Here is a 72,089-nt window from a genome sequence, read left to right as displayed (position 1 = left end):
CTGGTGGACCACAACAGCAAGCTGAAAATATGCAACAACCCGCTGTTGAGACACCACAACATCAAACTGAAGAACCACAACAACCAGAAGACCAGTGGATGAAAATCCACAACAAGTAGCTGTTGAGATGGTTGTTGATGCAGAGAAGGAGATGGTGGTTGAGAATCCTTTAACTCCTGGTGCCACACAAGATGCTGAAAAAGAAAAAGGTTATAATGAAGATGCTGAGATGGAGACCATTTCAAAAAACCTGGTACCTAAAATATAAACAGATTTTGTATTTTAAAACTTTTAGAAAAGCAACATAACATCTTTTATTATGGTAGTTTTATTAATGTCAAATCAACTATGTACTACTTATTATTTTTAATCAACTATAAACTGCTTACTATATTTTTGTTTTGGTATTTAATCAACTATTTACTTAATTTCATAATAAAATGTTTATATCTAACACATTTTGGTTACATGAATCTCTAGGAAGAAGACGTAGGAAGGGAGTTTGTACCAAGAACAAAATTTTTGAAGAGGTCAACATTGAAGAAAAAGTCAGTATTGAAGCGAAAAGCAAACAAGGCAGAAGAGGATGGGAAGCAACCAGGAAGCAAGGTAAGAAGAATCAAGGAAAGGACAACATGGAATCAAAGGACAACCAGTGTACTACTCAAAGATTGTGAGCTAGGGAAGCAGAAGAAGCAAAAAGACAAGCCTGATGAGAATAAAGTTGAAGAAGAAAATCCCTGTACGTCTGCTGGCTTGCCGTTCAGAAAATTACCTCCGTTGGAAACAATGGAATGCTTTCAAGATTACAAGGATACAATAGAACCATCCATTATGGAAGTACTAGAGACATACTTGAGAATGCCAACAGCCTGTAAGTACATCAAAATTACCTTTATGCTTGTTTGCATAATATGTCATGCAGCTCCCAATGTTTAATGCATGGTTAGTTATGATTGTTTAAAATATCTACATCACATGTTATGCATCTCCAATGTTTAATGCATGTTCAGTTATGCAAAAAATGTTATTATATTTATTATGCTTGTTTAAGAAATCAATGCATTACAGGTTATGCTTCTTATGAAATAAATGCATAACAAGTTATGCTTAAAAAAAAAACATGCATAACACAACCCTCTAGTTTATGGTTCTGCCGCATGTCACTTGAATAAAACATCTCACCAATTATGTCTTATGTCATCTGCAGAAATTCGGCTTGGAGTATCAGGGAAGGAGAAGACCCGTACTTGTGGGATATTCGGATTCACGGAGATATAATAAGGCATCTAATGAACAACGAATACTTAGAAGACCAAGTGGTACGCTACTACAGTTATAGGTTGTTCAGGAAGCGGGAAAATGAAAAGATGGCTGATAGTGTTGAACATAGGTATGCGGAGTCTGCATTCATGACACTAGATGCTTGGGTAAGTCAAGAAAATAAAATAATTTTTCTACATAACAAGTCATTCCTGCATATTATCTTATGCCCATATAATTACTTCTGCATAAAATGTTATGCAACTAGATTGAACTGCATAACAAGTTATTCAGCATTGTTTTTACACCTGTTGTGCAACCTTTCAATTGCATCCACTAACTTTTTTTCCTAAAAAATATTTCTTTTGCAGTTCTTTGTTAAAACAAAGGAGAAAGATGGGATTGCCAAATTTGTTGGAGAATCATCTTGAATCTCCCTATTGAAGTTGAGAGAATATTCATTCCAATGAACTATATGACAAAGGAAAACCCTGCTGGTACACATTGGACATTGTTAGAGTATGACTTTTCATAGGGTGAGTGGAACTACTATAACAGTCTTGAAGACTATAAATCTAACTGCAAGAAACAAGCTCTCATAATGGCAAAGGCTTGTATGCCATATTTGATCCAAAGATATGATGAACTGAATCTATCACCACAAATCGTGGATATAAAGCGGGAACCGCTTGTATACAGGGATATTTTTACCAAGATTTTTCCTGAACAAGGTCATCACCCCGACTGCCTCATATTTGTATGCTATTATATGAAGATGAGCATGAAGTCTCAAGTCAGGGACAAATGGCTGAAGTTGGGAAAGGAAGATGCAGTAGAAAAAGCCAACAAGAAAATAGTAAGTCTGGTATTGAAAATGCTGACGGATCTTGGAAACAGTTGGGCGATAGATGCCAATGAAGACATCTGGGATGATGTTGCGCGTCAATGTGATGAAGATGCGCGTCAAATGTGAAGCTGTGCATAATAGAAAGGCTCAAACATAACTTTGTTTTAACAACCTGTGTGTTGTTGGAAGGTTGAGAAATTTAACTTGGGAGTGAAAACTAATGGGAAAGTAGTTAGTGTGAAGCTTAACTTCAGTCAGTAGTTATGTGTAATGTGTTGGTATGAAAACTTAACTTTATTCAGTAGTTATTGTCAGAACAACTTATGTTATCTTGTCGATGTTTATATATATATTTATTATATATCAATGCTGGTTTCAGTGCTTCTATTTGCTGCAATCTTATTTCATTTAAATGTACTATGATATAAATCTTACAAGAAAAATGAAGGAACAACAGGTTACATATAAACATCTAAATAACAAGTTATGCAACAAAATAAACCTGAATAACATGTTATTCCTAACAAAATAAATGTGCATGACTTTTTATGCAAATGCATGAAGGAACCACATTTGCATGAGTCGTTATGCAGCCATCTTTAAAAGAATAAATGCATAACAGATCGTGCATCGTCGAAAAACAATGCATAAGAGATTATGCATCTTCAAAACAATAACGCATAATACGTTATGCATCATAAAAACTAAGCATAACAAGTTATGCATCATCAAAAACTAAAGCATAATCCATTATGCATTTAAGAATAAAAATGAAAACATTATCTGATAGAAGCAGAAAAACACACAGTGAAAAAATAAGTATTTTTCATAAAACCAATACAAAAAAGAAACTAAGTAAAGAAAAAGTACTTGTTCATAAAAACTAATACAGAAACTAATGAAAGAAAAATGAATAAGTTTCAAACATAAAAGTAATAGTCTGAAGAAACAAACAAGATAATTGCTCTTCTTTAACTTCCCTTAGGCTGCTTCGACGGCTTCGGAGGCTTCTTGTAACAGGTAGGATTCGTACATGTTTGCTTGTTATGATGACCAAGCTCAAAACAATTACCACAATGCATAGATCTCCTGGGCGGCTTCTCATATCTGCTCAAATTCCTATTAGCTTGTGGTCTCCCTGGCGGCCTCCTAACATCAGGTACATCGATAATATCATTACCTTCATAAACTTCAGGCATGTTATAGTTCGGAATAGGATGAATTGCATGACTGTAGGCATTATTGAAGTATGAAGTAGTGAAATAAGGTTCAACAAAATCATATGGATTAGAACCAGACATTGTTATCGATGCAAAAGCATGCACACATGGAAACCCATAGACGCGCCACCTTTGACAGGTACATGTCCTTGCCTCAAGGTTAACACTATGAGAACTGTCCCCTCCTTCCACTTCATAAACATGAGTATCGGACTGTATAACCAGCCAGGTTAAACCCCCATCAATAAGAGCCTTCATCTTATTTTCATTCTTCGGTGTGAGAATTGTTATGAAACTATTACAAGTATTCTGCCTTTCTGACATCATACTCATCACATCCTTCCTTATATGATCCAGAAGAGCATTTGCAGGGAGCTTCTTGTGTACCTTCATCCAACTATTGAAGGATTCAACAAGAGTAGAAGATGTCCTACCATACCTACAACCCTGGAAAAAGGCATTTGACCACTTCTCTGGAGGTATATCTTCAATATAGTCGGAAACCCAACCACAACCAAGACCCTTAATAGTAGCGATGGCAGTTTGGAAACCTTCGGGACTAAGAGCATAAGCAGCAGCTTGAAATGAATCAATAACTGCACCATACCTTTCGTCAGATGCATTAATAGGTAAGTTCATCTTAAGATGATAATAGCAGAAACTATGGAAGGCTCCAGGAAAGTAAAATGGAATCGCTCTCTATAATCCTTCTGCACGATCAGATAAAAATGTGATTGTCCTTTGATCATGATCAAGAACATTACTCAAATTCCTCATGAACCATTCCCAGTTATCATTATCTTCACCAGGTACCAGGGCCATGGATAGTGGGAAGAAGCCTGCACAGAAAAAAAAAAAATCAAGCCAGCGTCTACATGAAGTATGTGCAGCTAAAAAAATGCATAATGGCTCATGCATCTAAAATAAATAATGCATAAAACATTATGCAGCTAAAACAAAAAATGTATAGTGTCTTATGCATCTAAACAGAAATGATGCATGACCAGAAAAGTGAAAACAAATAATGCATAATGTCTTATGCATCTAAACTAAATGATGCATAATACATCATGCATGTGCATAAAAAGGATGGATAAAATCAATAAGTGAAAACCATAATGCATAAGACATTATGCAGCTAAAACAAAAAATGTATAATGTCTTATGCATCTAAAACAGAAATGATGCATAACCAGAAAAGTGAAAACAAATAATGCATAATGTCTTATGCATCTAAACTAAATGATGCATAAGACATTATGCATGTGCATAAAAAGGATGCATAAAATCAATAAGTGAAAACCATAATGCATAAGACATTATGTAGCTAAAACAAAAAATGTATAATGTCTTATGCATCTAAAACAGAAATGATGCATAAACAGAAAAGTGAAAACAATAATGCATAATACATTATGAAGCAAAAATAAATAATGCATGAGACATTATGCACATATATAAAAAGGATGCATTATCAGAAAAGTTACTATTTTCAGCATTGATAGCGGTTGCAGCCATGAGGCATCCTCTATATGTCCCTGTAAGAAAGGTAGCATCGACACAAACCATGGGGCGAAGGTAACGGTAACCATGGATGCATGCTTCGAAAGCAATAAAAAGACGCACAAACTTATTTGAAGGTGCCTCATCTTCTAATTCAGCTGAACTATCCTCGTTCGCTTCAGGTTCATCCGTTTGAACTTGAAAATCAATCCAACTCCCAGGATTTGTGCTGCGAATGGAATCTACATACCATGACAGATGCGAATACGACATGGCTTCATCACCAAATATATCCTCATACACTTTCTCTCTTCCGTTGTAAGCTTGGTAGTATTTCACATTGATCCCGTAGCTAGTTTTGAAAAACTTTTCCAAATCAGATGCTTTGAAAATCGGATCACTTCGGATTTCATCCTTGATCAGACTAGAAACAAATTTACTGCTGATCCTGTGGAAAAGCCTTTCAGTTCCAACACCACAGGTATGACTGCTCTCATATTTCTTAACCTTAAGCATCCTGTTTTCAACATCAACAGCACAAACCTTATACTCCCAAGGGCAATTTTCTTTTGAGCATTTTGCATAGAACCTTCTAGGTTCATTCTTCTTATATACAAGAACACGCCCAGCTTTTAACTCGTATTTCTTCACTACGATACGTACCTCTGTTACACCTCCAAAAAACACTTTACCAACTTCACCAAGTAATTTATCCCAACCTTCAGTCCTAAGAACCTTGTTAATAGGCACAGAACCATCTTCAAGGAAATTCACCATAGCTTGTTTGGGTTCAGGTTCTATTACACGACTACTTGAAGATCTACTACGACTTCTGGAAGAATTACAGCCAACTTCGACAAGTAAATCAAAGCTCTTCTGACCTTTACAGTGGCAACGAGATACAAAATATTGAAGCAGAATATCAGAATCAACTCGCACAAACTTGCTTCCATCATTAAAGGAAAATCTGACATGATGTGGTAATAAACGAGTCCACTTCTGGCAAACGGCTGTCTTCAAAGACTCCAAAGTTGTGTTGACATCAACAGGATGTGCTAAGAATTTACTGAAGTAGTGAATTACAGCTAGTGCACTACCAACAGGCATTTTCACCCTGCAAAACACAAAAGAGAAAAAACCAAACATATATATCCTGCATATGGCTTCACAAAAATTCTTACTCAAAAATAAAAGATCAAATCAACAACAGCAAACAATCTACATTAACCATAATCAGATGAGAAATCAACAGGATATCAAAATCAATAACAGATAACAGATCAAAAATAAGAATGGAAAAACAAATCAAATAAAAAATCCAACAGAACATAAGCAAAACCTAGTAAATTGGTATGTCAACATCGGAACATGAAATCGAAACAAAAAAAATTAATCGAAAAGATCTACATTGATGTTAACAAATTCAAAACCTAGAAAATAAACAAAAATTCAAAAACAAGCTTAAAAGATCTAAAAAACGATTCGAAAAACTAAATTAAGCTTCGGAAACCTAAAATAATAGATCCTAATCTTACAGAAACTAAAACATAGAATCGAATCAAGATTAAACAAAAATCAGAATCAAGATTGGAATAAAAACGAACGAACCTGAAATCGAATATCTCAATCAGCTCCTTCTCAGCTATCGATAGTTCAATCTCTCAGCTCTCGCTCTCGATCGTATTCTATCTCCTTCTCAATCTCTCAGAAACTGAATCTTTGAATCTTAATCTCTGCGCCTAAAACTGAAACTGAAAGTGAGGCTAAACTGGGAAATAAAAAAGAAAATAAACGAATTTTGAAAACCCTGAGCCTGCGAATAATTTGTTGGTCGTTTTTGGGTGCGCCCCTGAGATTTTGTGGGGGTGGGTTTCACAATAGGAAAATGTATAAGAATGGGTCTCCTTGTAGTTTTCGCATATAATAATGCAACCAATATGACAAAATAAAATGTGTGGATTGTTTATGCTGCCTCATCTCTCGCTTTTTCTTTTCATCTTGGGTTACATGATTAAACTTCATTATATGAATTTCAGAAGCATACGCAGATGCGTGGGCGGGTGGCAGGGCATCTCACCTTGCATCCGAGCCAACATAGAGCAGGCATATACCATACTATGGTTTTATAATGATGATTATTTATTACTGTGTCAAGGGCCATTGTAAAACATCACCTAATGACCACATAAATGGCATTTCATCTATGTACACTGAAAAGAAGGTTAGATGTCATACCTTGAGGAAGGAACCGTTCAATGTTAAGACTTTCACATTATGAAACCCTCTCAAAAATCTCAACGTAAGTTGGGTATAATATTCTTTCTTCTCTGCACGAATCTCTGGAAAAACTCCATCCCCGATATCTTCTCTTTTAATCCATATGCGCATATCAGCTCTGACTAGAGATGAAAGATTCTCTAGAGTGATACTTGTTGGCATGTAACCTTTTAGAACAAAGGATGCAAGACTGGGAGCGTACAGCTTGTACTCACCAGTATTTTCAATTTCACCATTCGGTTTAAAATCATTCAATGCAAAATATTTAAGTTTAGGAAAAGATATATTGAGATTCAAATCATCAAATCCACAGTCTCTAGTTACCAGCGACTCTAAATTGGGCAAACTCAAAATCTTAAGATTCACCTTGTTTAATCTGCGACTATCCCTGTCCAACGACCGCTGGGTAGGAAAACCTGAAAAAAACTTATTTGCTAACTTTTCCTCACCAATCAATTGATGAAAAAACCGCAGACCCAATGATTTGATCCGAGGTAAATTCATTGTACAAGGTAGAATAACCTTGCACTCGTCAGCCCAAAGAGTACCCAAAACCATCTCCAGCTTTGTCAACGATTTACAAGTACACAAACAAGCAGGAATCTCAAAAAAGTCTTCGTCAATGCATATCTTAATAGTTAACTCCTGAACATTATGGCTGACAGCAGTGGTGATCCATTTACATATATCAGCAACTATAGTCGCCCCATTGTTGTCACCGTTGACATAAAGTGGTGAGACAGTTAATGTGTCCTGTAATACACAGTCACTAGTGTTGAGCCCGTGCGTTGCACGGGTTTAAGTCTGTCATACCGAATTTGTTACTGTGATATAAATGCATAAGTTAAGTAATTCAATGTTTTTATATTCGGGGATTTTGCTTAAATTTTGTAATTTTTTCCCAGTTCTGAAATTGTACTAATCATCTTCAGTTACCAATTGACAAATATTTTCTCTTCTATCAGTTTCATCAAGATATGATTAGATTTTCGTAATAAAAAAAAAGAAAATTATTACCTTTTTTTACAGATTCAACTTGGTTTGGAGAGATTATCAGTTTGGAATCTAATTAATGTTTCTATCGAGTTCTAATCCAAGGAAAAAATGCAACAGTAACAAATTAAATGTTGCTATCATAAAAATTATAAAATAGTTAAATCGTCATCACTCTCATCACCTTCATTTTTACCATTGCTATGGTCGATAAATATCGGAATTTCGCCATTACTATCTTCAACCAGCGGTGGCGTTTTGTCATCAGTCTCCTCTCCCTCGTCTTCGTTTTAACTTATGTCGAAAAATGTTAGCATTTCTTCGTTGCTCTTTTGATCCTCTCCCATGTGACTGCCAGCAGGTGTCTTTCCCTGCATCACATATATTTTTTGTTCTGCAATGGGTAAATTGAGAGTGTAACCGTTATACAGATCAACTAAAAAAAACTAATCACATCGAGCACTATATTTATGTAAAGCTTCCCAGATTCATTAGCCTGAATGGTCAACAGCTCCAAGTAAATTACAATTAAGGATCAATGGGAAGAATACATTACGTACAACATTATTAAGTGTCGGTACCATATATCTCACCTACACAATTTGCCAACAACAAAGTATGAATTCCAATGCCATTTAACATTTAGGTATCTGTTTATGGTTTATGGTTTATGGAGTAATCATCACCTTATGCAGTTAGGTATCTGTTAATGGCACTCACAATCCGTGGGAGTAATCATCACCTTATATGTAGCGTGAAAGGAAAATCGCCGAATACAATGGTAAATATATGTGCGCCCGTCCGTTGCACGGGTTCAAATTGGTTGTCCCAAAGGTAATTAATCCATGTAAGCGTATAGGTTTTTATGTAAAAAATAGGTTATGTATATTGAAAGTGATTCGGCGCTCATTTACCTACTCATTCTATTTTGCTACGTCAATCCCTCGATTCTTATTGGTCGGGGGCCAAGAGCATGATTCGACGCTCATTTACCCACCCGTTCTATTGTGCTACGTCAATCCTTGATTCTTATTGGTCGGGGTCCAAGAGAATGATTCGGCGCTCATTTACCTATCCATTCTATTTTGCTACGTAAATCCTTGATTCTTATTGGTCGTGGCCCATGAAGAGCATGATTCGACGCTCATTTACCCACCCATTCTACTGTGCTACGTCAATCCTTGATTCTTATTGGTCGGAGGCCAAGAGCATGATTCGGCGCTCATTTACCTATCCATTCTATTTTGCTACGTCAATCCTTGATTCTTATTGGTCGTGGCCCAGGAAGAGCATGATTCGGCGCTCATTTACCTATCCATTATAATTTGCTACGTCAATCCTTGATTCTTATTGGTCGTGGCCCAGGAGCTCTAGAATTCGAGATTTTGGTCTAACTTTCAATGTGAGGCCAGCAATTTCCACTCAAATTATATATAAAATATGTCTTATTCTGTATGATTTATATTGTGCCATGTGTCATATTCTGTATGGTCCATTGTCTTCTTAGCTGTATCCTATCTGTCTAGTCCTAGCTGTACTGACAGTTACAGATATTGTCTGCTATATTAACTCTATGTCTGTAACCTTTTTCCTTTGATCAATCTATTCCATTTCCTACATGGTCTCAGATACCAATCGATCCTTATCAACCTAAAACAAATCCTAATATCCAACAACAATCTCAGAAAACTGCCATTAATGGTGAAAAAAACCATGAATTCTGTGAATTCCTTATCAAACAACAACAACAATCTGGATAACACCAATCTCAATATCAATACCACAAATCAGGCTTCTTCTTCAAATCCGCCATTACAACAATCAATTCCACCTATTCTTCCGCAACCACAAACACAACTACCACCACAATATCAACATCAGTCGTTTTACAATGTTCTTCAATCCAATTTTTATGTTACTCGTTTACCTTTTCCAAACATTTCAAATTTTGTGTCTCAAAAGTTAGATGGATCAAATTTTCTGGTTTGGAAAGATCAGTTATCTTCGATCTTGATTAGTACCAACTTATTTGGCTTTGTTGATGGATCTTTTCCAACTGAGTCTCCATTCTTGCTTCACAACAACGTTCCTGTGGAAAATACGGAGTTTTCAGATTGGAGATCTCTTGATCATTTCGTCGGTTCTTGCATCAGTGCAACTGTAGTTCCTTCTTTAGCTACAGAATTACTTGGTAAACCTACAGCGAGAGATAAATGGAATCATCTTGCAAAGATTTTTAGTGAACAGTTCTTTGCCAAAAAGAACATGTTAAGATCTCAACTGCATTCAATTCGTCGAGGTAACTCTACTATATTTGATTTTCTGCAACAAATTAAATCCATCTCTGATTCTTTGGCTGAAATTGATGAACCGGTACCAGATTCAGATCTTGTAATGTATGCTTTGTCTGATTTAGGCCGAGAATATTCTCATTTTGTAGTAACAATGCAAAATAGAGAAACACTTCTTTCTTTTTCTGAGTTACGTTCTCGATTAGTTACTCATGAACAGTGGAAGCTAGATCAAGAAAATGAATCATCTTCTTACTTAGCCAAAGATCCAACGAATTCTGCATTTTTTGTTAAGAAGTATAAATCATATGATTCTAGTTCCAGAAACCTATTGATCGAATTTTAGATAGTGGTAAATAAGGTTGTCGTTCACTCGGACTTTGTTGAATTCATTTTAGGCATAAATATAAAAATACTAAAAATAAGAAATTATATACAAAATATGTCACGGGATGAAGAATTCACTGGGACTCGGGATTTCATTGTTTTTCATATTCAAGTGGTCCAGAAATTAATCCTAGGCAATTATAGCTCCAAACACAAAAAATATTAACTCTATTCTTTGCCAAAATAGATTTCGTAAAACATTAATCGTAAATTACAAGCATAGTGTATCAAAAGCACCTAAGACTAAGCATACACTATCAAATAAGATAACAATTGATTAATAGAAATCATAAATCATTTATAATCGGTGCAAAAAGTAAATAAGGAATTCATTGAATTTACCACATGATGAAATTCAGCTTCGTCCGTCGTCCCAGTGATGGGTCTAGCTCATCATGTTGAAAACCCTCTCAAAGAATTTATGCTCAAAAATGGTTTACAAATGATGAAAAGGGGAGAAATGATGAAATACCGGGTTTGTAACAATTATGCCTGTTACAAACTAATTTTTAAAAGAACGATACAACTAATGTGTCACTGTCATTGTAGCATGAACGACTGTCTACGGACGTCTTATGTTCTTCGTGTTCATCAATAGCAGCAGCAGCAGGTTTCTCAAACTTGATTTCTCTCCATTCTGTTCTTCCCCCTAACGCTCCATCCCCTTATCTGACACGAAACTCAGCTATAAATACACCACAGGACCATCAATCTCTCGAGTAAATACCAGAAAATATCGTATTAAAGTTTACGAGATTTTATTCTCCTTTCCTCTATTATACACGTCTGAGTTGTCCGAAACTTTTCAAACTCTCTCTGGATTGGATAGAAACAAATTTTCAGAAAATATATCCTCTTAAATCCCACGTAATATGCTCTTATAACTCAAGTTTAATCCGAAAATATTTGTTACCCTGTTTAACGCAACAACCATTCATGGGCAGATTTTATTCCTTGTTTTCCATCCAAAAACACGTCATGCGACCTATTGATTAAGTGACAACATAATCGCAGCATAATATCCATGAAAATCTCTCAGATATCTTTCCCAAAATCTCGTGCAGTGGTGATGAAATATTTCCTGCCGAAAATGATTTTCAAATGAAGAAGAATGGGGTGCCCCCTATCCAGAGTAGGAGCGCCTTTAACAGCAGGGGTGCCCTGGGGTGGCCCTTATCCAAAATGAGGGTGCCTTTAGTACTTTTTCGGGGGTGTCCCGAGCAACTTTTCGAGCCGAATTTTCCAAAAATGTTTATTTCCCAAAAATACCTACAAACACATAAAATACCATAATAAGTACGAAATCGAGTACCTACAATACAGAACATTGAGGACAAATTAGACACAAAAATGTGTCTATCAAATACCCCCAAACTTATTATTTGCTAGTACTCGAGCAAAACTAATCTAGAAAAATAAAATACTAACTAGCTAGGTGGCCCTAGCGACCGAGTTAATCTCGGGAGGGTTTACCAGAGGTGTACCCACAAAACCTTTACCCCAGACCCTATCTATCTACGCAAAACCTTGGAAGGCACTAAAGAATCTCCTTGGTTGGCATACTCTCATTGACTATATGCAAAATTCCAACTGATGTACACGAGTTTGCACTCAGCATACTAAAATTCATATATAAGTGACAGAGCTCTACTCAGATAGTTTTTGGACATCATAACCGGAGTCAACCAGTCACATGGAAAGATTAAGAAGATGGATAAAGAGAAAAGTAGATGGTTTAAAGTGAACGGTGTTTCCCATATTTGTCTGAAGGCCTCTGCCAAGTTGAACCTATCCTAATGGACTGAGATACCGGTCTGACTAATATCAAAACAACTGGCATATACAAGGGCACCAGTGGTCGATAAACCTAACTCTAGGTCAACACAACTGGCATATACAAGGGCACCAGTGATCGACTTTATTGAATTTATTCATGTTGGTCTGATGGTCTGTTTCATTTATTTTTTTTGGTATCTCAATCACCCTAATTCACCCTAGCAAAAGTAACAACTTGAATCGTGTGCCCCACCAAGTCACTTAAAAAAAATAAAAACAGAGGGATCGGGATTCAACGAGATACGGCGAAAGTACTATGTTTTTTTTTTTAATTCTAACACCTGAGCTCTGTGCTTTTAAGAATAGACTCTTTAGATGTTTCCATGTAATCAGATTGGTTCCTCAACTCCTACAACCAAGATGTTCTCATCCACTTAGATTGGTTAGTGCCAACCTTAATAAGCATAAATTTCTAGGCTTTGGAGTTTATTTATTGCAACTAAAAAGTTTCTCCCATACCCCCAAACTTAAATCTAACATTGTCCTCAATGTTTTAAAGATAAAATTAAAAACATGAACAAGGATAAACTGTTACCACTTGAAGCAAAAGAGTTAAGGAAAGATATTACCGTGTTGCATGAGATTGGGTTACCTCCCAAAAAATTCTAAGTTTAGAGTCTTCAGCCAGACATTGGAAGAATTAGTCACCTCATAGGATCATATAGCAGTAGCCGGAATAACTGTGGGTCATCTGGATCAAAAAGTGCTAACCACAAGAAGAGGAAACTACAACAAACCAAGAATACATCGAACATACCCTTGTTTAAGACAACTACATCTAGTTGTGGTTCAGGTTCATGCTCTATAAAAGGGTCTAAATAAAAAGATTTCATCGGTTGGATTTCCTCAAAGGCATTCTGAAGATCAGGTTGAAGAGTCTGGAAATACTCAACTAAGAACTTAGAAGCGCATAAAAAAATCCTGAATAATTGGGGATCCTCTAAGTCAATCAGATTTGACTCACACAGCTGACCACAATGAAAGAGATGGTCTTCCTTAAGAAAATGTGTCGACCATATTCTCCTAAAGTAATTAGGTTTAGTCTCGAAACTTAATAACCGACACATTTGAAAATCATATATTTCCACAATTGGAAGAAAAATTTTTGGTGGGAAAACAAAGTCAATCTTGGTATCATAGTCTGGGTTAACCACATCAACCAGAGGATGGGTTTCTAACAACTGAGCTCTCTTATGGACACAACTAGTTTCGGGAAAAAGTGTATGAAGATAATCTTGTAAGATGGTTGAGGCACAAATGTCAAGTCCTACACGAGGGAACTTTCTAAGAGTTAAAAGTAAGGCACCAGGAAAGTGATAATCACCCCCAAACTTAGAGTTTTCAGTGTCTCTAGGTAGACTAGTCACAATTTCCCTAATTTCTAAATCATTAGATTCCTGAAAATGGTCAATTGATTCTTCTAAGTTGTGATCTGGTTCATCCTCACTCATTTTTACGAGTTCACTTTCTTTGTCTAAGAATGTTGTTTCTAAATCGCTAGACTCAAAATAAACTCGTTCCTCTAAACCATCATCACAATCATATAAAGGATTATCAGAGAAAGTTTCTAGTAAAGGCTCATTAATTAAGGTGTTAATCAAAGTTACTTCCTCCAATTCACTGATAGGCACATCTAATAATGGATTATCCAACACACTGCAGGCTAAAGGATCATGAACTACATCGTCTAAAACGGTGGTATCCCTATTCAAATCCTCATCCTTTTGAATAGGTGAATAATTATTAAAACTATTTGGATTTGTACTAGATACAAAACTATCATTATAAAGCTCAATCGGAGTAACAAATTCCTGATCACTATGCCTACATATTTCATTTTCTTCATCAATATTATCCTCATCATAATCATCATTATAATAACATGAAAATGATCGAACCTCATCTAAACAAGTAGTGTTACCAATTCTAATCTCTTCATCTTGATTATTATAAAAATTATCCTCATTTTCACGGGTGATATAGGAAAGAATGTATTGGCAATCACGAGTAATTCGAGCTTCTCTTTCTTCCGTCTCTAATTCAAGCCTACGTGTTGACTCAGCAAACTCACGTGTTCACTCAGTTAACTTATATGTTGACTCGGCTAACTTCCTGAGGGTATCTTCTAAAGAAGTTTCACTCATTTTTACCATTCTTTCGTCCATAACTAAGTCATTTGTGTCCGCTAACTTATGTGTCGACTCAAACAACTTACGCGTTGACTCAAGTATCTTACGTGCTTCATCTAGAGGAGAGTAATTATAAGAATCTTGCTCGAATGACCGGTGGGCATGTGGATAGCAAGTGGGCTCACCATGGTATGACCCATATCCTTCAAAAGTTTAGCGTTCCCAACCACTATTCACACTATGGTCATAAAAAGAATAATGCTCATGTTGCTCAGTCGAATAATCATTGTATTGGCTATACCAATTCGACATCCTAACTGCAAGGGAATTCTAAACAAGCACAAAGAAGGATGACTCGACCACAACAATCCTATTTTATCTAGCAAACAAAAAGCATGATGGCTCCACTTAGATTATTTCTAGACCAGCTTCTATTCTTTCGAAAGGAACTCGTTACAATATGATCAAACCTCTCTGGAATCAATCCGAGTTAAAGTAAGTTGAATAGAGACGAGGGAAGCTCAGTGGAGCTTTGATACCCAAGGCCTCACCGGCGTTACAAGGAGGCGTATTCAACTCACAGAAACCATCATGAACTTCAAAGTATGATCAAAAGAGTAACCAATATTTTCCGAACGACTTTCCTAATAAGCTCGTTACCCTATCGGTCTCGTTCTAGTCCAAATTTTAAGGCTTAGATTCGCGTAGGTTACTTATTCCTAAGGAGGGAAAGAAGGAAACGGTGATGAAATTCGAGTCGTTATCTTGATTTGACCAGGCCTTTCCCTTTACTAGAATATTAAATCCGATTTCAGGTCCTCAACATATATGCATAAGAAATCATCCAGTAAAACCGCTGACAGGGGATTCGCGGGTGTTTAGAATTCTTACCTCCCGTTCCAGATGGGGGATGAACCGTTGAAGTCGACTCGGGCCACGACTCCTATGTCATGTATGAACCCGAAGGGCCGAGGCGATATCGTAATCGTCGTCCTTCTCTGCAAACAGTTTATTTAAAACTACCCTTCCATAGGGTTTAAAAAAAATAAAAGATTACAAAAATAAAAACTCTAATTACGGTTTCTAAAAATAAAAAGAAATAACTATATACAAGGAAAAAAACTTTTCTTCACTCCTTTGGATTTCTCTTTTCTTTTCTTCTTCGGCCTTGCTTTTTCTTTTTAGCACTTTTTCTTTTTCTCTAGCTTAGCTCTGAATCTGAAAGCAAACAAAAATACCAAAAGGCGTAAAAAAAGAACAAAAAAAATAAAAAAAAATAAAACCTAAAAACAAATCTATACACAAATCCGCGTCGGCGGCGCCAAAAATTGATCGAATTTTAGATAGTGGTAAATAAGATTGTCGTTCACTTGGACTTTGTTGAATTGATTCTAGGCTTAAATATAAAAATACTAAAAAATAAGAAATTATATACAAAATATGTCACGGGATGAAGAATTCACTGGGACTCGGGATTTCATTGTTTTTCATATTCAAGTTGTTCAGAAATTAATCCTAGGCAATTATAGCTCCAAACACAAGAAATATTAACTCTATTCTTTGCCAAAATAGATTTCGTAAAACATCAATTGTAAATTATAACCATAGTACATCAAAAGCACCTAAGACTAAGCATACACTATCAAACAAGATAACAGTTGATTAATAAAAATCATAAATCATTTATAATCGGTGCAAAAAGTAAACAAGGAATTAATTAAATTTACCACATGATGAAATTCAGCTTCGTCTGTCGTCCCAGTGATGGGATCTAGCTCATCATGTTGAAAACCCTCTCAAAGAATTTATTTATGCTCAAAAATGGTTTACAAATGATGAAAAGGGGAGAAATGATGAAAAACCGGGTTTGTAACAATTATGCATGTTACAAAGAACGATACAACTATTGTGTCACTGTCATTGTAGCATCAACGACTGTCTACAGACGTCTTATGTTCTTCGTGTTCATCAATGAAAGCAGTAGCAGCATGTTTCTCAAACTTGATTTCTCTCCATTCTGTTCTTCCCCCTAACGCTCCATCCCCTTATCTGACACTAAAATCAGCTATAAATACACCACAGGACCATCAATCTCTGCAGTAAATACCAGAAATTATCGTATTAAAGTTTACGAGATTTTATTCTCCTTTCCTCTAATATACACGTCTGAGTTGTCCGAAACTTTTCAAACTCTCTTTGGATTGAATAGAAACAAATTTTCAGAGAATATATCCTCTTAAATCCCACGTAATATGCTCTTATAACTCAAGCGTAATCCGAGAATATTTGTTACCCTGTTTAACGCAACAACCATTCGTGCTCAGATTTTATTCCTTGTTTTCCTTCCAAAAACACGTCATGCGACCTACTGATTAAGTGACAACATAATCGTAGCATAATATCCATGAAATCTCCCAGAAATCTTTCCCAAAATCTCGTGCAGTGGTGATGAAATATCTCCCGCCGAAAATGATTTTCAAATGAAGAAGAAGGGGGTGCCCCCTATCCAGAGTAAGGGCGCCTTTAACAGCAGGGGTACCCTGAGGTGGCCCTTATCCAAAATGAGGGTGCCTTTAGTACTTTTCCTGGGGGTGCCCCGAGCAACTTTTCGAGCCGAATTTTCCAAAAATGTTTATTTCCCAAAAATACCTACAAACACATAAAATACCATAATAAGTACGAAATCGAGTACCAACAATACAGAATATTAAAGACAAATTAGACACAAAAATGTGTCTATCACCTATGTCCAATGCTTATCTTCCAAAGTTTGGTACTACAAATTCTGGTTCTTGTTTTACTTTCAAGAAAGGGGAATTCAATCCAGCACTTAAGCAACCATTGGACTACAACTCCATTCCTTGTCAGATTTGTAATCAATTTGGACATTTTGGAAGGAGATGTAGATACAGATATGCTCCTTAAGAAAGACCTCCAAGATCTCCACAAAGGAAGACTATAGGATCTAGTCATAAGGCTTTTGCAGGTGTTGAGACTTCTACTTCAACAAATCCATGGCATCTCACTGAACAAAACAATATGGTTACTCAGAATGCTTTCTCTGTCACTGGTGGTCAATGGAATGTTGGTCCTACTGGTCCAATTTGGATCCCAGATTCTGGAGCTACTGGTCATATGACAAATGATTCAACTATTCTGGATGAAACTGAAGAATATGAAGGTGCATAACAAGTCATGTTGGGGGATGGTAAGCTTTTACCCATTACAATGACTAGTTCTACTACTTTAGCTACTCCTACTTCTGGTGCTAAGGTTACTTCTTTTGATTTACATAATGTGCTCTATGTTCGTTCTATAAAATACAATTTATTATCCATAGCAAAATTTACTGCTGATAATAATTGTTCTTTTGAATTTCTTCCTTGGAGATACAATATCAAATCTCTACAGACTAATCAGATTCTTGCTCAAGGACTTATGGAGAATAATTTGTATCCTCTCAAGTCTTTTCCTATGTTACTAGTTCATCACACTGCTGCTGATGTTTCAGTCTTAGCTTCTCCAGTCATTTGGCATCACAGGCTTGGACATCCTGCTTCCAAGATTATCAGAAAATTAACCTCTACTTCAGCTATTAAGCTCTCTAACAACACTTTTGAATCTGTCTGTACTTCTTTCCATTTAGGAAAAAGTGTTTGTCTGCCTTTTCCAAGTTCTGTATCCACTTCCACTTGTGCTTTAGCATTAATCCATTGTGATATCTAGGGTGCTGCACCTGTCTCTTCTACATTAGGGTATAGATATTACATCTTATTCATGGATGATTATAGTAAGTTTCATTGGATTTATCCAATGAAGTTGAAGTCAGACAGCTTTTCTTGTTTCATTCTATTTCAAAAATTAATGGAAAATCTTTTGAGTTCTAAGATTAAAGAATTTCAGTGTGATGGAGCTTTGGAGTTAACTAAAGGAGTGTTTAAAGAGTTTCTTGATACAAATGGTATTTCTCTTTGAATATCTTGTCCTCATTTGCACCAACAGAATGAAGCTGCTGAAAGGAAACATAGACAGATTACAGAAATAGGTAATACACTTCTTATTAATGCTTTTATACCAAAAAAAAATTGGTTTGATGCTTTCTTAAGTGCAACATACTTAATAAACAGAACTCCCACAAAGTTACTAAGTTATAAATGTCCTTATGAAGTGTTATTTGCAAAGTTACCAGATTACTCTTTTCTGAAAATTTTTGGATGCTTATGTTTTCCAGATTTTGTTCCTTATAGAAAAGATAAGTTGAGCCCTAAATCTGCTATTTGTGTGTTCATTGGATATAGTCCCTTTCATAAAGGCTATAGGTGTTTTGATTACAAAACCCATAGAGTTTATACTACTACAAATGTTAGATTCAATGAACAAGTTTTTGCTTTTGCTGGAAAAAATACTACTTCTGTAGTTATTGAAGATTGTTCTGATGCTCCTATACAAGATACTTCTGCTGCTGCTACTTCTTCTCCATCATCTTCTATTGAGGTATTTTCTTCTTCAGATACTTCTTCTTCTTCACATGCTAAGACTTTATCTCCTTCATCCTTGCAAGATAATGTTACATTTATTGCTTCTCCAATGCATACTAGGTCTAAATCTGGTATTAGTAAAAAGAAAGGCTTAGATGATAAATGGGTAGCTTGGATACATAGAGATGACTTGAAACATCCTATACCCACAGATTTGACAGCTCTTGTGGATTCTTTGGTTGAGCCTAAATCTTTTACTCAAGCACTTAAGGATACTAGATGGGTTAGATCAATGAAATATGATCATGAAGCACTTATTTATAATGATACTTATGAAGAAGTACCTTTTTTTCCTGGAATGAATGTGTTAGGATGAAAATGGGTATATAAAACTAAGCTGAAATCATATGGTATTCTATGCAAATTCAAGTATAGGTTAGTTGCCCAAGGATATAGAAAAATCGATGGTGTGGACTATGAGGAGACTTTTAGTCCTGTGGTGGAGTTTTCTACTGTCAGATGTGTTCTTAGTTTAGCTGTGAGTCATGGTTGGTTTATGAGACAGTTGGATGTGTCAAACGCTTTTCTACATGGTTTTTTAAATGAAGATGTATATATGAGACAACCACCTGGTTTTGTAAATCCAGAACATTCAGATTATGTGTGCAAGCTGAAAAGATCTCTCTATGGGCTGAAACAAGCTCCAAGAGCTTGGTTTGAGATATTTAGAAAATTTATGCTTCAACAAGGTTTTCTTCAGTCATTTAATGACAATTCTATGTTTTATTTTCTTCAAGATGGGCTAAAGATGATCCTTTTAGTGTATGTTGATGATATAATCTTGGTGGGTGCTTCTGATGTTCAACTCAAGGGTTTCATTGAAGTTTTAAAATCATAATTTGTTATGAAAGATTTGGGGTCATTGAATTATTTTTTGGGCATTGAAGCTAATTGGGAATTAGATTCTAAAACCCTGTTACTGACTCGGAATAAATATTCTCTGGAGTTATTAAAGAAGCATGACATGCTTGAATGCAAACCCTGTAAAACTCTTGCGGCATCTGGGAAAAGAGCTTCTTTATATGATGGTACTTTGTTAATTGATGTTGCTGGTTACAGATCTCTTATAGGAGGACTTTAATATCTCACTATGTCCAGGCCTGATTTGAGCTTTGAAGTCAACTATATTTCTCAATTCATGCATCAGCCAACTGATGTTCATTTGCAGCTATCCCAAAGGATTTTGAGGTATGTGAAGGGATATTTAGGCTCTGGAATTATGTTTAAACCTGGAGACTGTACCACCATTTCTGCTTACAGTGATAGTGATTGGGCTGGATGCCCTGACACTAGAAAGTATACTGATGGATATTGTGTATTTATGGGTCCGAATTTGGTTGCTTGGTTTTCTAAGAAGCAACCAACTATATCCAGATCTAGGACTGAGGCAGAATATAAGGCTCTAACAGTCACTGCAACCGAAGTTCAATGGATTTCTTATTTGCTAAATGAATTGGGTTTCTCAGTTACAACTCCTTGCTCTTTATATTGTGATAATCTTGGAGCCAGAAGTCTTGCAGCCAATCCCAGATTTCATGCCAAAACAAAACACATTGAAATAGATTTTCATACTATTAGACCTGGTAGTTGTTGGTTTTGTGCAAGTCCATTATGTTCCAACTTTACATCAAATAACTGATGTTTTTACAAAAGGTCTTCCTAAGGAGTTGTTCTTCAGACTACAACAACAAATGATACACTATGTCGGTGAGCAGTTCCAGTGATGGTCCATCATTTGAGGGGGGGTGTTGAGACAGTTAATGTGTCCTGTAATACACAGTCATGTGTCTTATTCTGTATGGTATATATTGTGCCATGTGTCATACTCTGTATGGTCCATTGTCTTCTTAGTTGTCTGCTTAGCTGTATCCTATCTGTCTAGTCCTAGCTGTATTGACAGTTACAGATACTGTCTGCTATATTAACTCTATGTTTGTAACCTTTTTCCTTTAATTAATCTATTCCATTTCCTACATAAAGTGTATGTATATCAGAGTTGTCACGAAGACTGAGTACCTTCTTCATAAAGTTGACAAAGCGCATATGAGTCAAATCCATATCATCCTCTTCTTCATACTCGTGCAGATAGTCTTCGAAGCGTAACACGGGGACAGTAGTCCGGATATATCTCCATCTTTTAGACAAAACACAAGTCTGAACAACATATTTCATATCTATGAAATCTATGATTTCATGAATTAGGGTATCTGTTAAGCTGCTAATTCTGTCTTCATTTCCAGAACAAATTGAGTTTCCTCTACTCTGCTTCATTTTGAACTAGGGCAGTAAAGAATTCAACCTTGTTTAAGAAATTTCTGAAAGATGTTTAAATCAAGAGACACAAAAACTCTTATAAGAATCATAGACAATGAATAAGCATTTATCAAGATTCATCCAACATACAATTTAATGCCCTGATGAAGAAATTAGAATGTGAAATGATGATATACTGATAAACCCCTAGTTAGGGTTTTCAATTTTTATGTGAAAATCAAAATTAAACAATTTGAAGAGACTGATTGAGAAAGAAGACCAAACCTGAGCGAAGTCTGATTTGATTTGTGTTTAAGGGAAGGAAAAACCTCACTCCACTCGCTCCATTTTCTATCAGTTTTTACGCAGAAGTTCGGTTGAGTCCTGTGGGAAGGTGGTGAGCAGTAGTTTAGTGGGTCATTCTGCACAACCGTCAACCTTGTGAAAACTAACTTAAAAGTTAAGGCCGATTCTTATGGCTAAACCCTCCATTTGCCATGCCAGCTGGCCTGGCAAACTGGCGGCGCTACTATGGGAGAAAACACAAGCGACCGAGTCTATATCGATCGATGGAGAAAAAAACGACCGGTCTTAGTTGAACCGCCAGCGTCCGAGTCTCGACCGCTGGCGGTCTTTTTGAAACCGCTCGGTCTTGTAATCGCCGCTTATTTGAGTGAAGTAACGGCTATTTACCCCAACATTTATCTATAAATTCTCCCCATTCAATTAAATTTAATCACACCTAATTTTCTCATTAACTCTATCTTTACTCACTCTTTTGTACCTTAATCATCTGTTTAATTTTTTTTTCCAACTCAGTGGATATGGATTCTTCTGACGAAGAAGTGCGTATTCATATGGATCGATTTGAAGAACAACAAAGAATATTCGTTCAGGCCTTGAAACATATTGATGATGAGTCAGATGAAGATAAAGAACTAACCAACACCTTGATGCAGCTAGATTCATGGGGGAAAAATACCTAGAGATCCAGAGCCAAAAGAAGTGTTCACAAGAAGATGTATGTACCGTGGTCGGGATGAATGGCACGGGAAGCTGATGCACGATTATTTTCTTCCTGACTGTGTGTTCTCTGATGAAAATTTCCAAGGCCGATTCCGCATGCCCAGACATTTGATGCTAAAGATTATTGATGAGATTTGTCAAGTAGAACCTCAATTTAATTACCAGTATGATGCACTGAATATTAAGGGTCATAGCCCTGAACAAAAGTTTACTCGGAATTGAGGATTTTAGGATATGACAGACCTCCATATTCTAATGATGAGTACCTTCGCATTGGAAAAACAACTGCATGCAAGTATCTTGCGTTGTTTTGCGAAACAATGATTAATCATTTTGGTCCTACCTATTCACGAAAACCAACTGATGCAGATGTTATAGAAATATTAAAGCAAAATCAGGAAAGGGGATTTCCCGGAATGCTGGGTAGTCTTGACTGCATGCATTGGGTATGGACCGGATGCGCTACCTATTGGGCCGGTCAGTATAAAGGTCACTACCCAAAACCAACGGTGATCCTTGAGGCTGCTGCTTCTTATGATTGTTGGATATGGCACACTTTTTTTGGTCTCCCGGGATCTCAGAACGATATAAATGTTTTACAAAAATCTCCTTTGTTTGAAGATTTAAAGTATGGAATTTCTCCTCAGGTAAATTTCGCCATCAACGGGAATCACTACACTCATAATTATTATCTTGCAGATGGAATTTATTCAAAATGGTCAACTTTAGTTCAATGTTACCGTCAGCCACCTGTCGGTGAAATGGGTCGTTCATACTCGTATTTCAATAGTAAACAAATGAATCTGAGAAAAGATGTGGAACGGGCTTTTGAAATTCTGAAGCGGGAGTTTGCAATCATTTGTGGGCCTTATCGTGGTCTAAGTGCTCGTGAAATGCATAAGACTATGCTGACTTGCATCATTATGCATAACATGGTTATCCAGGAGACTCGTCGTAATAAGAATTGGACTAACCATAAAGATAAAGAATTAAGGCCTGGGATTATACCAGCAAGAGGATTACCTGCAAAGAACTATGTGCAAATGACCAGTCATATTGAGAACAGAAACCTGTATAACAGGTTAAGGGAAGATCTCAGAGCGAATATGTGGGCTGAGTTTGGAAGAGATGGGGACGAATTGAGTAGTTTCATTTGTTATTTGTTTTTATTTTCTTAAATTGTTTAAGTTTCATTTGTTGTTCCATAAATTATCTCATTTGTTGTTGCATAATTTTGTTTTGTAGTTGTTCTAAAAGTAGCGGTCTAGACTTAATCGCTAGCGGTCTAGACTCAACCGCTAACATTCCTTTATAAAACCTTCACTTCATCAGTTTCAAACTCACACATCACTTCTCTACAAAAACTTCTCAAAAACTTCTCACATTTCTGTTTAAATTATGGATCATCCTAGATTCACTGAAGATGAATATCTATCTCTTTGTAGAAACTATGTAATATATTACCCGAATAGAGGTGAAGAACGACGGATGAGAGGTTTACCTAGTATGAGTTATTTGGGTAAAATTCATGATGCCTTATGTACAGAGACAGGTAATCCTCACAATCGGGATCGTGCTGATTTGTTTTGCCGATTCATGGATATCAAAAAAGAGCTTGTGGATTTTATAGATATGAAAAGGATTGTCACTCGATACCGTATTAGAGGTGAGACCAATGCTGAATTGGGAATACCAACTCGAGACGAGTGGCGAAGATGGAAACGAAAAGATTTCGAGTACGAAGCAGATTACCAAATTATTAAAGAGTTTTTAATAACTCGTATGGGATGTTAGGCTTATAATGTTTTCATTGATGTTGTCAAGTTAAGGTTTTAATGTAATGAAAAAAAAATGGTTTAAGTTTAAATGTAATGACAAAAATAGAACAATTTGTAATGAAAAACCAGAAAAATTTCATTCACCATAACCAAACTACTACATATTCATTAAAATTAAAGCTGATACATTAATTAATTAAGTGGCACTACTTCATCGTCGTCTTCTTCATCCTCATCTTCAGCTTGAACCCCAAATTGTTTTTCCATGTTTCTCTTGTTTTTTTTTTCTTCCAATTCCTCTGTTAACCTGTCAATCTCCATCTCCCATACCTTGAATTGTCTGGGATTCATTTTTTCGGTGTTTGCATTTAGAATCTTATTCTTGTCATAGTATGAAACAAATTTTTCTTGAGTTAGTCGATGTTTTTTCATCTCCTTAGTCAAGAACTTGCAGTCTACAACTCTTTGTTTTTCGACGGTCTTCTGATGTTGTATCAAAGTTTCCATAGTACTACTACCTCCTTCACTTGCTTCTCCTTCTTGGGCAGATTTTCTCGCTGCTCTTGCATGATTTTTTCCTAATAATTTTCTCTTAATTGCAGTATTGACATTCAAGTTGGAATTGTTGTTTCCGGTGGATTCTGGTGAAGAAAAAGGATTATCTGAAGGGGGATGAGATGATTGAGATGGTTGTGAAACTGGCGTTGAAGGTGAAGAAGTGTAGGGTGAAATTGCAGGTATATTATGCATGTTTGCTAACACTTCTGGATTATATTTAGGCAACACTTTCAAAATATGGTAACAACTTTCATAAGCAAAATTTGTCCCATGTTTATGGTGCCAATCATTTCGGCACTTTCTTTCGACATCAACATCGACAAGACCGCTCTCTCGACCACGAGCATCTTGCATTATAGCAGCAACATACAAGGCAACTTGGGCGTTGATTGTAACAAAGTGACCGGACAATCCATTTGCATCACGCTCGTTCATGTTCATAATTTCTTGACGAAAGTTAGCAAATATGTTATCCCACAACTTTTTAGATTGTTGACTGGCACCATCGATACTATCCTGTGTAAAGAACACATAGTTTCTGCAAGTGCTTTCATCTCCGGTTACGGTAAATTTTGGACCCCTAATCTTCTTCTTTTGTTGTTTAGATTGAGTATTAGATTGAGACATATTAAAGAAATTATACAATACGAGTGAATGAAAGAGTTAGATGATGAAATTTATTTTAAATTAACAAATGCGAAGAGTAGAGAAGAGGAGGTGTGAGTTAAAATGGTAGAGGAATGTGGTATTTATAGGGGGGAGATTTATGACCGTTGGATCAGATTCTACGCAGCAGTGTAAACTAGGCAGGCCGGTCTAATAGGAGCCGCTAGCGGTTTAGTAAACACCTAACGGTGTAAACTACACCGAGCAGCCGAGTCTCGACCGCTTGGTAGAAACTTGACCTGGCCTGCGTAAGTGGCAAATTTGCCACTTATCCAAGCCATTTTTCCTGTTTGCCACCTCCATAGTGGGTGCATAAATGGCAAACTCTTTGGTTTGCCACACCCATAGGAAGTGGCCTAAAAGACAGTATAAACTTTACTTTTGGTTGGAGAACCACTAAGTGGCCTATGGTTCTCATGCTCCCTAGTCCCTCCTTTGGATGAGGTAGGGGTTGGATCCCTGGATCTTCTTGTAATTGCTATTTTTTATTTTTTTTATTTTATTTTTTGTGGAGATGTGGATCTCATCTGAACATCTTAGGATCCAATATATATATATATATATAGGGTTATGTGAGTGACTGTTTTAGAGTAATTTATTTATACAACCGAGTTCTTTTTTAGTAGATTATACCAATGAGAAGACAATTACCATTTAAACCTTAATTTTGGGGTTTGATCCTAGATATACACCAAAGCCATACCAGAAACCAATAGATGTCGCTATAAAAGCTTTAAAAATAACATTAACTAAATGAATACAATTTTGGAAGATAAAACAAAATGAACGGTATTAGGAAGACAATCATAGATATAAAAGAAAGATTATATACTTCACTAGGTTGTAAGAACTCGCAAAGTTGAGATAAACTCATCTTTTTATGTATCGTGAGACCCCTAAATTTTCTACATGGCATCACTACAGTCGTTATAATTTTTGGTTACCCGATTGATAAGCAGTCGTGTGACTCATGTCAACCAAATCATAGGTGTATGTAAATGAAAAGTCGCCTTTATTCTCGCATAAAAGACACACCCATTGTACACGCAACTTTTCTCTCTTGAGGATGGATCGGAGTGAACCTGAAATAGGCCAAGGACTTGGATCTACCAAATGAAATCGGTTATTTTTCTCGTCATTTAGGACGATTTTCTCTCTACTCTAAGAATGATTTTTCTTTTTTCATCTCTGCATGATTATATCTCTCGTCAATTGTTTTAACTTGTTTTGTGCAGGTCATCCCGATTCTGTCATTATTTTCTCGATCTCTCCTTGTCTAGTGATTACTTTTACCAAAAAGGCAGCAGTGTTTTCTTCCTTTAAATCATGGCCAAATTTTCACACACAGGCAATGCAGAGTGTGATGATTTAACGACTAGAATGGAAACTATATTAAAAGATAATGATCTACCATTTGAAGTTCCTGGAGATGTGGTTGAACCTGATGAAGAACATAAGTTTTCTTTGATTACCACCACTATCACAAGACGAGAATATGTCCTTAACGTTCTCTATAATATGTGACAACACTTGGGGTACCAAAATGCACCACCAACTTTTTCCTAAGTAATCTGTATGGACAAACTCAACACAACTCGAAGAGTTAAAAACTCAATCAAGGAAAGTATCTAGAGTTATATATCTCTCTCTTATTGTTAGAACGTTTACAGTACTGAATCCTTGAACCTAACTACAAAGAGAGTTTTTGGACGGTAGCAAAGACCAATAACCAAGGATCAATCAAGTCTTATCCAACAAACTAGGTCGGACGTATCTACTCAGTCTCCCACTGATTCAGGTACAGTCGCGCTCATTACGCCTCTTGAATCCTAGCAAGACTCCGCGCAATTGATTCTCTTAGACGGTCTCACATAAACTAAGAGTTGATTCAACTCAATTGAAGACTTTAAACCAAATATGCCTCCCACAGATTAAGCCTATGATTGATTTCCTGATTTACGATCTAAACAGATGATCAGATCAAACGAAAGATCCAGGTGATGGAAATTGATAGCAACTTGAAAAAAAGTCCGGATATCCTCAAAATCCAGACTCTCCTAGATTATTATTCACCTCACAAGTATAAAACTTGCAGAATCAACAAAGTCTAAGACGAAGAGAACTTTGATGATTACTATATTTCTTGATTGATGAAGCAAGGCTCTACAAACAATCAGGATACTCGAGTTATAAAGATAAAAGATAACTAGACCTAGCTTCACGAATCCCAATGAAATCTTTATAGTCGCTAAACCCTAAAAGGGTTTCTGGAGAGGACGACTCTATATACAATTAGGACATACCAAAAAGTAGCGTCAGGATTCAAAGATCCCAACTTTCAAGAGTTCCCCTTATATAGACTTCAAATCCTAGGTTTCTTTAGGTTTAAGCTAAAATAGCTTTGGAACCAATCAAACAATATTCATCGTTAGATGAAATATTTGAATCTTAATCACATAAACAAGATATACACTCTGGTTAGGTAAACTGTAACCGAACCGTCTATAAAGACTACGTCCAACATGGTTAGCCGAAATTAGCCGATTTGAACTTTAAAAAGTTTAACATCCATTTTCATGTTCACTAAGATATTAATATTGATCAGTCACAATCATGTGATCAAATGAGTGTAGTGTTAATTAGAGAATTAATCAAATTAAAATCACTTAATATAATAATTTAATTACACTTGAATCATAATCGACATAGTTGGTAAATGTATAAGGTACAATTACTTGAATCGTTCGTGAGTCGGCTGAGTCACAGTACGCGAACCGGTTTGCAAACTTTTAAGCAATGACCGAGTTCCGGAGTTGACAGAACTTTCACAGTTCACGTACCGGTTTTCAAACTTAGGTGCAACTCAAAGTTCCGGAGTTGACATAACTTTTTCAGTTCATGTACCGGTTTGAAAACTTAAGACCTTTTACCGGTTCCGGAGTTAACAGAACTTTTTCATTTCACGTACCGGTTTGGGTACTAAATTGGTTCTAGAACATGGAATTGTATTGGCTCGCATACCGGTTTGATTACTTTAACCCGGTTCCCTAACCACAGTTCCAAAATGGTTTGCATACCTATCCAGATCACGAATAAATAGATTTTCCCATGATGCACATACGAATATGCATATCACACAAATCTGAAAGTCGATATATAGCTACCATACTACGTGTACGAGTACATGTAATGCGGCTTCAGACGTATAACAGTTTTCTCAGTTTGTAAGACTGATAATATTGTCTTGTATTACGAATATAGTAGTTCTATATTTCTCTAAATCAATTCGAAACATTCCTGAATAACATCAATGCCACATATCACTATTCCAGGCTATTTTCGAATGATAAACTTGAATCATGATTTGGTTCCGAATAAGAAATTTTTCTCCACTGAAATTTGATCAAGTATGAACAAATGTTCATTAAGCTTAATCATTATATGTCGAGAAATTCGTAAACTAAATAATTACTTCTCGGCTCAAACTTCTTGTCAATGCAAGCTAGTCTAATTAGTTATGCGACAATCGTCTCAATGATAGAAAGGTGAATATAACTTGAGAAATAGGTGGTTCAGCCTTGCTTATCTTTTGTTGATGAAGTTCTCCAAAATCTTAGATTGATCTTCGCTTTCAAACGGTAGAACGCAAATGATGACTGGTTCGTTTCTCAACTACCTCTATCCTAGACCGAGACTTAACTAATTGTAGACTAGAAATCACGATATAGTTTTGACAACTAAAGTTGACAACAATCTTGATATAGAAACACCTGTGAGTTCGACCGAGCAATACTATACTAATATGCTCCAAAGATCTTGGAGGCCATCTAGTAACATTGAGATTACAAGCTTTAGTCAAGCCATATAAATAGTAAAGTTTGAGCTAGGATGCAACCACAACAATGTCATTATGAGATCTCCATGGGCTCTGAATGAAAATATGCTACTTCTAGAGGTGTGTGATCCGGAAAAACTACCACATGAATATGAGTTTCAATATGCATATTTCACAGTACAAGTGCATGGATTGCCAATGATCGAGCTATCAGAATATCAAAATGGTTAACTTTGTGGTGGCAAAAATTGGAACTCCATACCCAATACAAGGACAAGAACAATCAAAATGGGACAGCTTTGCTAGAGTCCAGCTATAGATTGATGTTACACAACCTCTCTGGCAAGTTCTAAATTTCCTTATCCCCTCAAAGAATGAATGCACAATCAAGTTAAGGTATGAGCGACTTCCAAAAGTTTGTTTTTTCTGTGGAAGATTTTGGAACATTATGAAGCAATGTCAAGAACTGTCCAAGCAATGTGAAAAACTGGGATTCTTTTTGCCGGAAACATTCATGGAGAAGATGCAAGACACCAAGTTTGCTCAATTTACCGAAAAGATCAATTCAAACTTCAAACCTAAAATACAACACCTGAATCACAACCATAGAAACAAACCAGAAATTAAGTTCCCATGGTAGATAAAATCTGAGCAATATCCTTTCCCCAGAATTTCCGGCAGATCATCGGTATACAACTTATGCCAGCCAACCATCAACCAACAATTCCTACAATCACTCCAATTCTTCAACTCAATAGATAGAAAATGTAAACCCAAATATTGTAGTTACTGCAATATCTAGTGCAAATCATGAAACTTACCATAAACAGCTACATACTCAGCCAAGGGAGACTTATTCTCTGGTGCATGGAAACATTATAAAATCTATAGCTGAGGAAAATGGAAGGAATGTAGATGTTGTAACAATTTTTAATCCCCAAAAATAACCTACCTACCAAAAACAACCCATCACCTGCATCCACCAAAAAAAATCGCAAAAATATCTCTCATACCCATCTCAAGCAACACATCCACATCCGCCAAAAAATAAACATCACCAATTTGCCAGAGAAACTCAACAATATCAACCCAAACCTTTCTCTTCAATCAAAATCCACCCCTCTAGAGAAAATTCATCATGTTAACCAACACCTACATCAAACCACAACCATCACCACCTCATTTTCAGAACAGGTTACACCAAATATGGAAGATCAACCCAACAAGTTTGGCTCATCCAATGAACAAACTAAGACGATGAGACAATGAAAGCGTATTGTGAGAAAAAACCAAAACTATGACACTAGCACCACTTTTGAGAAAATTGGAAGCAAGAGAACTGTTGAACCAATGGATTGTGATCCACCAACGAAACAACACTGCTATACCACCAAAGAGGTTGTGACAACTTGCCTAGAAAAGTCACAAGAAATATGTTAGTACAATTATGGAATTGTCGTGGATTAGGAAATGATACGACAATTTTAACATTAAAATCATTCATGCGCAGATGCAAACCTTCAATTCTATTTTTATCTGAAACAAGATTGAATGAGCGTAACAGCATAAGTATTGGAAATTCTTTGAATTTCAGGCACTACATTTATGTTGCTGCCATTCGTAGAAGTGGAGGTCTTGCACGGCTATGGTAAGATAATATGGATTTACAGATAAATTCACAATCACAAAATCGCTTCATTGTACAATTACCCCCCACCTCAGCACTTCAAGTTGGGACCTTCTCTACATTTATGGGACCCCAACACCTACTCGGAAGAATGGATTTTGGAGAAACATAACCGCCACCATAGCCTATTATCAACAATCCTTGGTGCATCATTGGTGATCTCAATGTTCTGATGCACTCCGATGAAAAACATGGAGGTTCCACTGAGACTGATATCAGTTGTAGTGAGTTCAGAATAATGATCAGAGAAAGGGACATATTGGACCTGGGATATGCCGGACTTTCTTTTACTTGGTCCAACAATGCAGTGAAATATCCTCATATATTTGAAAGATTGTATAGAGCAATTTGTAACACATATTTTAGGTTGCTCTTCCATGATGTTGCAGTCCTTCATCTTCCAAGAATAGATAGTGATCACTCCCCCATCATTTTGAATACCATGAGGAAACCACCCAAAAGGAAACCAAATTATAAGTTTGATTTTTTCTGGACAGATCATCCAGACTTCAAGGAAGTATTGAATACAAGTTGGGAAAATTACACGGGTGATACACACTCAAGACTACAAGAAGTTTGACAGAGCTTAAAGAAGTGGAGTACAAAGACTTTTGGTGATACAAGGAGGGAATTGAAAATGAGTAAAAGAAACTGGTTGACTTGCAGAACTCAATTCACTTGACAGACACAAGAGAGGAGGAGAAAGCCATTTGCAATAACATTGCTAATTTAGAAAAAAGAGACAGAATGTTCTGACAACAAAGGAATAAATCCAAATGTGTACCTTCTGTTGACAAGAATACACATGTATTTCATGTTTCTGTTATTCATAGAAGGAGAAAAAATAAAATATTTGCTTTAAAAAATCAAGAAGGAGACATGATTTCTGATCATGAACAAATAAAAGAAACTCCCATATCTCACTTTCAAACCATGTTTACCAAGGATAATAATGTGCACTCTGACTCTTTCATGTTGGAATATGCTAATAAACTATCTCAAGATGATTGCAGGCATTTATGCTCAATACCAAGTGCTGATGAAGCCTTAATGTAGTCAAGAAGATGGGATCTTTAAAGTCCTCATGACCTGATGGATACCCTGATCTATTCTACAAAAAATGTTAGAAAATAGCTGGACCTGAAATAGTGCAGCTTATACAAGATTGTTTCAGATATTCAGTTTTGCCACCAGGTATGAATCATATGACCCGATAATTTCTCGACCTCATTGTCTTCTTCCAACTTACGAAAGATAAAAAATTGATTCCCATTTTCCTTTTTTGATCTTCATACTTTTTATCCATATTTTGAAATCCTAGTTAAATTTTGTGAACTTTGAAAAGACGAGAATATAGAGTATTCTACCACATTTTTTGCTTTTAACCTATTAAGAAACACCTTGAAAAAGCGGGGTCTAACAACCACACTCAATATTTCATTTAGGAAATCTGTATGGACTAACTCTAATATAATTCCAAGAGAATCAACTAGATAATCAGACTCAATCAAGGAAAATATATCCAAGAGTTATATCTCAGTTTCTCAATGTAATCAGCAAATCAAACAGATAGAAATCCGCGAGCCTGATTATTATGAGAAACAACTTGAACGGTACCAAATACCAAAGGTTGGATTTACCAATTTATTGAACTATGCACAACCTATGATATTTCAATTATAAAAACAAATATAATGCGGAAAAGAAATAACACAGACACCAGAAGTTTTGTTAACGAGGAAACCGCAAATACAGAAAACCTCCGGGACCTAGTCCAGATTGAACACCACATTGTATTAAGCCGCTACAGACTCTTTTATACTACCAATTAACTTCGGACTGGACTGTAGTTGAACCCTAATCAATATCACACTGATTCAAGGTACAGTTGCGCTCCTTACGTCTCTGATCCCAGCAGGATACTACGCACTTGATTCCCTTAGATGATCTCACACATAACTAAGAGTTGCTACGACCCAAAGTCGAATACTTGATAGACAAATCTGTCTCACACAGAAAAGTTTATAGGATTGAATAAATTTGTCTCCGACAGAAATACCCAAGAGTTTTTGTTCCTTCTTTTGATAAATCAAGGTGAACAGGAACCACTTGATAAACCAGACTTATATTCCCGAAGAACATCCTAGTATTATCAATCACCTCACAATAATCTTAATCGACTAGCGAAACAAGATATTGTGGAATCACAAACGATGAGACGAATATGTTTGTGACTACTTTTATATCTTGCCTATCGGAGATATAAATATCAAGCTAATTTTATAATTGCACTCAATCACGATAGAAACATCAAGATCAGATCACGCAACTACAAAGATAATAGTTGGGTCTGGCTTCACAATCCCAATGAAGTCTTCAAGTCGTTAACCTACAGGGTCTCGAGAAGAAACCTAAGGTTAAAGGAGAATCGACTCTAGTTATGCAACTAGTAACACACATGAGAGTGTGGGGATTAGGTTTCCCAGTTTCCAGATTTCTCCTTTATATAGTTTTCAAATCAGGGTTTGCAATCCAAGTTACCTTGGTGACAAAGCATTCAATATTCACCGTTAGATGAAAAACCTTATTCAACCAAGCTAATATCTTTCAACCGTTAAATCGAACTTAGCTTATTACACGCAAATAAAATGTACCCTCATTTAGGTTTATGTAACCGTACCCAAACGTGTACACCATGTTGGTTCACAAATAGTTAACCGAGGTTAGCCATATGATTACTCTCATATCAACCTTATTCATCTTAACCATAACTAGTTCAAATGACTCAAATAAAACTAGTTAAAGAGTTGTTAAATTGCTATATTCTCATAGAATTATATAAGAACACAATTGAAGCAAAATCGGTTTGATTCACTCGAATCAATACATGGATATTATAGCCACGGTTTGCAAAAGATTGCATTCCTTATTAATAAATGTTTAAGTTCATGTACACAGGCGATTTTAGAAAGTAACCCACTTAAGTATGCGTACGGGTATGCGTACTTAAGTAACCTGATTTGAGTTTGGTTTGGTTTTCAAACTCAGCAGAAATTCACGGACGTGAACTTTCCGCCAGTGTACGTATAGGTAAGCTGATGAGTTTGGTTTGGTTTTCAAACTCAGCAGAAATTCATGGACGTGAACTTCCGCCAGTACGTGTACGCGTACGCATACTTACCTAGTCTCCTACAACCATTTTGTATACACACAAGTATGCATACTTTTGGTTCCCGGTTTTGGACTTATACACAAATGTGCGAATACACTATGCTTATATCCAAAGATGGTTACAAGATTCTAAACTCTTTATTTCAATCATTGAAACATTATTAGAGGATGACAATAGCGTTTTCACACACTATTAGCATCAAAGCAATTTTCAAGATATTGAAATAATCATTATCGAAACATTCCAAGCCTACATCAAATGATTGTATCACACAAACCATGTAAGATGTTACTCGGAAATTTTCTCATGATAAGATGAACTTGGTCGAAGCGAAAGCTTACCAACACATATTTCGAGAAATATGTGAGCGAGATATACTCAGCTCCAAATCTCAAATGTGTATAGAGAAAACTATATCGTAAAACGACTTATGTCTCACAATAGGAGATAGAGTAGAAATAGACTTTCCAAGTGATAGATGAATTCAAGTCGCCACTTACCTTTTGTCAAAGAAGTTCCACAAGCTCCCCTTAGTAGTTATTCGTCTTCAAATGATGAACGCGGTGAAAACTAAGCTCAACTACACAATCTATGTCCTAGTCCGAGACATCTATAAATAGGCTAGAAATCAAGACTTATGGTTTTGATCAGTTGAAACTGTTTGCGAATGGGTACGCAAACTTGGTTCCCGGACTTCAACAATTAAATCAGTTTGCGAACGGGTATGAAAACTTAAGTACCCTGACTTAAACAGTTTAATAAGTTTGCGAACAGGTATGAGAACTTCCGATCCTGAATTCCGTTAAAACAGTTCGTACACTAAGTACACAAACCGTAATGTAACCATACATTGGGTTTTAGATCTTACCTATTTCAATCATTGAAACATTCTTAGAAGACGACAGTAGCTGTCTCACACAAACTATTAGCTTATAAGTAATTTTCAAGTGATCGAATGATCAATACGAAACATTCCGAGTCTACTGTCTCACACAAATCATGTAAGATGTTACCAGGTGATTTTCACATGATCATCTTTTGACTTTCGTCAAGAATAATGATGAACGTAGTTAAAGGAAAAAGTTTTCCAACACATATTTCTAGAAAGATATAAGTGAGTTAAACTCAGCTCGAAATATCAAATGTGTATAATGTAAAAGTCTATATAGTTATACGACTTTGTCTCAATATGAGATAAAATAGAATAGACTTCTGAGTGATAGATGAGTTCAAGTCTCCACACACCTTTTGTTGATGAAGTTCAACAAGCTCTCCTTGGTAGTTCCTCGTCTTCAATCGATGAACGCCGTGAAGTTTAAAGCTCAACTACACATTCTATCCTAATCCGATACATAGCTATAGGTAGACTAGAAATCAAGACTTATAATTTTGACAACTAAACTTGACAAACAAGCTTGGGATAGCAACGCTTGTGAGTTCGACCGACCAGTGCTCTAACACACCTTACGTAACCTTTTTCGAAATCGTAAAGATCAAAGGTGTCCTTGATAATAATCTAAGTTCAACTAAGAACAAATTATCGGATCAATCAAGGTATGATTAATGTACAAGCATAGTTATTTTAACCATAAATTATAATGCGGAAGTAAAGTAGATACAAAACACACAAGATTTTGTTAACGAATAAAACTGCTTGGCAAAAAAATCGAGGGACCCCGTTCAGATTTAAATACTCTTATAATTAAGGCGTTATACAAATGCCTACCCACAACCTCCATGTAGTTGAGACCGAATAAACTTTTCTTAGTTTCTCAGTTTTCTCACCACAATGGTGCATCAGACCAAAGAAAGGTGCCGAGATAATGTACAACCATCATGGCTGTAAATAATGGAATTGGCCTATGGGCTAGAACGCAAAACACATCCATCATGGACAATTATTTAAAGATACATGGAAACGTCCATGAATAGTGAAGCAATCATGCCAAAATGATCCCTAACTTTAATTTTTAAAAATGTCAATAAAACATATATATATAGGAATGGGTAGCTGGTTGAAGGTACCTAAAGCTTCATAACTTAGCTATATATGATGCCAAAACATCATTTTGGCACGTGGCTTGGCCAAAAGAGCTTTATGATACTTAGGAATCAAGGTGGCAGAGATAATGTTACATGTGTACCCATCTTGTTAATGTGATAGCTCGATATGGGCACTACGTAGCCACGTGTAATTGGAACCTCATTGCTTAAATTAATGCATGTTTCAAAAAAAAAAAATAATAATATTCATCCATGTGTCTACTTTTAAAAATCTTAGTTATTCCTAGAGTTGCCTCCTGAGCCCAAAAATCCATATATAAATGATGAGTGGACTCTTTGGCAGAAGAAAAATTACATAACATAGAGTTCACAAACATTCTATATGATGAAACATCGAGCTAGAAGACGATTTGAAAGACACTTCCACAAAAACAACTTTACTTTTAGAGGCCGCCTTAACGAGGAGTAACAAGAGATACCAAGATAAAATCAACTAGGCAAAGTACATATATTTTATTGAGAAATACAGATTTTGGCAACCCCCATCAAACCAAATCCTGAATGTTAGGTCTAGGTCTCAAACATGTATCATGTAGAGCAACAAAGTCCGAGTTAAACAAAAAAACCTTAGAGAGGAAGATTTCATCTTGACAAAATGGGGCTCATGAATGCTCATCTATGAAATTTGGTTGTCCTCAATGAGGGGGTAAGATGACACCAGGTTAGATCTAACGCAACATACCCAATAATTTTCCCAAATACTAGATGTCTAAGAAGAGGGAAGATTTCATTATGCAAATTCTCCCTTTGTAATAAGAACCATAATAGGATCAAGTTTTCGAATTCAACGATGAACATTTGTGGCACGCTTTATACTCTGAAAGTTAGAAAAATGAGATTTGGAGAAGTATTGTTATCTTAATAAGAAAAAACACTGTCCATTTGTTTCTTTTAATTAATTAAGGATCACGAAAATAAGTATTTTAAGATGTGTTCAGAGAATTACTAGAAATAAACAAAGCTAAAATTTAATCCACTTTGATTTAGGGAGAAAAATATTAATTGTTTTGGGATATAATTGCAATGAATCTTTTATTCAATTTTCAGCATCACCAATTATTTTCATATCTACTGATGTCACTCCCAACTACTATGATATTTTAGTATTTCCTGCAGTTCGTAATCCACAAAGTATTGAAATTGTAATATATTAGTATAACTAAACTAATCTATCTATTATCTATTACTATTATCTATCTATTCTATTCTATTATATAAAACCAACTATGGTTAGTTGAAGCTGCAAATTTCAGTTCCCATTTTGCCCCTTTGAAAAATTTCATGAATATGCGCTCCCGGAATTGATTAGGGATAGTTTGGACTATTCGATGATTTAGTTTTCTAGACACATCTAAATGCTATTGGTTCACTGTGAATCGGAATTATCAATCAAATAATAAAAAAACAAAACAAAACGTGTATTTGTTATTGAAAACCGGGGGTGGGCCACGTCTTTGGAGAAGATATTTCTAAATGATTTCTCTAGAAAATCAGATTCAATTTTCACAGAACTCCAATTTTTATCCAAACTCATATTCCATTATCTTCCATTGGAAGTTCCAATCGTGTTCCATTATCGTCCAATCGTGTTTGGTGTCTTGATTAAATCCCTCTCTTATTTAGTATTTGAGATGAGGGAGGGTCCCTGCACGTGCATAGCACTTGCGATCTGCTTGTATTGATAATAATATCTACTAAATCATGTGAGGGTGAATCGGTAAACTAATAAATAAATCAGTAGAGGGACTGGGAGTGGGTCATGTAACAGTGGATGCTTCACAAAAAATGTAAGAGTGGATCCCACTTAGAAATTTAGGTTTTATATTTGTTTTGTGGGAGTGGGAGTTTAAGTGTCCGTGAAGACGGATATTTCGATTTTTCCAACTTTGTCCTCGATGTATGGTATTTTTTCTACGGATCTAACAACCAAATTAAGGATATTTAGGTAACTTGGTAAATTGGGTCCAGTTTATCTGTTTCTAATTTTGCTCGACGAACGATTTCGGCACGCGCATCGCATGTGCCTAACAATCTTGTATATAATAATAGGCATAGTTTCTCTTGTTTATATTCATTGAGTACATACAATTAATTGATGGGCGATCTTAGGCTGTTTTCAGATATAAGAATCAATTTTCGGATCCAATAATGTTAAAGGGCTTTCCTTTATATACCCCCATGGATCACTAATGATACCCCTTTATCTATGTACCCACAAAATATATCTTCCTATCCCATCTGATCTAGAGATTTCTCATCAACCATGTTATAGGGGCGGCATGTTCTATTAGAGGGGCGGCATGTGTGATAGCAACGTCCCTCTTATTGGTTAAGGGGTGTTTTATAGGGGGTGTAAATTGATTAGATTACCCTCTCCAATTTTTAACCTAATGGAATCAGAAAAATCAAAAAACTTTTTTGATTTTTCATCTTCTCTTTTCTTCTCCTCCTCCATTAAAATTGAAACTTCATCATCCTCGATTAATCAGCGATTTGAAAAATTGATAATCGTTGATTGGAAACTATATTTCGAAAAGATCCAGTTAGGGTTTAGTTTATTGTGTTTGATTTAAGTTAGTTTTGTATCAAAAATTAGGGTTTTGGATCAAAACTGAAATTGAAATTTCTGTATTGCATGTGAGTTACGGTTGGTAATAACTCCAATTGGAACCGTAACTATGGATTTGGTTGATGTTACGGTTCATTTAACTCAAATACCAACCGTAAGTTCTTGATTTTGAGATGTAATGTTCAGTTACGAATTTTTTTTGCAACCGTAAATTACTTATGGTTGGTCTCGTTATGAACCGTAAGTTGTCCTGGATGTTTCATTTTCTTTTTACGGTTTGTAATTGCATCACTGTTATCAACCGTATGTAACTCATAACCTTACCAACCGTAGGCTAGTTACGGTTGATCTCGATTCATTAGTTACCAACCGTAAGTTTTTACGGTTGCTATATGTTGTCATTCTACCAACCGTAACTGGTATTACGATTGGGTTTTCCCCAAATTGAACCAGTTACGGTTGGTATTCGATACTTTTGGAACCGTAACTGAGAGTTACGGTTGGTAACGTGCTAAATTCCAACCGTAAGTTCTTCTAAAATTTTAAAAGTTTCGATTTTTTTACGTACTTTAGATAATTTTGAGCGACAAAAAGCTAATAGGAACTAATTTAGAGATTCACCCATCTCAAATTTGTCACTGGAATCACCCATTTTGGTTGAGTGAATCAAAATATAGGGTTTCACAAATATCACACCAGTTTTTCTTTTCTTCTCCTCTAAACTTTTTTTTTAAACTCTAAAAATCTTATTTTGATTTGGTTTAGAGTTAATATAAGTGAAATTTGATTATCAACACTAAACCATGTAAGGGTTAATTAATCATTTTCAGTTATTTTTTTATAAGGGACACTTCGAATTGCCATGTAATAATTCTTTTTTGTCCTATTCACTGCCGCCCCAACAATGGAATCCGTCGCCTCTTTAATAGGATTGTTTCTCATACCCCAAATATCCACCATCATCTTCATATTACCCAGTAATGGGTCATGATCATTGTACGTTCTACCCAGATACCAGCACCTTCAATGCATTGCTCCATACAAATGAAAACATTAAAATCAAGGATAATGAAAAGATAAAAAGATATTAAATTCATTTTTTAGTAAGAAAAATAATGTCGTTCAAAGGATCAGTATCTTTTTAAAATAAAACTCATCATCCATTGAACTGGGATTTATTCAAGATTTACTTATTGTTGTTTCCCACCCATTCAATGGGAATTTCGTTTGTTTCCAACATAATATAATAATACAATAGAGGGGCATAATGATGCTCTGTTGTTCCATCAATCCTAGTTCTTCGATCATTTGATGTCCTTCGCACTTTCATTAAAATTCATTGCAGTCTGATTGGGTCATTAGGTGCATTGTTTAATGGTGTTATATTGATTGATTTTGCAATGGATTGCCCTGATCACTATTTGTGTTGACTAGCTCCGGTAGGGATTCGTTTGATTCTAACTATTATGAATCTTTAGGAAATTGATCGAGGTATATTGTGAGGTAATTAATCAGTAGTTTGATAAACAATTCTTTTCTTTTTATTGGTAAATGAATAGTTAGTTTTAATCTGATTTAGTGATTAACTTGATTGTATTGAATTAGGTTTAGGGGTAGATGTATAAGAAAATCTTAGTGTTCCGTTGGTTTTTCTATCAACGGAATCCTAACTACTTTACCTACCAATTGGGGATATCATTAGTGTTTTATGGGGTATATAAAGGAATGCCCATGTTAAAAGTTAAAAAGTTAATTTGGGGATCCAATTTGGACCGGCTTTTAAAAATAAAAACAACGATTATTAAAAGGGTGCTCCTCTATATACCTCCAGGAATACTAACGGTACCTCTTATCTTCATATCCCTAACAGTTATCTACCTACCCATCAAATTTCCCAAATTCGCATATCCCGAGATAAATAAAATGAGAAATCTACCATATTCGAATTCCAAAATTGATGAGAGTAACATGTAGTTATTCTTATTCTATGCTCTCTTCAAAGATATGGATAGAAGAACCTCCTGTGAAAATGAAAGTTATTTCTGAAAATCAATTATTACGGTACATTCAAAATTACAAAAGAAAAACCCTAAGTTTCGAACTTAATTGATTTTCAAAAAAAGTTGATGGTCTTTTAGGCTTTTTTTTTGGGAACATATCATTTTTGTTAAGGTCAAAACAATAGTAAAAGGAATGAAATATGCATCTCGATCATCGAGTAAAACATCATATATATTTACACTTGCATTTGATGTGATTTTGATTCTTTCACTCATTGTATTCTTTCACTTCCTGTACAATTTTAAAGCTAATGTTACATGAAACTTGTGCACATTAGTTAAATTTCTAAAGATAATGTTACATTAAACTAAGATCCCACCCCCACTGTTTGTGCATGGATGAAACTTGCAAGGCCTTATATAGAAGGTCCATATAAGGGATGATCGTTACTTCAGTTGCAAAGTTTAAAAAAATGCTTTTAACTGAAAAGATGAGGGTACCAAAATATGCCTTAATCTAAAACTTTTCCACCTATAAGTCCTTTCTATGAAACTGATTGTCTATGGACTGAGTCGAGACAATACAACAAATCGACTCACACTTCGTATGATCGTTTATGGATACGAGATCGAGACAATACAACGACGAAGTATGTTTACTTGATAAAATGTTCGGACTTAACCAAACACAATAGGATTACTTATCAAGTAAATAGGAATTAACTTTTGTGTAATTTACTTTAAATTATAATAACAATAGTTATAATTGCGGAAAATAAAAGTAAATGACACAACAAGATTTTGTTAACGAGGAAACCGCAAATGCGAAAAAAAACCCGGGACCTTGTCCAGAATTGAATACTCTCAGGATTAAGCCGCTATACAAAATAAAACCAACTTCGTTTAGTTGAAACCAAGCAACTAAACCTATAGTTCACCTAGTTCCATTTGTATTCCCACGCCTCCGACCTGTAATAAGTCACGTACTTGGAACAATTCCTTTGGTTCATATTCCAAACAGTAAAGGAACAACAAATCTGTTTGGTATCAAATCTATTCAACCAAGTGATGTGAGTTCGACAAAGGCTCTTCTGTTTATCTCAATAAACTCCTTTCACTACACCATTTTTCCCGAATAGTAACTAAAATTCGTAACGGCCCATCAACCGTTACAAAATTGACAGTTACAAAAAGCCGTTACAACCTAATTGTAACAGGTTGAAGCCGTTACGAATTTTTTTTGTGATTCATAACAAGTGTCAGCTGTTACGAATCGTAACAGGCTAATTATTTACGCGTGCTGCTCACACGCTTGGTCACACTAGAGTCGGGTAACAGGTGTATTTGCGCGTGTGCCATTCACTCGTGTGCCATTTTTTTCCACCCAACATGGATTACGCTAGAGGATAATTTCACCCTTGAAGAAATGATTTTCCCCCCATTCCCATCGAGTAAACCCCATTTCTCTTTTCCCATTCTCTCTCTTTTTTTTCTCCCCCTTCTCATCGAGTAAACCCATCTATTATCTTCCCCCTGGATATTCAGATGTGCACCACATCTGATTTTAAGTCTTCTCAACTGAAGATTTCAGTTCTTCAATCATCTGTTAATCATCATCATCATCATCATCAGTTTAGGGTTTCGATTTCAGTTTCTCATCATCAGTTTAGGGTTTTATCTATTCTGTTATCAAATAATCTGATCTTTGAAGAATTGATCTTCAATCATCTGTTACGGGAGTTTAGGTTTTTGATTTCACAGATCTCTGTAAATATTTATCATCTGTAGGATTTCAGTTTGTAAATTAGATTTTAAGGTTTTAGTATTTCAATCGATTTTAGGGTTTCTTATTACTCGTTTGATTTGGTGTTGAAATTCTTAAGGTTGGGTTTGTTCTCTGCAGACGAAGCCATATTTAATTAGGTTTTGATTTGAATCATTGTAAACAGATTATAAACCTTATCAATATGATGTAAATAGTTATTATTTATGATTAGTCAATCCGAACTGAGAGCATATTAGATTTATGATTCTGATTTACGATTTTAGTTGTGGTATGTACTGTTCATTGCATAAATAGGGTTTAGTGTTAAGTTTTTGTCTCTTTAATAATTATACATGATAGGTAGGGTTCATTGCTTAAATAAGTTCAAATTTTTTCATGTAACTCATCTTTAAGTGTATGAATCAAGTATCAATCTTTTTTGCACATGTATTCATAAATCCAGTTAGTTGCACTGATATGATAGTATAAGAGTTTAGTTATATTTGTTTTGATGGTAGTTTGCAAATATGCGTGTTATCAAAGAGTTGTTGCTAATGTCATTGTTTGGCTTTACAGATGCCTAGCTTTTGATTGGTAGGAGATTCAGTAACATCACTGTCTAGGGTGATACGAAGCACTGGCCATTCAAGGTTCTATCCGGTCCAGATGACAAGACCATGATTGAGGTCTCATACAAGGGTGAGGAGCAGCAGTTTGCTGCTGAGGAGATCTCTTAAATTGAAGGTCATACCTGAAAAGGTATGGGGTTGTGGGTCTTCCTTAAGAGTGTTGGATATAAGTAGAAATTCTATTCATGAAATTCCTTCTCAGATTGGTTCTTTAAACTCAATCCAGGTATACGCTTTAGTATATACTATTGGTTTTATTCGATTTGAAGGGGATTGTAATTTTATTATGTTTGTAATTTTTAGTGCTATATGTATCTTGTGAAGTTTAACTTCATTACCGTCTTGATTGGGTGGTTTGGTCTCTCTAACGCAACTTCATGTTGCAAACAACAAGCTGACTAATTTTCCAGTTGAAATTGGACTTCTAACTCGTCTGGAAATCTTGAAAGTAAATAACAACAGGTAATACTCACGTTTATAACCATTTTCACTTTGTGAATTTTACCGTAGTTAAATTAATTGCTCTCTCTAAATTATTCATGTTATTGCTTTGGTGGCAGGATAAGCTCAGTTCCGTCGAATATAGGGAATTGTGTCTCCCTTGTCGAGGTGGTATTCTGATCTTACTTTATTATCCAAAAATTCGTATTTGTTACAAGTAAAAAATATATATATATATATATAACTTGGATTTGTGATCCGAAAAAATTTCTTGGTGCAGGTTGATCTTGCATCAAATCTCTTGGTAGACTTGCATGACACAGTTGGGAGTTTACGGAATCTTGAGGTACTCCAATCTTCTTTTTTCCTACCATTGTCAATTGTCTGGATCATATCATAATTTACTTAGTCCCATGTTTGTGTAGGCTCTGCATCTGAGTAATAATGGCCTCAAATCCTTTCCTTCGATGCTATTCAAACTGTGCACCCAACTCTCGACTCTTGATCTTCATAATACAGAAATCACAAGTGATATTCTCAATCAGGTATTGACTTTTTATTCTATTTTTTTCTTATCTAAAACTTGTGCAAGAGGTGATAGTCTTATGTATCCAAGTATTATGTCACACAAGCAGTTTGAAGGGTGGGAAAGTTTTGATGAGCGTCATAGATTAAAGCATCAGAAGCAACTGGATTTTAGAGTTGGAAGTTCTGGTGTGTTTGATGAATGTGCTGATAAAGATTAATAAGGTACTCGATCTCTCAAGTCGCATATTGCCAAGGTATATGAATGCAATTCCATACACATTTCAGATGATCAATCAAAGATAACTTATATGTTGAATGCTTTTTCATAGTAGTTTTTTTTGTTCTTAATTTTGTAATTACAATATGCTTTTGTGGAAAAAAAATTAAAGGTATTGTAATCTTCCAATGTTTGTTGTGTCTGAGTTTCAGTCTTCAAATGTTTGCTTTCTCTGCGTAGTTTGGCTGAACATGCCAGTTGTTTCTCCTTCATATTCTTAGAATTTTCTTCTCATAATATTTAGAAATGAATTTCTTGTCATCAGGGTGTTCCTTTAAGAATTGAAATTGGATCTCGTGATGTTATGTGAGTCATGTTTGTGTAGATTTGTAGGTTACAAGTCCTAAAAAGAGTATATGTCATGGTTTCTGTAGTTTACATTCTCAGCATATCTTGCGTCTATCTTGTGGGGATGTAGCTGGGTTGTTTGGTCAGATATTTACATACCGGCTAGATGTTGTTAGGAGGCGGATGCAGGTACCTCTTAGTTTTTCTGTGTCCGCATATTCTATCTTAATTATTCGTAAAGGCATTCAGTTTAAACTTGTTTTCTTTATTACTCAACTTAAACTTGCTTTCTTTTGTCTTTTTTCCGTGCATATAGCTATTGTATTCAAGGCGTACGACATGACGAAGTCTTGGCTACAAGTTTCTATACTAAATTTCTATTGTGTTTTGTATCAGCAAGGATATGTGATCAAACAATAAGAAGCACAAAGCAATCTAGTACGAAATCTCCAAGAAGAGAAATCTGTATTAGTAAGTTACAAACAACTCAAAGTCTTTGATTTTAAAATTCAACCTGCTAATTATTTTCCTGGCATGTTGATCTTACAAACTGCCTTAAAAGCCTTTTTTTTTCTTTTAATGTGCAGGTTGGCATACATATTTCTGGATAGCTTTAGTTCCCCTCTTTGTAATCTTGGTAGTCCCTCGAGATCTTTATACATGTTTTCATGATTTCCTATTCCACCAGTCCTTGCTTTTTGATTATGTGATCCTTTTTGTATTGTCCTATGCGTGATGTTATGTGCTATCTCTAACCAACTAAATTTGGTTTACACTCTTGCATTTTCCTAAATTTCTTGTCTAACAACGTCGTTGTTAAACCGTTGTTAACAGTGTTTTGTGTCTGCAGGTGAAGTACTGCGTAGCTGCTTCTTTCTTGGTAGAGAGATCCTGTAAGAGCAATGGCCATTGGATTGAAGATACATAGCTGTTGTCGCGTTGGATTCCATCAGCTTTGTCTATCCTTCTTCAGATACAGCAGTCTGCGGCATGAGAAGGCTTTTATGTGAGTCGTGTTTGTGTTTCTGTTAGCCTGTGACATGGGAAAACTTAAATATAAGTTAGGAACTTAGAAAGTTTTTTAAGTTTCTATGAACTGAACTTTGAAACTTAGTAAATTTCTGTCTATGTATTCCCTCAGAATTTGATACTTAACAAAAAAAAATTGATACTTAGAAAAATTTGTGTTTTTATATGAATGTGTAGATATGAATTGATTAGGTACAATATGAATTGATTGAACTATTGTTAGATATGGATGATCGGTAGAATTAAATGTGTATGCAGGTGGTTATTTGGAATTCCGGCATATTCCGACCGAGAATGAACTGCCGGTCAACCTTGACCCGGTCAATATTAGTCATTGCTGACTGATTTTGACCGGGTCAAGGTTGACCGGAAGTAATTTTTTTACCGTTACAAAAAAATTCGTAACGGCTTCAACTTGTCACAACGTTCTGTTACTAAATAAATTCGTAACGGCTAGCGCATGTTACGACAACTCCACGTAGTAACGGCTCTAAGCTGTTACAAGGGACGTTACAAAAAAAATCGTAATGGCTAGTGGGCCGTTGCGAAAAAATTGTAGTACCCATTTTTCGTAAGGGTCAGGAACCGTTACAACCCCGATTCGTAACGCTCAAAAACCGTTTCGAATCGGAAAAAAATGGTGTAGCATTTGTCAGGTTCTTAGATCTATCTTATTATCAACTACCGAAGTAATTGTTAAGATTTTTCACCTGAAAAAGCGGGGGTCTAACAACCACACCCAATTTTTCTCTTAGCAATCTGTATGGACAAACTCCAATATACTTTCTAGAGAACCAACTAGACAGTTAGACTCAATCAATAGAAAAGTATATCAAAGAGTTTAAATCTCTATCTATCGATTTAAATCTTACTCAAGCAAACTGCGAGTCTCAATTTAAATACAAGAGAGATAAATTTGGATGGTACCAAAGACCAATATCCGAGTGTCAACCAATTTAAATCAACAACCAAAAGGTCGGATATTCTAATTGATTGAACAACGCACAACCTGTATTATTTCAATTATATAAACAAATATAATGCGGAAAAGACATAACACAGACACAAGAAATTTTGTTAACGAGGAAACCGCAAATGTAGAAAAACCCCGGGACCTAGTACAGATTGAACACACACTGTATTAAGCCGCTACAGACACTAGCCTACTCCAAACTATCTTCAGTCTGGACTGTAGTTAAACCCCAACCAATCTCACACTGATCCAAGGTACAATTATGATCCTACGTCTCTGATTCCAGCAGGATACTACGTACTTGATTCCCTTAGATGATCTCACCCACAACTAGGAGTTGCTACGACCCAAAGTCGAAGACTTTAATAAACAAATCTGTATAACACAGAAAAGTCTACGATAATAGATAAATACGTCTCCCACGAATATACCTACGATTTTTGTTCCATCTTTTGATAAATCAAGGTGAACATGAACTAATTGATAAACCAGACTTATATTCCTTAAGAACGGCTTAATATTATCAATCACCTCACAATAGTCTTAATCGACGCAGCGAAAAAATATATTGTGGAATCACAAACGATGAGACGGAGATGTTTGTGATTACTTTTATCTTGCCTATCAGAGATAGAAATCTCAAGACAATTATTACAATTGTACTTGTACGATAAAAACAGCAAGATATGATCACACAACTACAAGAAAAGTAGTATCGGTATGGCTTCACAATCCCAATAAAGTCTTTAAGTCGTTAACCTGGTTTAAAAGAAGAAACCAAAGTTTAAAGGAGAATCGACTCTAGCTTAGCACAATTAGTATCACACATAATGTATGGGGATTAGTTTTCCCAATTGCTAGAGTTCTCCCTTATATAGTCTTTCAAATCAGGGTTTGCAATCAATGTTAGCTTGGTAACAAAGCATTCAATATTCACCATTAGATGAAAACCTGATTAGATTCAAGCTAATATTTATCAACCGCTAGACGAAAACATAGCTTGTTATACACACACATGAAATGAACGTTCCTGGGCTTGTGTAACCGTACCCAAACTTGTACATTAGTTGGTTCAGCAATAGTTAACCAAATGGTTAGCCATATGATCACTTTCATATCAACCATCTTCTTCTTCACCATAACTAGTTCAAATGACTCAAATGAACTAGTTAGATTTTTTCAATTGCAAGAAAATCTCATGTATTACACAAGACACAATTGAAGAAAAAACGATTTGATTCACATGAATCGTTTCATGAACTCTATGGCCACGGTTTGCAATTGCATTCCTTAGTTTTATAAGTTTACTAAACATCATTTTTAGACATAACCTACTCAAGTTCGCGGACTGGGTTCGTGGACTGAGTTCGCGGACTTAGATCACGCACTTCTCCGGTTCACTTGATCAACAAAGTACGTAAACTTCGGTTCAAGTAATAAGGACTTATACATATATGTGTTTCCACAACAATGCTTATATCCTCCAAATGGTTATATAGTCTAAATTCTCATTTCAATCATTGAAACATTCTCAGAGAACATTATATAGTTGTTATTCACAAACCACTTTTCGTCAAAGCAATTTTCAAAGTGATTGAAACATAACATGACTTTCATCACTAGGTAAAGATGAACTTGGCTAAAACGAAAGCTTTACCAACACATATTTCGAGAAATAGATAGGCGAGGTAAACTCGGCTCGAAATACCAAATGTGTATCATCTAAGTCTATATAGCAAAACGACTTTGTCTCAAGATAGGAGATAAATAGACTTTTGAGTGATAGATAAGTTCAAGTCTCCACATACCTTTTAGTCGACGAAGATCCACCAGTTCCTTGAGTAGTCCTTCGTCTTGTATGATGATCGCCACGGAGTTCTTGAGCTCAACTACACTTTTAATCCTAGTCCGAGACCTTAGCTATAGTAGACTAGAAATCAAGACTTATAGTTTTGATCACTAACATTGAAAAACATGCTTGAGATAGCAACACATGCGAGTTCGACCGAGCAATGCTCTAACAATCTCCCCCTTTGTCAATTTTAGTGATAAAACTATCAATACATATGGAATACAAAAAATATATAAATAAAATTTTGTAGCTCCTATTCCACATGCCTAATCTTCAATATTACTTGAAATCGTCGTCACTTCCAAGTACTCCAATGATCCCAAAGGTTGTAAGTTTAGCATCATCGTTGTTGAAAATCCGTAGCTATAACAACGAGAAAACAAGATTTCTCAATCATTGTTATACAATATCATAAAATCATTACACAGCGTCAAAGTTCAATTGTATCACAACTTTAATAATAATACTACGGTGATATGTTACTCCCCCTTAGTCAATACTCTATCTCATATGGAAACCACTCCCCCTTACATAATGATCCTAAAACCATATGTATTTGTAGTGTGAACTACATATTAATTCTCCCTCTTTTTGTCAATAAAATTGGCAAAGGTACAAGAACGGGATCCTAATGAAATTTCCAAAAGAGATATTTCATGACCAAAAGAAAGCATATATTATCTTATTTATATGCAATCATAAAGCCGAAGCTAAATGCATTCATCAAGGAGTTTAAAGATACAAGATAACCCCTATAATATTCCACAGCCGCACTCCCCACAAAGATTTGGCAATTAAGCACAAGTTCAATTAAGAACTCTCCCCCATAATATGTCAGTCACGAAAGAACAACAAGAGCGACCTTAATTTCAAAAAGAAAAGAAGGATTTCTTTGGACATAACAAATCACATACAAGTATGAATTTGAATTCAAAATACTCAATTAAATTAATCATAAGAGAAACCATGATTAACTTAATCGGAAATGCTCAACACAAGTAAACTTATGGAGACTTAAAAACACTCAATTAGATTAATCACAAGAAAACCCATAATTAATCTAATCTAAATACACAATCAAACTAACCACAAAACTAATCAATTTAATTGGTCATGCTGGGCACAAAGTATCTCACGGAACAACAACTATGCAAAAACAATGACTCAGTCGATAGAGCTCAACATAAGACACCTTATGGAACAACACAATATGTACACAAATTGTGGATCGGAGATCGACCTAATACCGTGGAATAATCAAGGACTCATTCTATTTTCCATCACCATTTGCAGAATGACATCCAATAGACATAATCCTTGAACACAAAAGAGTTTAACCTATCTTCCATCAAAAATTGACATAATAGGCTTAACTTTTGTATTTGTCAAAAGTCAATTCATTCTTTCATCAATACATACATATCAACTCACGAACGACTTTACTTTTGATAAAGTATGGGACAATCAAGTTCACGGACGTAAATACACATATCCCATAACAATATTGCAATATATAAAACCATAAAGATTAATACTGCAAAAATCATCTTTCAAACAAATTTAGAATTTAAGCCAATAAATCTAAAGACATGAACATGGAAACGTTGGACATATCTATGTGTAATCACAATAATGGCTATTCCAAACCTTAATTATTCTTCTAAGCAAAACAAGAAAAATAGAAGATTTACTAGGCACACTAAATCAAAACAGATTAAACTAAGAACACTTCAATGCCAAAGCCGAACATAAACCCAAGTCATATAGACAGTTCGGGACCTTCTTGAGTCTTGAGGTCTTAGAGCCTGCGAACGACAACATCCTCTGCAGCATTGGAGAGGATATCCTTATTGGGAAGTTCTTTAACACGGTTTTTTATGAGAACAAGGTCAGACTTAACCTTTTTAAACTCAGTTCTTGCCATATCAAGACACTTCATTGTACCAACAAGTTGTTGCTTTGCCTCCTCAAAGTTCTTTAAGAAATCAAGAACTACATCTGAAGAAATCTCTTCAACCTCCTCTATATCCGAAAATGAATCAGGGGATTGAGGAAAGGAACCTTCAACTTCAACAAAAGTTCCCTTCTCTATTGAATTCGAAATGTACCGCATTATCAATGAAATCTTTAGGTAAATCCCAAAGAGCAAGAAGAAGAAGCCGTTGATAATATGAAATCTAGATTAAAGAGTTAAACTCAATAGGATAGGTATATAAATAAAATTCGAGATACTTAGGGTTTACAAGATAGGTTTATGAGAGACCCCGAAACCGTACGTCTACCCGTAAGAAGAGGGTTCACGAAGCACTGCACGAAAAAGTCCATGCTTTTATTTTATTTTATTTTTTTAAAAAGAAATAAAAAATAATAAATAAATAAGGATAAAGAAATACTCATGAAAAAGTTTTTGACCAACTATCCATCTAAGAACGATAAGAAATTAGCTAGATAATTAGAGTTACTTTGTCAAGAGCATACCTATTCAATTCTCTCACAACTAGGTTTTTTGTATGTGAGATATCAACCTTGTTATTAATTTACACAAGTATGAGCTTTTAGCTCATTAAGTGAACATTGTTTTTGTCTATCCTTCTTTTGTTGACAAGCGCTCATCCCATAAAAGTAAGACACTGCTTGTTTGGCATATCTGTCAGAAAGCATTATCTGAGGACTAAATCTAGGACCTTTTGCAACTGGCACAAGAGGATCAGAATAGGTAGGGATCCATTTTATAGATTTAGATTTACCAGAAACAGTCTTATAAAAACAGGGAATGCTCTCATTAGCAACACAAGAATTTATGCTAGAATGCACTCAAGCCCTATGATGATTTCTAGGAAGGAGATCATATTTATAAGTTTTATGGTTTTTTTGTGGGAATGCGATTCACAAAGCAGTAGTCGATCGACTATTTGTTCTATTGACGGTGGAGAGAAGCAAATTATGAAGTTTAGAAATTTGTTTCCTTCTTGCAAAACAATGGATAACATAGTGATTCTTTCTCCCACAGAAGGTAAAGGTTCGTGGAGGAGAAGCAATAATTGGCACCTGTTTTAACTTCATAGCCATATGAGAAGATTGTAAGTTATGTGAACTTTTCTTGACACAATCTTCTTCTGGAGAACATTTCGTCATGTACTGTAATTCATGAGAATTAGTTTGTACAGAAGAATTTCTCCTTAAGACAAAGTTTTCCTTTTCCAAGGATCTGCACTGTTTATGGGCTAGATTAAGGGATGCTTCTAGTTTCTATTTTTCGACACGAAGTCTGTTAAGAGTTGATGAATGCGTCTCGATCAAATATTTTTCTCTACTTGAGTCTTCCTTAACAATATCCTCAAGAACACTAATCTTTTCACGCTGTAGAGTAGTTTCTTGGAGAAGTTTTTCAATATTCTTAGAGAAAGACTCAATAATGTTTTAGAGATCATGTTCTCGATCAAGAGACTTTTCAAATTCATCAATAAGCGGATCATGATTCTGAAAATCAATAAAATCAGTAGAGTTTTTTGAGATTCTGGTGAGCTCCTTTTCAGCCTTTGTCAGAGTGTCACATGCCTCATGAGAAGAAGACATGTCAACATCGGATAGAATAATCTTTCTACCTCGGGATTCGGAAGAATCAACTAAGGAGTAACCCTTTGAGGTGTTTCCAAGACACTTGGCGTAATCGAAAGCTTCAGGAGACATCATGGGTATGCGTAAGAGAGACTTTGTCCTCAGACTCAGATTTCCACAAATGCAGACTTATCAGGTCTTAAACGTGTTTGCCTGCTCTGATACCAATTGAAAAACGGGGGTCTAACAACCGCACCCAATATTTCGCTTAGCAATCTGTATTGACAAACTCCAATACACTTTCTGGAGAATCAACTAGACAGTTAGACTCAATCAATAGAAAAGTATATCAAAGAGTTTAAATCTCTATCTCTCGATTTAAATCTTACTCAAGCAAACTGCGAGTCTCAATTTAAATACAAGAGAGATAAACTTGGATGGTACCAAAGATCAATATCCGAGTGGCAACCAATTTAAATCAACAACCAAAAGGTCGGATATTCTAATTGATTGAAAAATGCACAACCTGTATTATTTCAATTATATAAACAAATATAATGCGGAAAAGAAATAACACAGACACCAGAAATTTTGTTAACAAGGAAACCGCAAATGCAGAAAAACCCCGGGACCTAGTACAGATTGAACACACGTTGTATTAAGACGCTACTGACACTAGCCTACTCCAAACTAACTTCGGTCTGGACTGTACTTGAACCCCAACCAATCTCACACTAATCCAAGGTACATTTATGCTCCTACGTCTCTGATCCCAGCAGGATATTACGTACTTGATTCCCTTAGATGATCTCACCCACAACTAAGAGTTGCAACGACCCAAAGTCGAAGACTTTAATAAACAAATCTGTATCACACAGAAAAGTCTACGACAATAGATAAATCCGTCTCCCACGAATATACCTACGAGTTTTGTTCCATCTTTTGATAAATCAAGGTGAACAGGAACTAATTGATAAACCAGACTTATATTCTCGAAGAACAGCCTAGTATTATCAATCACCTCACAATAGTATTAATTGACGCAGCGAAAAAGATATTGCGGAATCTCAAGACAATTATTACAATTGTACTCGTACGATAGAAACAGTAAGATCAGATCACATAACTACAAGAAAAGTAGTATCGGTCTGGCTTCACAATCCCAATGAAGTCTTTAAGTCGTTAACCTGGTTTAGAAGATGAAACCAAAGGTTAAAGGAGAATCGACTCTATCTTAGCACAACTACTATCACACAGAATGTGCGGGGATTAGTTTTCCCAGTTGCTAGAGTTCTCCCTTATATAGTCTTTCAAATCTAGGTTTGCAATCAATGTTAGCTTGGTAACAAAGCATTCAATATTCACCGTTAGATGAAAACCTGATTAGATTCAAGCTAATATTTATCAACCGCTAGATCGAAAACATAGCTTGTTATATACACATATGAAATGAACGTTCATGAGGTTGTGTAACCGTACCCAAACTTGTACATTAGTTGGTTCAACAATAGTTAACTAAATGGTTAGCCATATGATCACTTTCATATGAACCATATTCTTCTTCACCATAACTAGTTCAAATGACTCAAATGAACTAGTTAGAGAGTTGTTCCATTGCAAGGAAATCTCATGTACTACACAAGACACAATTGAAGCAAAAACGATTTGATTCACATGGATCGGTTCATGAACTCTATAGTCACGGTTTGCAATTGCATTCCTTAGTTTATAAAGATAAGTTCACTAAACATCGTTTTTAGAAATAACCTACTCAAGTTCGCGGACTGGATTCACGGACTTAAGTTCCCGGATGGAGTTCACAAACTCCAGCAGAAATTATCGGGTTTGAGAACTTCGCCGATTCGCTGACTGGGTGGACTTAGCTCACGCACTTCTCCGGTTCACTTGATCAACAAAGTTCGCAAACTTCGATTCAAGTAATAAGGACTTATACATATATGTGTTTCCACAACAATTCTTATATCCTCCAAATGGTTATATAGTCTAAACTCTCATTTCAATTATTGAAACATTCTAAGAGGACGTTACATAGTTGTTATTCACAAACCATTTTTCGTCAGAGCAATTTTCAAAGTGATTGAAACATAACATGAGTTTCGTCACTAGGTAAAGATGAACTTGGCTAAAGCGAAAGCTTTATCAACACATATTTCTAGAAATAGATAGGAGAGGTAAACTCGGCTCGAAATACCAAATGTGTATAATCTAAGTCTATATAGCAAAACGACTTTTGTCTCAAGATAGGAGATAAATATACTTTTGAGTGATAGATAAGTTCAAGTCTCCACATACCTTTTAGTCGATGAAGATCCACCAGTTCCTTGAGTAGTCCTTCGTCTTGTATGATGATTGCCATGGAGTTCTTGAGATCAACTACACTTTCTATCCTAGTCTGAGACCTTAGCTATAGTAGACTAGAAATCAAGACTTATAGTTTTGATCACTAACATTGACAAACATGCTTGAGATAGCAACGCATGCGAGTTCGACCGAGAAATGCTCTAACAATGCCGATCTACACAACTAATCAATCTAATCTACCACAAGGATAAACCAATTATAGTTGGATCCTCTTTTACCGAAACAAGTATTGTGCACACCAAAAATTATGAATCCCAAATCAGAAATCTTCAAAGTTTTCTTTGTCTTCAAATCTTCTTAGATCTTCAATAAACACCTGCACACAATCAACTTGAATCTCTTGTAATCAATCACGCACAGAATGGAGTCTGTTAACAATGGATTATCACAAGACGTCTTTAGATCCACAACAGTCTACAGATCCCCGTCGAAACTTCAATCTAGTTTGAGTGAATCTTATATCAGAAGAGAAGATTCTCAAGTATAATCAAACTAGGTGCAATCAAAGTTCAATCACCGTTAGTCAATCAAATCAATCGAAAACAAAAGATAAACCAAAATTATCTAATTTCCCACAAATGGTACTAATAGAGCTTCTCAATCCCAAAGAAGACTTTAAACTGAGCGGTCGTAAGAGATCTCGCCTGATTAGGTTACTCTCCTCTCTGAATAGGCGGCTTCACCAGTAGCAGCACAAACGAGATACTTTTGATGTACGAGGATTAGTTTGTTCCAAATGCAAACTTTCATATTTATAGGCCAAGGAAGTTTGGATACCAAGGAATTTCCAAAACCGAAAATATTCTCAAGATATGCAATGTATTCCAGATTCTGTTTCCATAATTCCTGGAAATGCTTTATCCAAATATTGATCGAAAATCTCTTGGAAAATCTCCAACTAGTAAATGCACATTACTAATTTTCATTTTCCTCAAATAAAATTAAAAAACTTATATAAAATATTCTCAATTTATTTTATTCGATCCGAGATTTTCTTCTTTTAGCTATTAAGGAATAACTTTGAACAATTAAAGATTAGCGTCACTGCACATGTTCAAAGTATGTCGACATCCTCACTTTGTAAGTCCTCTTTCATACTTACAATCTTGAAACCGATTTGCCACATTTCCAAACAAGTTTATAATTGGTTCATCTGACTTTCAAGAACTATGTGATTGATCAAGAACACTCAATCACCAATCATCGGTTTAACGGTTCTACCGAAACAAGTTTCAGTTCTACATCCACGTGAGTATTGTTCATAGTCACACTAGCTTTCTGAAAATTCAGTTAACTAGGTACTAGGATCGGTTCCCCACATATATATGGTATCTAACTTGTACTTGCTGCACATGTCCATAGGATCGGTTCCCCTTTGCCTAAAAACGTGTTGCACATGTCTATAGGATCGGTTCCCCTTTTTGCTAAAAACTTGTTGCACCTCATTCAAAAATCGATTACCTTTTGTAATAGGTTGCACCTCTTACTAGGATCGGTTCCCCTTTACCCATAGTCGGTCATACCAATAACACAAAATCGATCATACCATCTCAGGTGATTACTTAAGATCGGTTTCACTAATAAAATACCAATACAAAAGTCAGGCCTTTGTGAATAGTTTTACCAAGAACATAAACAAGTCATAAGCGATTATACTAATCACACGTATTGGTAGTTCAAGATATATGCAATGAATAACAATACCCATAATGCATGACGATTTCCTTTTCGATTCACAAAACAAGTCCTTTTCGATACCAACAAGGCATCATGCTTGCAAAACATGTTTTCTAAGGCAAATCGACGTGTATTTAACTGGTAAGATTGAAGCTTTACGGCCAGGTCCCTTACTTACGAGTGATGTATCAGGGAGGTTCGACCTACGCGCCACCGTGATGGGGACATAATTTTCGGGTCCGTCACAGTGGAACTCAACAAGATGAGTTTGTAGCTTATCTTGTAGTAGTTTAAGAGAATCTCCGACAGAAAAGGGGAGATGGAATGTGAGGGTAACGTGGTTGGTGGTTAGGATGACATTCCTTACGGGATCCTCTTATTTTAGAGATTTATGTTAAGGATGTAAACGACCACTGTCATCAGATCTGATTTAAAATAATTCAAAACACAAATGGCATAACCAATCCGAATTGTCGATATATCACCCCAAATTTTGTGGAATAATACATGTTCCATTGGAGATGGTTTTGTTTCTCCTCCTAAGCTTATGAGATTTTGGTGTTAATGATGATTCCTCGGTACAACCACGCATGAAACGCTTCAGTTTTCCATTGGAGATGCTCTAATGATCCAAAACTCCCCTCAAAGAAAAATGTGAAGGGCACCTTGTATCTTGCTCGTCTTTTATATGTTTTATTTTATTTTAATATAAAGCTTAGTAATATTTGCATCATTGGTATCAAAACAAGCAAAATCAGAGGAAGTAATAATTTGGAACGTCATCAATAACCAAAATCTATACAAAATAAAACAAACTTCATAATTGATTTAATGAATTGGTTACCTATAAAATTTTGAAATTTTCTATAGCAGCCTTGATTAAATAATAAGATGCATTGGTGCCCCAACAAGGTCCATATATATCAAACTCATGTTATCCCAAGTTTAATGATGCTAAAATGAGACTGTGAACGCTCTTGATTGGACCAAGTACTTTTGTTTTGGACAGATCGCAGGGTTAGAGATTGATTGAAAAAGTCCTCGGATGGTAATCAATGAGTATCAACCAATCAATTAATCAAAAAGATGATAACCAACCTTTATATAATTCAATTTGGTTCACTCAATTAATCAACAGCACTGGTGTAGCTAATTTTAAAACAATACACATCGGGTCCTCTTCATATATGAATTCCCACGCAAAGAGAAGTTTCTTCTCAATACAGGTGAGTGGTCCAACCTCAGCCGAGTTATTAATGTAAAATGTACCTGCGTGGACTTTTTGCCAAAGGTGGCGCATTCAAAACATGATTAGAACCGAAATAGTCTCGAGCAGGCACTCAGGTCAGTCAAATTTCTCATCCACACCTGCATATATTGTATCCCATAAAGTGTAGGGCGAAAAAAAGAACAATTATTATGGAACCTGGCTGCTTTTATAGCCGCTACTCGCGACTGTTTTTAGCATGTTTTGAGTATTGCCCTTGGGGCCGGGTCGATATTGGGTGATAAACATCTTTGTACATAAAAAAATAAAATTTTTTATATATTTGGAGGCTACTGGCTTACTGCCAAGACTATACACAGGCTCCAAACAAATCACAAACTTTAGAGATAAGGATGTAATAATATCTGAAATTGGCAAACGTCGACAACTTTAATTGATTTTGTTTTACATAATGTAAACAAGTACATTTGTTTATACTGCTTATACAGTGATGGTGTAAGTGAATGGTGATGCGGTCATGGCGTCAAAGCACACAAAAAAAGTTTTGATATCCTGAATTCTCACTCATTACCTTGCAAGTTTCGAAAAACTAAGATGCGTTTCTAGTCGTATGCAAGTGAATTTGGTGGGCTAATCGTTCTGAGCAGCAACGTGTTATTCCAATACCATCACACAGTGGATCAGATCAGAGTCTTTACTGAGGATGATCTATAGCTTTCATCATATCCGTACGTTGGGTCGGTTTTCGGAAAGTACACACGTGATATACTTTGGTGCACTTTCCCTCCGAGTGCATCTTTCGTGAAGGAATGGATGGGGGGCTACATCACCATTTTCTTAGTTTTTCGACTTTACTTTTAGAAATTGTAACATGTCAAAAATCCGTTTGGTTGTTAGATTTCAAAATGATTTTTAAAAGTTGAAAAGTTATATTTTTTTGTGAACCAAAATAATTTTGTTTCTGACTTGTGTTTTTGATTTTATTTCTGGAAAAACAAAAATTAGAAATAGATTTGTATCCAAAATCGCTATTAACCCACTTCAAAGATTAGTCAAGCTGTTTAAAAGGTATGGATAATCAGATTGTCATATACTTGGAGGGTCTTAATTAGGAGCGTAGCCAGTTTAAACGGAAGGTGTGTGCGGTTGTACGCCTGCAAACTGACTCTCAAGCCTAAAATGAGTCTTTAAGTGCATTTTTGCCATCTGGCAGTCCTTAGAAAATACTCGGCTTCCCCTTAACAAGATTTGTGGCTCCCCCCCGGTTTTGCCACGTACATCTACAAAATAAATCTAACAGGATAACTTGGTACAGGTACCAGAAAATTGTCTTCATGGTATAATAATTACCTCCATTAATAGCTGCCCACTTTTGCACAAGTGCATCCAATCAGCCTTTATTATCTTTTGTCCTCATTAATAAATCCTAGTTCTTTTGAGGTTGTTATCCTAAATTCAGGATTCTCGTTGCACCACTCATAATGTAATATTCTAATTAATCAGTGTGTTTGGTGTTATTAAGTTATTTCATGCCTAATTATTGTTGTCACCCTTAAATTATTCCAAATCAAAAACTTTAAATTAATACCTTAATTGAATTTGCCTCTCTGGTTGGTCCTTCCAAAGTGAGGTGAACCACCAAAAATGCATTATTTTAAAAATCGGGGATACGAAAATGACTTGCTCCTCCTAATTTATTTATAATTTGTAGATTAGGTATAATAATAAATACGAACTTCTTTATTTGTTTGATTTTTAAACTTTTTGCTTGGATTTGTTATGAATTAATATGAGCCAAGAGAGCTATGGATATGGACATTGTTGTTTTTTTGAGCAAGCCTTAACCGAAGAGAAAGGTCATTTATGCTATGTGGAGTGTGTGTGTTTTTATAGTATTCCAAAAGCAAATGATATCCCATAGGGGAAGAAAAAACAGCCCCAGGTGTCTTGATCAGTTTCACAACAACACCGCTAAATATAGCTTCAAATCTTTCTGCTAAGTTTTCAGCGTTGATTCATGCCACTGTGTTCGTTTAACCAAGGAGTTGGGGTGGGGTGGACTACCCCAAAAACACCATTTCAGGATTGACAATCCCTTTTCGGCCATTCTCTCATATTGTTTGGATATCATATAAAAAATAATTTTTTTGACATAGCCAAAGATTAATTTGAAAATTTCCGATCATCCTCTTATATTGTTTGGATATCACATAAAAAGTAACTTTTTTGATTTAGTTGAATTCGATAGCTAAAAATTAATTTGAAAATTTCCGGCCATCCTCTCATATTGTTTGGATATCACATAAAAGGTAACTTTTTTTGACTTAGTTGAATTCGATAGCCAAAAATTAATTTGAAAATTGAATGTCTTCTTCTTTTTTTTTATAAGAAGAAATAGGCAAGCGCAAGGGGAGTACAAATTTGAGCTAGTGGTATAAAGAGTACCACTGGTCCATGATTAAAGCTCATACAAGCCAAAGCTAAGTTCAGATAATTTAAGTTCTGGGGATAATTTTAAGGCCTACTAAAACAAAAGAAATGATGTTGGCATTGTCTTTTTCATCGTCATTTTTTCTTCCACTTCTCTCATGGTAACTGAGGTTGAATCTTCTTAGCACAGTGTGTTGGTAAAGCATGGTAAGATGAACAAGAATTTTCATTTCAGCCTGGATTTCAACATTAGTGTACTGCATCTCTGTACAGTTGAAAGATAGATCAAATCCTCACATTGCTCCCCATTCTTTATTGTGTCATGGATGTCCTCTATTCCCAGTATAGTAGATAAGTGACTCATCCTCTTGGAGATGAAGGACGAGGTATTTGAGGATTAATATTTTCCTCTCTCTTATGGAAAACATTGTTAAGAATGTGATTCGGCAAGTGGTGCATTCTGTTATAAGAGCAGAGATGTTGTTTAATGCTCATAGAGGTATGTCAGGCATTTAGCTGAGTGTGATTGACGATAAAATCACACTTAGATTTCCAGATATACCAACATGCAGTATAATGAATATCATAATTATATTCGGAACCATTATTGCTTGAATCAAACCAAGAGCCATACCAATCCATGAAGGTGTTAGAATCAAATTCATCATAATTTGGCGCAAATAGTTGATTCCAGACAGAGGTAGTCGTTGAACAACTTAAGAAAAGGTGAGTCATGGTTTCCCTCCACTACTGCTTAGCTTGCAGCTGGGGTCAATGTAATGCAGGATGCTAATAGACTAACCGTCTTTGTATTTGTAGTGAGAATGCCATAGGCACAGTTCCAAAAAAATTTGAATGACAGAAGCAATGTTCATTTTCCAAATGACATCCCAATCCACCAGTTGTGTATCAACATTATAAATATTGTCAATTTTTGATTTGTAAACAAATTTAGCAATCAATTTGGCAGAAATTGTCATTTTCCAGTAAATTAAATTTTAAAATAACCTACAAAAGCAAATTTCATTTTATTTTTGTGTCATCTTCGTAAACAATTACTTCTGATTGCCAAACAAGCTCTCAGACTCGATTCATTTGAGAAGCTCCTATTTAAACGAATAGAATTTTCACTTCTGATTGCCAAACAAGCTCTCGGTCCCAATTCATTTCAAAAGCTCCTGTTTGAAAGATCGGCATTCGTGGTCGATATGATTTAGGGCTTCCATCGGCACACCTTTTATCCCTTACAGTGTAATCTATCAGAAGAGATCAAGTACTCGTGGGGACGTTCCTAGAAGTCAACCATGTGGTTGTTTGGCAATAGTTCACACAACTAGAAAAGACAGGTATATCGATATCATCCGCGTGGTCGAGTTCCATGGTAGGTAAAAATGTTGGCTCTGTGGAATTATACACATTAAAGAATGCTCGACATAATTGTTAAGTAACCTAGACTGTCATTCTATCCCGCCAATTGTTAGGTACAAATCTGATGTCACCTTTCATTATCATAAACTTAATCAAGATTAAATTATTGTAGCGTCATAAGATGCATTATCTTGGTGTTTAATACGGGAATGCTATTCCACGCGCCAGTCTATGCCCTATACTCGCCCAGCTGATATCGTGGCACTGGTGTGTACAAAACGACAGAGAAACTAAGATGAAAGAAAGTCAAAATTAAGACTTTCAAAGTCAAGATTTTTCGTATTTACATTGTTGACTATAGAGAAGTGAGGAGAGGATCACAGTCAGGACCGCAAGATTTGTGAAACTGCTGCCAGTTTGAAGCTTTCTCTCAAACGAACAAGAATTAACAACAAGAAGAAGAAGGGTAGCTACCCATTAAAGATTAGATTGATGGCATTTTTATCACATTCAAAGCAAAAAGTCTGTTTTTTTAAAATCACATTGAAGATTCAATAAACAGAGAGACATCAAAGAGTTGATCAGACCGGAAGAGGAAAAAAAAAAAGTACATTAGAAAATAAAAACCAATAATTAATGGTATCCAAGACAAGAAGAAATTATAGGAACTAATTCCGGAAGATTTAGTGAGTTTATAAGATAGGATGGTGAATTGGTGATGCATTCCTACCAGGAAGCTTCATGAGCTTCCTACACGACCACACCACCCCGGTCCTTCTAATCAGTTGTCATCTCTGCTAGTGTTTCATTGCACTGGAGATTCCTCTGGTTTAGTCCGGAGATACAAATATTTATATAATCATCAGATGAAAGCAGAGTTCTCTAAGGGGAGCAGGATATAGCATTTCAACAGTAAAAAACAAAAAGAAAAAACTCCCACGTGAAATCTGGTTATTTTGCTCAAGTTAGGCATTCTGCCATTTTGGTCTGGACAGTGAACACGTAAGAGCCCAATAGCATTTCTAAACCGTTGAATTTTCCAATAATAATTTTTCTTACGAATTTAATTTAAGAAATGAAAAGGCAAGGACTAGGTCGGTTCCTTGCAAATAACGCATCTTCCTTCTAGGTTCGGTTCCCACTTAGGTTTGGAGCTTTTTATTATCAGGTTCGGGTTTAAAGACTTTGACGAGGAGATAAGAACGACCCTACCCTTCTATCACACCACTACAATAACTTTCATCACTGCCCCCAAACCCTTTCATTCTCTCAAAAAAAGAAAAACTCTTTCTCAAAAACTCTCTCTGCAACTACTTTTCTAACTAAAGCCTTCAATCAATCTTTCAAACTGGCGATCGATAATCAAGAAACTGGTATCAAGGAAATCAAACCCAAGAACAGAAGAATCATGGTAAGAGAAAAAAAAATCTGAATACATTTTGATTTCTCAATAATGATTACTTTTTTGTTAATACTGTTCTTTGTTGTTTGATTGATGATAACAGGGAGCTGGGGGACCTGATGAGGAAGATGGTGGTGATAACAGATGGCCGCCATGGTTACGTCCTTTGTTGACAACAGATTTCTTTACTCAATGCAAGTTTCATGCTGATTCTCACAAGAGCGAATGCAATATGTATTGTCTTGATTGTATAAATGGTGCTCTCTGTTCTCTTTGTCTTGGGCACCATAAAGATCATCGTGCTATTCAGGTTTGTTTCTTTAATCCTCTTCTTATCAAGTTCTTTTCTGGTTTAAATTGGAATTTTGCCACTTGGGTTTCATCAAATTTCTTGCCTTTTTGATGATTTTGTATTCTATTCTCTCATTTTAGCTTACTTGGTTTGTTTATTGCAGATAAGGAGGTCATCATACCATGATGTGATTAGAGTTAATGAGATTCAGAAGGTATTGGACATTACTGGAGTTCAAACCTACATTATCAACAGTGCAAGAGTTGTCTTCTTGAATGAACGTCCTCAGCCTAGGCCTGGAAAAGGTGTCACTAATACTTGTGAAGTCTGTGAACGTAGTCTTCTTGATTCCTTCAGATTCTGTTCTCTTGGTTGCAAGGTAATAATCAAATCCCAAAACCCCCTGTTTCTCAACTGCAATTGCTTAATTTTCTTCATGGGTTTTGTTTGAATTTCAATGTGCTTTGCTTAATTGAATTGGTTGATTGATTGATTGATTTTTGAATTCAGATTGTTGGGACTTCAAAGGATTTCTCAAAGAAGAAGAGGTCAGCTCCAGCTACATCAGATTCAGAAGAATCATACACTAGTAGTTGCACTCACAGTCATCAACATCATCATCATCAGCATCACCATCACCATCATCACCAGCAGGCTGAGAAGATCAAAATCCAAAGCTTTACACCATCAACACCACCGCCAACAATGGTAAACTACAGAACTGCAAAAAGAAGAAAAGGAATTCCTCACAGAGCTCCAATGGGAGGAGGACTTATCGTTGAATACTAAATGTCTACAAGTACTGTAAAGGAAAGTTAGTTTTTATTAATTGTTCACAACTCCTCACAATACCTACTAAATACCACAATGTCCAATAGTGTTAGTGTGTTTTGATGTTTAGCCCCCCCTCTCCTTTTTGCAACACTTGAGCTTTTCACTCCAGAAGCCAGTGTTTGACAATAGGGTGTAAATATTAAATGTAGAAGCAAGAGTTTAATAATGATCAAGTCAGAAGGGGCAGAATGTGAAGTCAGTTCTAATGGAGGTACTTAATAGTAATAACAGTATACATAATAGTTTTGTATCTTTTGAAGGTGTGAAGTAAAATGTAAATATTTCTTCTGGATTTTACTAGAGAGATTATAGGGGGAAAATGTGTACTGATATATAAATAGAAATGAATAATAATAATGTCTATATTTATGGATGGATATGGAAATTTGTAATAAGTATCTAATTTTGTGCGTATAGAAGTGAAATTTCCATCTATTTTGCTTTATTGATTTTGACTAGTTTCGAACAGACTTGTGAGGTACATATTTTTGGAGGGTATCTAACGACATCATCCACTCATGTGGGGCCGGTTACTGGTCTACTTGTGTGTACACGTGGCGAATGCTTATTGTATAAGGGGGAGATAGATAGATTCATTGAACAATCTTTCATAGCCGTCTTTCACGACGACTCCTAGGTTCCGCACGTGACAGTCCATTTATTATCCCGTAACAGGAGGTTAATTCCGAACTGTTGGGAATGAGTACGATTGTTTCGTTTTATGTGGACACTAATGGATGAACTCTGAAACAATCTATCGTGAGCTATAAGCTTAATATTAACCTAATTTTAATATTATTGTGGTCATTTGTTGCTAATTTTGAGGCTTGAGCTCGATTGCTGCATGGGATTCCAAATTTCTTGGAGTTAGCAGTCCAGACTCTAGGGACAAGAATTGTGTTGTTTTATATAAAATAGATCGATAACTCCTGAGGCAGCCGTGAGTTACAGGCGGAGAATGTGGCTCAACCAAATATACTGTGCATAGGCTCCAAGCGAATCAGAAACCCAACACAAACTTTCGAGATAAGGATGTGACAATATCTTAAATTGGTAAATATCTAACAACTTTAATTGAATTTGTTTTTTATGTGTAAACATGTACAATTTCTTTACTCCATAATATATACAGGGATGGTGGGGTGAATGGTGATGCAGTGATGTTGTCAAAGGAGCACAAAAAAATAAAGTGGAGCGGAATGTGAATATCTCACTCATCACCTTACAGAAAAGCCCCATCACTTGAAACTTTAGTGTGCATAATGTTTTTCATTCCCATCCCATCTTCTCTTCTTTGTTAAATATCTCCTTTTTCTTTCTTTCTCGCGTATATAAGTACTTCTTCTCCAATAATCGACTTTCCCCCCCTCATTGAAATTCCGCCCACTTGCTAGCTACAGGAGAAGTATATTGGTTCTATCTTTGATATAGATATATATAGACTATACTACGCGAATAAGTATCAATCAAGTGGGCAATTTGTTTATTTGAGTGCGGGTCCCACACAAGTGTACACATACATAAGCCATGAAGTCACTTGATTATTACTTAACCCTTATCTCCAGAGATAACTCTCTAGACTCCAGTTTCATGCCCACAACACTACAACCTATTCCATGCATTTTTTAAATACCGGAAATCACTCCATCGTCTTTTCTTTTTGTTTTTTTTGATTGATAAAGAATTGATGTTGACGAGTTTCGAACTCAGGACACCGGTACCGTTACCCAATAATGTTACCAATGTACTACATTGGCACCGGCATCACTATAATACATTGGTGAAGTTTCTTCCTAGCTAGGGATAAGTTGAACAGTGATCCTGGACTGCATCCAAACTTTTTTAAATGATAATTTATTTGTTAATAACAAGATTTGAACCTCTACTTCAATAGTGGGATGGGACATGGAAACATGATAGATTCTCATTAATAGAATTTTTGAACGATGAAGTCAATGACGTGAATTCCTAACTCATCGGCGTCGAGTTTGTTATTGATCAACATTTAAAAAAAGAATATCCAAAAAAAATATTTAAAAAATGAATATATTTGCAGACTCTAGTGAGTTCATTGGTCAACAGTCATTGATACTCACAACGTCGTCGTGCTTGGAAGCGGGGCCGGCCCGGGTGGATTAGTTCTGCCCACTCCACAAACCATGTAAGTTTCCAGGATGATCTTTCTAGACATGACCGGGACTTCAACACAATCACCAAGGACTTGTCTCTATTTCGAAAAATGACATGTTATTTGGTGTGAGTTTGTCTTTGTATGATGATGTATTAAGTTGTGGTGGTGGCATTTCTTTGAGTCTAGGTTAGGAGCTTGTACATTACGACACGTGAGTCGACATAATTTAAGATAATACCGGTTTTCTAGGTAAAATTATTGAGACATAAGTAAGTTACCCGAAACAGAAGGACAGGTGGAGGAGATAAAAGAAAGTTTGATGCCAAAGAAACGCTGTCGTTGTCGACATTTCTTTCGTTCTAGAATTTTAGTTCGTGTGACCCTAGTTAGCAATTCGGGATTCGGCAAACGTACGGAACGGCAAACGTACGAGTATTATACGGTTTTGTAAAATCCAGATTCGGTCCAAAATTCGGTCAACGGGACGTGATTCGTCATTAATTCGGAACGGTATACGTACGTGTATAATTCGATTTATAAATGTGAGTTCGGCTCTGAAAATTCGGTATCTATATATAACAAATAATTTGTATTTATAAGGTCATAGACCAATTTTTATGCATATGTGTGAGTTATTTAAGGAAAAAATAAACTCAATATGATGATATTGATAATATATACAACATTAGTTATCCAAAAGGACGTCGTATGGTGGTTTAGATGCTTGGTTAGTGAGTTTGAGATCTCTCTCACCTTCACCTTCAAATCTCTTCAGTCGTTTTTGTTTCATAAAAATTACAACACGTCTAATATTCGGTCGTGTATGTTCGGGAGGCAGTAAAGCCCAAAAAGTGGAGTCTTTGAAAAGTAAAAGCTAAAGAATTTATGACGAATTAAACGGACGTATCATTCGGGATACGTAAAATTCGTGAACGATTCGCGAATAATCCGGGAATGCCACATAATACGCGACTTGGGTTCGGAGTTGCAAACGTACGCGAATAAGACGGTAAAATTCGTGATACGGAAAAATTCGCGAATCATTCGCGAATCATTCGCGAACTTACTAACTAGGCGTGTGACTGTATTCTGTATATCATGTCGACACGTGTTTTGCTGTGAGCATCAATAAGTAGGTTCTCTTTATTCGTTCTCCACCGTTCATCCTGCACTAAAAAGAATTCGTGGAAAGAACTATTTTTCCTTTTTCTTTCTAATTATCTTTTTGTAGTAGTTTCTAGAAAGGTGGATAAAGTATATGTGGATTATTGCAAAGATGCGAGGAATGGAAAAGAAGAAAGAAAAACAAAGCTTTCGTTTTTGTGCGTGGTTCCAATTTCTAAAAAAAAAAATGGAAAAAATGTTGCGACGCCTGAGAGATTCGAACTCTCGCGGGGAGACCCCATGTACTTAGCAGGCACACGCCTTAACCACTCGGCCAAAGCGTCAGTTGTTGATAATTTACAATTAAAAAACTCTAATTGTAAGTTGAATTACCAGGAATTCATATGATCATTTTGAATCTTGATCAACTCTAACCGGAAAGCTATGAGACCGTCTCCACCCCAATATTATTTCTTAATAGAGAGTGAACCTCTGTGTACTGTACACTCAACGATCTCAATGTGATTTGACCAATATTCCATCCCACTCCATTGACTTAAATAGAGAATGCAACTCCCTATTATGTGTTTTCACTTGCTGAACTTATTTATAATTAACAACAACTCGCCTCGCAGATATTAAATAAAATATTAATAGTTTGTTTGGATACTAGAAGCAGAAATGTTTTTATTTTTTTTAGAAATAGAAGTCAAAAATAAAAATTAAAAACAAAATATTTTTGTTTCACAAGAAATTAACTTCTTTACTTTTAGTCTGCACTAATTTTTGGTTCGATCGTAGAGCTGTGGGATTTTAACTATTGTTACATTTCTTATATCTAGAGTATGTATTGGGTTTATGATTGGTCTAGAGTCTATGTAGGATATGGTTGGATAGGCCCACATATGGTCTCACAGATTACAAATATATGATCCATACAGTGATGGTGGCGGTTAGAGGTGTAAATTGGGTAGTGCCAGTACGAGCACAACCCAGCCCAGCATGCTAAAATTTGAGTACAGCCCAGCCTAACACGTGACTTAACACAACATGGCACAACACGTTAGTTTCATGGGACAGGCTGGGTTTGATTAATCGACACAGTAGTCCAGCACAACACGGATAAGCACGTGGCACGACACGGCACAACACGTTAATAAAGCACGCCATAATATGTATAAAATACTATACGATATGACACAATACATCATATTTTGTGTATATTTCATATAATAGCCTTTGTTCTAGCCAATTATTGACATTTTATTATCGTTATATTGACTTATTTTCATAATAACACGTATAATACCTAAATATTTGAAAAACATTTATATTGGAAAATATAAAATAAATGCGCTCGACACAACACAGCACGATACAACATATTTATTTTTCTGGCACGACACAACACGACACGTCATAATCTCCGGCACAACACAACACGGTACATAGCACGCTAAGCACGTGATTTCGTAGACTGGATTGTGCCGGGCCGGCACGTTTTACACCTCTAGTGGCGGTGAATGGTGGTGCACGATAGTGTCAGACGAGCGCAGAAATTCTTTATTTCAAAGTGAAGCATGAATGTGGATCTCTCTCATTCATCACCTGTTTATCTATGAAGAAAATGCAACTGCCCATCACTTGACTCCATAGTGATTTTTCATTTCCATCGCTTCTCTTCCTTCATGCACAACAACAAGATTTTATATTGGATGGGAAGTCTTCCCACTGTTAGGGTGCGGAAAAATGCCGCTTGAAATACGATGCGAATTGTTCTAGTTTATACCGGATTTTATCATCCTAATGTCCTCCCCACACAAATCAAATTATTCTGGTTTAAAACGCACCAAGCCAGGATGATTAGTTGGTTCAAAATATTCTACTCCTAATTAGAAAGAAAACAAATCACGATCACCACAAAACTTTGGGACCCCAAAATAAGGAGATCTCCATAGAGTATGCAAAAAGACATTTTGCGACGCCTGAGAGATTCGAACTCTCGCGGGGAAACCCCATGTACTTAGCAGGCACACGCCTTAACCACTCGGCCAAAGCGTCGATTGTTGGATCATTTATTCGTTGTTGATTGAAGGCTCTAATAGAGAAGTTAAAAGACCCAGCCAAATGTTTTAGTTGCATTTGCTTACATTTCTTTGCACAATTAAGTGCTGCATGAATATTCATGCTCATCCAGATCAACTCTTATCGGATAGGTATGAGGCTGTCTACCCGAGATCCGCCCCAAATTCCATTGTACTCGATTGACTTGGTTTTGCTTATTAAGAAAAATAGAGAATGCAACTCTAGTATGTTAATCATATCTAGAAATCATCAATGTCTTCAACCTCTAGGTTGGATGTACCTGTGAGCCCATCTGTATACCTAACCTAATGTGGGAATGTTTTTCTTCAATAAAAACTTCACTTAACCCACTATATACTAGCTATACATAGGCTCCAAATAAATCACAAACCCAACAGCCAACACACACACACACTTTAGAGTGTTTGGTAAGTGTCCAGTTTAATTGATTTTGTTTTATACACCTTGCAAATTACAAATTTATGGTTTATACTGTGATGGTGGTGAATGGTTATGCAAAGGGTACTCAAAGGGATAGTGTCAAACCAAATGTCTTCCCAAACACTAATATCTGACCCATCACCAAGAACCCACTTTGTCAAAGACCTGTGAGTATTTGCAAACACAATTTTTCTTCTCTACCAAGCAGCGGATGTTCCTAATCAAGCTTTTTGTTTCAAATTAGACACCAATCAAATTCAGCTGCGCTATGTGCACCAAATAATGTTTTCTATCTATATCATTCTTACCAAAACAAATGTCTTTTTACCCATCCGACGGTTTTGGAAGGGTGTATTTTTACGATCCACGGCCAGTATTTGCTTCCAAAGTGGAAAGACAAATCGTGGCTGAGAGACAACCTATGTTCAACGCCCAGATCCAACCGTTCAGATTCATCCTCTTTGTCTGTTTTGTATATAATCCCAATTAAAGTAGCACTAATTAAGGGCATATATCTGCGCTACTATAATCTTCCGTTACAACTTATCCCCTGATCTTCTCTTCTCACAGAATTAGCACCAATTAAAGACCTCATACATTACATGCGACATCATCCATTTAAAAAAGAAAAATCCACTACATAAACTCTAGACAAGGTCATCATCTTTCCATGTTTCAGTCGCATATTCTCTCAGGCTCGATCAGGAGATAGGTAGGATCCGACATAAGTACGAAATTCCGATGAGAATCAGATCGGTTCTCTCACAGTTCTCAGGTCGTATTGATGACCAAAATTAGTGATACCCTAGGTAATGCCCGATTATTTTTTATTTGATTCTTTTAGTGATAGTTTGATTTTTCAGTTTTAATTCAGAATTCCGAAATATTTAGGTAATTCTTTTTCAATATAATGTGTTTATGGCTCTGTGTGTGGTTATCTGAATTGGGGTTCTCCTAATTTTGGGATTTGAATATAACCCAAAGCTTAATCAAGCATTCTCATATTGTCATTTTTTTACCACTAATAAATCATTTTCTACATTCATAATGTTGTTTTGGCAATTCTTTTTCAATCACCCACAATTGCGTTTATGACTGTGTTCTTGGTTACCTGAAATATGGATTCTCCTGATTTTCGGGTTTGAATAGAACCGAAAGCCTAATCAAGCATTCCTCATACTATTTTATTCATCATATTGTTGTGGTAATTGTTGCAACCACTAATCAGTTAGCATTTAGATTTGTATTAGAAAAAATAGTTTGTCTGTGATTATTGTTCACAGGAATGGCAGCTTAATATTCAGGTCCAAACATTGTTCAAAGCACATTATGATGTGTAGCAGATTCACAATTGTGTTTATGAATTTTTTAACAATTACCTACAGGTTTTGTAACATCATAGTGTGTTGTCACTGACTCACTGATAATGTTTATGATGTGTGGTCCACCGATGAGTTTTATTCAAGTTTGTCTGTGCTTATTGTTAGAAGGGTTTACGATCAGTTCTTTTTGTTCAAAGTGTATTGTCACTCCTAATACTAATGATGTGTGGTGCATAACTTAGTTAGTAACTTGCTGTGATATGGCTTATGATGTGTAGGTTTCATTTTCAATCAGCAAAAATTCTACACTTTGTTAATTCCTACCTATATTAGGAAATCGTTGAAGTTAATTTTGCTGAGTAAATTGGGTCCAATTTTGTGCAGTCCATACCCTATCAGGCTATCACTTTTTTCAAATGGTTCCCAGATAGTCGACAGCCCTTCCAAAAGTCCCACAACCACCTCCAAAATTTTCTCCCGTATTGGCGAGGCCGAAAAAGGCACAAATTACATGAATTTTCTTCGAAAATTATGGTACTTGGAGAAATATAAAGGTATGGTTGTCTACTGAGATTTGGATGTTGTAATCATGATTCTTCCATTTATGTAAAGTTGAACATTGTTGATGAAACTTATTCGATTTATTGTCGAATGCCGATGTGGCACTATAACGTTACATCCTCCTTCCTCAAGAGTATGTACGGATGGATACAAGGGAATTATGAGTTCGTACGTTATCCTGTCTATGATAACTTGATGTTATGGTATGTAATTCTTTATGAAATCACCTATTACTTTAAGCTGCATTTATATGTTTCTGAACGATTCATTCCTTTTGTAGTGTTCTCAGAATTTTGATCAGTATCGTGAATTTAACCAATATACTACTACGAAAGTTGAACTGCAATTCCTAACAGAGAACGGTACTTAGGGAGTATTTCTAGAGATCTTCCCAGTTCCATTGGGAATTGTTGCGGAGGGTCTTGCCTTAAAGGCTGAAAGCACAGTTTCTGTGTTCACAACTTCCAAAATGGGGAAGTAGAATTCGAAGTGTTGGAACCTAGCGTTCGTAAGAATCCCTCCAGTCAACTAACTGCGAAGGTCTCCGAGCAAGTTCAGGTACTTACATTAAAGTTCTAAATTTATGTCTGCTCTGCATTT

The 72,089-nt window shown here is 35.9% G+C and overlaps 4 protein-coding genes, 1 long non-coding RNA gene and 2 other non-coding genes across 8 annotated transcripts in view; 4 read left to right on the top strand and 3 right to left on the bottom strand.

The window, feature by feature from the left end:
• Positions 1–7,062: 7,062 nt before the first annotated feature.
• LOC113306441 (putative FBD-associated F-box protein At5g56700) lies at positions 7,063–8,335 on the bottom strand. Its single transcript, XM_026555378.1, has 2 exons — positions 8,300–8,335; positions 7,063–7,863 (listed from the first exon to the last, which is right to left on the bottom strand). Exons 1-2 carry the CDS (start codon positions 8,333–8,335, stop codon positions 7,063–7,065), a joined length of 837 nt encoding a protein of 278 aa, XP_026411163.1.
• Positions 8,336–22,883: 14,548 nt separating this feature from the next.
• Positions 22,884–23,741, top strand: LOC113306440. The gene has a single exon (XM_026555377.1). The coding sequence runs from the start codon at positions 22,884–22,886 to the stop codon at positions 23,739–23,741; it is 858 nt and encodes a 285-aa protein (XP_026411162.1).
• Positions 23,742–30,697: 6,956 nt separating this feature from the next.
• Positions 30,698–44,473, top strand: LOC113306439 (plant intracellular Ras-group-related LRR protein 8-like). The gene is given in 7 exon segments (XM_026555376.1): positions 30,698–30,798; positions 30,911–31,048; positions 43,356–43,748; positions 43,847–43,895; positions 44,008–44,073; positions 44,153–44,272; positions 44,363–44,473. Coding segments are annotated over 7 exon segments (978 nt in total).
• Positions 44,474–62,506: 18,033 nt separating this feature from the next.
• On the top strand, positions 62,507–64,224 carry LOC113306438 (the record flags this gene model as incomplete). The annotated part of the gene is made up of 4 exons (XM_026555375.1): positions 62,507–62,728; positions 62,823–63,029; positions 63,175–63,390; positions 63,522–64,224. Coding segments are annotated over 4 exons (924 nt in total), but the record flags the coding sequence as incomplete, so codon positions are not given.
• A 3,118-nt stretch (positions 64,225–67,342) lies between these two features.
• On the bottom strand, positions 67,343–67,424 carry TRNAS-GCU. The gene has a single exon. It is a non-coding gene; the product is annotated as a tRNA-Ser (tRNA).
• A 1,635-nt stretch (positions 67,425–69,059) lies between these two features.
• Positions 69,060–69,141, bottom strand: TRNAS-GCU. The gene has a single exon. It is a non-coding gene; the product is annotated as a tRNA-Ser (tRNA).
• A 983-nt stretch (positions 69,142–70,124) lies between these two features.
• Positions 70,125–72,089, top strand: part of LOC113303931 — a 2,546-nt gene continuing 581 nt past the window's right edge. The window contains exons 1-4 of one of the 2 annotated variants that reach the window (XR_003337917.1): positions 70,125–70,415; positions 71,313–71,482; positions 71,622–71,692; positions 71,770–72,047. This is a non-coding gene — a long non-coding RNA (uncharacterized LOC113303931). Of the gene's footprint in view, positions 70,416–71,312; positions 71,693–71,769; positions 72,048–72,089 lie in introns of both variants that reach the window. The other variant, XR_003337916.1, reaches the window with a different exon arrangement.

This window comes from Papaver somniferum, chromosome 8 (assembly GCF_003573695.1).
Source record: "Papaver somniferum cultivar HN1 chromosome 8, ASM357369v1, whole genome shotgun sequence".
NCBI classification, from domain to species: Eukaryota; Viridiplantae; Streptophyta; class Magnoliopsida; order Ranunculales; family Papaveraceae; genus Papaver; species Papaver somniferum.
The sequence above is the reverse complement of the archived record's forward strand: the minus strand, read 5'-3'. Positions and strand labels throughout refer to the sequence as shown.

Coding starts and splice junctions, on each gene's coding strand:
- LOC113306441 (XM_026555378.1), bottom strand. CDS start 8,335: ATGGCGAAATTCCGATATTTATCGACCATAGCAATG. Junction 7,864..8,299: donor ATTTATCGACCATAGCAATG/GTAAAAATGAAG, acceptor TGTGTATTACAG/GACACATTAACTGTCTCACC.
- LOC113306440 (XM_026555377.1), top strand. CDS start 22,884: ATGATTAATCATTTTGGTCCTACCTATTCACGAAAACCAACTGATGCA.